The sequence below is a fragment of the Nelumbo lutea genome, chromosome 2, assembly GCF_056320005.1.
Source record: "Nelumbo lutea isolate HS-2025 chromosome 2, American lotus-T2T, whole genome shotgun sequence".
Classification (NCBI taxonomy): Eukaryota; Viridiplantae; Streptophyta; class Magnoliopsida; order Proteales; family Nelumbonaceae; genus Nelumbo; species Nelumbo lutea.
Window position 1 is genome coordinate 3,547,802 of NC_142685.1, and position 72,089 is coordinate 3,619,890.

The 72,089-nt window shown below is 37.4% G+C and overlaps 3 protein-coding genes, 2 long non-coding RNA genes and 1 pseudogene across 6 annotated transcripts in view; all 6 read right to left on the reverse strand.

Moving 5' to 3' along the window:
• Positions 1-615: 615 nt before the first annotated feature.
• Positions 616-18,970, reverse strand: LOC148868126 (THO complex subunit 4A-like). 2 transcript variants are annotated; one of them, XR_016107180.1, is made up of 6 exons: positions 18,376-18,970; positions 18,066-18,221; positions 8,261-8,329; positions 7,996-8,180; positions 1,012-1,575; positions 616-738 (listed from the first exon to the last, which is right to left on the reverse strand). XR_016107180.1 is itself a non-coding variant. In XM_088969529.1 (5 exons), the coding sequence occupies exons 1-5, from the start codon at positions 18,535-18,537 to the stop codon at positions 1,422-1,424; spliced, it is 726 nt and encodes a 241-aa protein (XP_088825655.1). In that variant the 5' UTR covers positions 18,538-18,970; the 3' UTR covers positions 893-1,421. The 2 variants fall into 2 exon arrangements, 1 of the variants encoding a protein (XP_088825655.1); XM_088969529.1 differs by lacking the exon at positions 616-738 and having other exon boundaries at positions 893-1,575.
• Positions 18,971-21,799: 2,829 nt separating this feature from the next.
• LOC148868127 ((+)-cis,trans-nepetalactol synthase NEPS1 pseudogene) lies at positions 21,800-22,662 on the reverse strand (annotated as a pseudogene).
• A 211-nt stretch (positions 22,663-22,873) lies between these two features.
• LOC148868128 (uncharacterized) lies at positions 22,874-25,408 on the reverse strand. The gene is made up of 2 exons (XR_016107181.1): positions 25,050-25,408; positions 22,874-24,989 (listed from the first exon to the last, which is right to left on the reverse strand). It is a non-coding gene; the product is annotated as an uncharacterized LOC148868128 (long non-coding RNA).
• Positions 25,409-28,909: 3,501 nt separating this feature from the next.
• LOC148868129 (putative ADP-ribosylation factor GTPase-activating protein AGD6) lies at positions 28,910-35,291 on the reverse strand. The gene is made up of 3 exons (XM_088969531.1): positions 33,964-35,291; positions 31,272-31,349; positions 28,910-29,646 (listed from the first exon to the last, which is right to left on the reverse strand). Exons 1-3 carry the CDS (start codon positions 34,774-34,776, stop codon positions 29,146-29,148), a joined length of 1,392 nt encoding a protein of 463 aa, XP_088825657.1. The 5' UTR covers positions 34,777-35,291; the 3' UTR covers positions 28,910-29,145.
• A 9,273-nt stretch (positions 35,292-44,564) lies between these two features.
• LOC148868130 (uncharacterized) lies at positions 44,565-47,679 on the reverse strand. The gene is made up of 3 exons (XR_016106869.1): positions 47,325-47,679; positions 45,878-47,243; positions 44,565-45,327 (listed from the first exon to the last, which is right to left on the reverse strand). It is a non-coding gene; the product is annotated as an uncharacterized LOC148868130 (long non-coding RNA).
• An 8,469-nt stretch (positions 47,680-56,148) lies between these two features.
• LOC148868131 (putative ADP-ribosylation factor GTPase-activating protein AGD6) overlaps positions 56,149-72,089 on the reverse strand; it is a 17,217-nt gene continuing 1,276 nt past the window's right edge. Inside the window, exons 2-3 of the mRNA XM_088969532.1 lie at positions 62,183-62,272; positions 56,149-56,825 (exon numbers count right to left, since the gene is read on the reverse strand). Of these exons, the coding sequence (XP_088825658.1) occupies positions 56,328-56,825; positions 62,183-62,272 (588 nt within the window). The 3' untranslated portion in view covers positions 56,149-56,327. The remainder of the gene's footprint in view (positions 56,826-62,182; positions 62,273-72,089) is intronic.

Sequence of the window (72,089 nt, forward strand, 5' to 3'; positions counted from 1 at the left end):
ATAAAAAACAAAGCACAGGTGGTTATTGACAGGTTTAAAAAAGTGAGATCGAAGGTTGGCCCAAGATTTTCTTAATACCTTAAATTCATGGTTTGAATTCGAAGTGGTTGCCCTTGCCCTGTCAGGCTGTGAACAAGTTACTTATCACTATATTTGGATAGTTGGACTACCTAGTAATTATCTCAAGGAAAGAAATGGTCAATTGAGATGGTTATTTATAAAAATGCTGTGATGCCATGGTGCCATGCTGCTTAACGTGCAGGGAATATAATTTTGAATTGAAGGAAAATCTGGGAGAAGTCTGTTTATTCTGATGGAAGCTAGAAATTTTCATAATGTTAGTTTGATTCCATAGTTGCTACTATCCACACATTATGAGATGCCATTCACTGCAGGATTCCAAAACAGCCCAGCTGCTTTTTACAAACAGCTCAAGTTTTTCCCTCGTTTAACATACTGTGATACTCTGAAGTCTGAACCATGATTAAAGATACTTGTTTTTCTAAATTTCAATCGCTTCTACACTCTTTAATTATTTTAGCATTTGGTCAAATTTTTAACACTCGAGTGCGTCATGTCACAATCGCATAAAGCATAAAATGTTAAAAATACGAGTAAACCAAAAATGACTGATATCGATATATTTCTTCCATATTATGACCAGTAACATTCACCATTCCGCATGAGTTCAGAAACGCTACGAAATCATTCAGTGTTTCCAAAACGCTCGACATTCATCTGCGAGGAGTGTTTCATCGCCAGACGCCCCATACCAATACAACAATAAAAAAAAAAATCAGAAAAATCCTTTCACGTCGATGTGAAATCTCCATAACATCCCAGAACTAGCATGTAAAGGAGATTGTACACCCACTGATCTAAACTACCAAAATTCAACAAACTGCATCATTTACAGAGCACCAAAAAAAACTGCCAAAGATTTTAACAGTTACAAGATGTTATCAGATAATTTAAAAGGAAATCATAAATCTACTTTCAACGACATCTTACCTTTTTAAATCGTAGACAGCGAGAAACTCCAAAACATAATACAAGTTCTGAAGCTCTGGCTTCACTTCGATTCCCATGATTGCAGCTGTCTCTTGTTCTTTGCTTCTATCACCTGAAGAGCGAAGCAGTTCCAACTCCATGTACCCCGGATGTAGAAACAAGTAAACGAATTAAAGCAGTAGCAAATGAAACAAAGGGAAATCACAGAACACTCTGCAGCCGTCTATTAACCCATGTACCATGTCAAAATCAAAGGAGCAACTAACAATAAAGGGCCAAGCTCCATAAACCAGACAAGCAGTTTTCCACGTGTTTTCTTCCTTGAGGGAGTAGCACGTTGATAAAATACACATGCGTCAGGAACGCATTTATCAAGCATGACAATGGCATAGCAGAAGACTAGTTTGACTTCAGTTTATTTGCATTGCTTCTGAATGGTACTTCTCCAAATCAGCATCAAGATCTTCTGCAGTTATCTGCTCAGCACGACCTCTTCCCCGTCCACGGCCCCTCCCAAATCCACGGCCCCGTGGCCGTCCAATAGCACCACCCCTTCCTTGTCCACTTTTCAATCAAACACATAAAGCACAATAATCAGAAATATGAAGAATGCTAATGCTACTAGAAAATCAACCATACCGAAGATGAAGTAAAAAATAATAAAAATAAAAACAAACGAGCAAATACCCTGAGATGCAGAATAGAGTACCGACACAAACTAATTGACTACAAAAAATTTACCGGTTAAAATATGCTAATTACATGTCAACTTTCTTGTCAGTACTTTCTGATCTTTCTCATGGCCAACTATGGACCACACTCAATGCAGAGACATAATGAAGAGGGATATTTGAACCTTAATACAAAAACAACAGCTAACAAGCTGCTGCTACTCTGAACCTTCAAGGGTGAAATACTGTTAGAAATAAAAAATGAATGCAAGGTTAATATGCCTACCAAGAGACAGTTAAACCATTATTTGAATACCGAATTAACCTCTACACATAAACCAAAAGACTCCATAGAGTATATGGGTTCAAGTTCGAGAGCAAAACAACACATAACCGGAGCTTTTTCTTCAACAAGACCACTTTTTTTTATCAGTCAACACCACCACTTATTTAAATTCATAAAGTAAAAATTCCACCAGAGTTTTTTCCTCAGAAGGGAAAGAAAATGCATGGAGCTCTAAAATGGTGATAGGTCAAAAGATCTCATAGCTGCTTTGCCCAAGAAAGCAAAGAATGGTGCTCCCCGAAACAGCCAATGAGTTGTGCATTCAAATATACGGACTAAGACTCATCTCACTATGGGGTTGGTTACAATAAACAGGAAACTTGAATTGACCTCTGTTTTAAAAGCGCAAGATGCAAAAGAGACGCAAGGACCATTTTTGAGCCCGAGGCAAAAGAAAAAGCGCGTGCCTTTTTGAAGCTAGGTACAAAATAAAAAAAAAAGCTAGAATAACAAAAAATGTCAGAAAATTAAAAGAATTCAAAAAATGCTAAACAATGCAAAAAATGAAAAAGAAATATTAAACACAATATTGATAAAAATATAAACTTAAAATCTGAATAAATGTAATAAAAACCTATTATCTAAAATTAAAATACATAAACATAAAATGCAAAGCATATTCAAATCAAAATTTATAAATAAAATCAAACATATAAAACATTTTCAAGCATGTAAAACCCACAATCTCTTTTTTTTCCTTAACTACATTGCTTCAAGTAGTTAATGTGATGATGTAAAACATATTGCATTCTTGATTCTATGAGTCGCCTTTGTACCACGACCCTCAAGGCAAGCCCGAACAAGTCTATGTTAGGGCCTGAAATTCTTATTTCTCACATAAAAAATAATGATTTTATAACTTCCATTGCCTTTTAAGAATATATTTTATTCCAATGAATGAATGAACACCATTAGCAAAGACAATGCATGTCTAATGGAGGGTTCCAATTACACCCAAAAAGGGAAAAGGCCCACTCCCAAATAGACTTTGCAAATTGGCAAGACACCAGTAAGTGGAAACCAGTCTCCCTCTCCGCTTTGCAAAGAACACAGCAATGAGGTGACAAGCAAGTATTGGGTCTTTTCTTTTGGATCACCAGTGTTGATTCTTTCCAAATAGACTTCCCAACAAAAACTACCAACCCTGGGAGGAATTGGGCTGCACCAAACCTCATTGACGGGGAAGGGGGCCTAACAAGACTAGTGAATTGGCTTAAGACTTTAAAGAAGCACAAGAAAAAGAGCCAATGGGGGTAGGTCCAAATTCTAGAGTCCACCTTAGTGGGGTCTAAGAAGACATTATCAAGAAGTTCAAGGAGACTCGAAATACTGTCAAGGTCTGAGTTCTAGAGTGCATCCATTTTGCTCCAGCCCATGTATGCTTGCCACTATTCTAGCTCAAAGCTTCTCCTACTCCAATGGAAATCTCCACAACCACTTCCCCAAAAGAGCCATATTCCTTTTTCTAGTGTTCCCGAGCCGCAAACCACCACAGTTGTGTTATTCTTTCTCCCCCTAAACCAAAATACATAAATACCCTCCTATATAGTTGTTAGGGGTATTTCTATAAAAAAAAACCCAAAAAGCTAAAACTAGCCATTGGGGACCCCCCCAACGACTAGTTCAATGGGCAGACCAAGTGTAGCCAGTGTGTCGTGCTGGCCCGTGGAAGTGGAACCCCAGGCCCAACACGGCTCGAACCATTGTGTCAGGCCAGGCACGATCGTCGTGTCGTGCCATGCCAGGCCAGTCTAAATTTGGGTCAAGTTGTGTAGGTAACGAAGTGTTTTTCTAAGAAGATGTTTGGTTTGGCAATGGCTCTCTAAAAGATAGATTTCTGTCTATGTATTTCTTTCCCCTAACCAAAGGGAGAATAATCTCCTCTGTACATGGTAATAAAAATTCTTGGGTTTGGGACTAAGGACTAAGGACTAAGGAGAGGGTTAAGGGAGTTTGGAATGGGGTTGGTAGATGAATTTATATCCCTTCTTAGTACAATGCTCTTGGATCATTCTTGTTTGGACTGCAGAATTTGGTTGGTGTCCTCTTTTGGCTCTTCTACTTGTGCTTCCTTTTTCGCTGCCCTCCTTCAGTCCTCTAACATGGGAGGGATCCTTTCCAACAAAAATAGTTTGGTGTAACCCTATACCCCCCAAAATAAGGGCTTCTTTGTTGGGAGGTGGTGCTCCAGAAAATCAACACTTAGAACAAGCTGCAAAGAAGGCCAAAGTGCTGCATCTACCCTCATGTCTGTTGTCTTTCCTTAGGCTGTGGTGAGACAATAACACACCTATTATTATCTTGTCTTTTTGCTTCTTTTGTTTGGAATTAGTTTTCTTCTCTCTTAGGCCTTTTAAACCAATGTGGAGAGCCATATAAGCATCTATACTTTAGTCAATTTGGGAAGACAAGAATAATAGAATCTTCCTTCCGAGGATTAGAGAGATCAAAGGAGCAAGTCATCGATACCATGCTTATGTAGATCATACAGACTGAAGTCAACAGAGTTATTCAAAGATAGAGGGTGGTCAAAGAGAGATCTAAGGAGCAAGTCATTGATACCATGCTTATGTAGGACATTTTTAGAGGGTGGTCAGTAGTGGCAAGTTCTTCAACCATAGAGAATATAGTACAGGTTTAATGGTTACCTTCAACACAACAAAGGGTAAAATTGAATTTTGGTGGAAGCTCTTTGGGCAACCCAGGTCCCTTTGGAGTTGGGGGGAGCATTCAGAAGTAGGGAGGGCAGGTTGATAGCACTATACTCTGGCCCAATGGGTGTGGGATATTCATTAAGAGCTGATATTATGGATTTCAAGGTTTGAGACTGGTCAAGCAATGAGGACATCCAAATTTTGAGGTGGAGGGGGACTCTAAACTGTTAATAGGATAGTTGCAGACAAAAAGCTTGGGGTTTGGAATTTTAAATAGCAAATAGGCAGATTTTCTGCTTAGCAAGGGCAGCTGGAGTGCTTTTCAGTTGGACAAGGAGATCAGCCAATGGTTTGGCTGATGCTTTTCCAAAGCAGGGGACCTTTAGGAAGAATTTGTTTTGGACTGTATTGTAAACCTTGAGATAAAATGTGGGGTCAACACTGTTATTGATTTGACCTGCACTGGTTTCAGTCCTAGAATGAGAGAAAAAGAATAGACGCAGGAGAGAGGGAGAGAGAAGAGAAGGAAGAGTTAAGAGAGTAAACCGCTGGTTCAATCTAGAGAGAATTCAAATCTTATCTCTCTAGTTGACCAGGCTGTATTTATATGTTTCTAATATGAAATACGACAGTTGTGCCCCCAATAAAGTATGGGACATAACACTTAAAGTGAGACATAAAAGGCATAACAACAAGGATTAATTCAATCATAGAGCTGCAAACAGATCAAATCAGATTCAACTTGAATTAAATTAACTCGTATACATCACATTTAGGGAAGACATAAAATGGATTTGAATATTGAATATCATCAATAACTTAAACTAAAAAAGACCAGAATACCATATACTATTAGTAAAATGAACTAAAAATGGCATTGATGTTGTATACCATGAATGAATTGACTGGAAAATAACTTCTGAGGCTTGAGTCTATGAATATTCAGTAAGTATACAATATTTTCTAATCGTTAATATTAAACACTGAAATCAACTTTAACAGGCACATTGATTTTATGCAGATATAAGCATATACATTTAAATATTACCAGTTTGGATCATAATGGATCAATTCATATTGATCTCATTATAAACGGGTTGAACTTGGGTCACCATAATCAGACATGGATTTGGATTTAAATTTGGAAAAAGGAATACCATTTGCACCCCCACCACCAAAATGCAAAGAAGACTACGATAACTCCACTCCAACTAGAATTTCATCTATGAGTTGGCTAATCCTTCGACCCATCTGAAAGAGATGTTACATGCAGACAGCAAATTATTGTGCATCCCTTGACTGAAATCAGATTAGCTGAATTTGATAGCCGTTTTACACCAAGGTTTAACATGTCACTGTCGGTGGAAATGTCAGTCATCCAAAGCACGTTTGGCAGATGTGTGTATGCCAAACATGCTTTGGGCTGCTCAGATCTTCATGCAAAAGCTCAATGGAGGGCGCATTTGCCCTGTATATTTAACATTTGAAAGTCAACAAGGTATTTCACTTGGTGAAGAATGACATGAAATCAGAAGAAAAAAATTCTGCTTCTCAGGGTAAAATAGGTATTTTGAAAAAAAATAATGCATCAGTTAAACATTTTTCATCTGGTCAGTGACAGAAGGGATGTGTGTTGAATTTCCCAAAAGTTCAGGGTAGGTTTTTGTTAAAGTAAAACTTTTGAGGGGAGATTTTTATGATTGTCAGAAACCTCATGGGAGGTTTTTATATTTTACTCTTTATGAAATGACAAAAGGAACATATGCACACCTTTATAAATTATTATCTTGTTCCAAATCATTAAACAACATTAAAAAACTAAGGTTATAGACAAAATAATGTGTTATGAAATTGTCCTGTAAACTTTAACAACCAAAACTACATGATAGAATTAAGTTCAGGCAAAATTCAAACTCATAGAAAATGCAAATGATTCCAATATATTAATCAAATAACATATTACACAAACAAAAACTAACATTTAACTTCCATGATTGAAAAGAATATCAAGCACGGTTTGAAATTTCATCATGTATCGGCTGAAACGTATCATATCCATGGGTCACCGACAGAGTAGATAATGGAGCTTTGAGGGTTTGGCGTATTTCAGGGGGTAGACAGGACTAAAACCTGCCCCTGACCTATTTTTAAAGAAAACTACAAAAAATGGGTGCAAGGTTTGAAGTACATATACATGTGTCCCTTGAATCGTATCAGGGTATGTCGATGCTTTGAACCTTGTTATCGAGTTAGCTAAAAGAGGTAATCATGTCCATTAGGCAGGCAATAACATTGCTACTCCACATATCTACAATATTGTCACCAACTTGTGTTATAATACCATCTCTTATACTCAACATAGTGCCAATAGTGTTTACTAGTGCCAAAGGAGCAAAATGATCAGTAACACGGCTTGTAAAACAGCTATCAAATTCAGTTAATTCATTCCCTCCTTAGGTGGTGTCAAAATTTCCAGTACCTAATAATACTATTTTTTCACAAGGAAGGAAACTAGAAATCACATCACAGAAGAAGGAAAACAAAATACTCCCAACAGTCAACTGCAACTTCATCCATCCCACTATATCTGAGAAATCTCCAATCAACTAACTGATCCTTAGTCCTTGTAATGAAGGGAATATCAGAAACCCCTTGGACAAAGCATGTAAAATGACAGGACAATTTCATAATGTCAAACAATCACCAATAGAGCTTATTTTAGAATAGAGCATCCATACCTCATAATACATACTTCCAGTTCATGAAAGAAAATTCCTTGGAGAAGTTTAATTTCACCCTTTCCCCTTAACTTCAAAGAAGCCTCAGGGTAAATTCCAAAAGCAAAAGTGATTATAGAGCATAGAATGCAGAATTTATAGGAACGTGATCCTTCTTTTTTTGATAGGCATTATCTTATTACTCCATATAGGGATGATGCCAATACTCAAACATATTTATTTACGAGTCACTTGAGACCTGAGTTAAGAATGCTGAGCTGTTTACGATGAGCTACATTAGAATATCACTTCAAATCATAAAAAAGAATTAAAAAAAAAACTGTAACTGAACATAGTAATCACCCAACAGCAAATACAGTAAGATTCATCTCAATATTCTCAGAAGTATTTGGCAAATGCCACAAAGCAGAACCAAGAAAAGGGCTTTTACAAGAGTACAATTTATGAAAAGGAAGTTCTAAGATATATTAGAGACAATTCTCAAGGCATGAGCATTATGAAAGCAGACCTGAGAGTTACAAGCATGAGCTAAGTGGATCCATAACTCTAGACCCAGGATAACTAAAAGGGCATACCTTCTGGGAACACTGTTTGGATTTCCAAATTTGCCATTTGTAGCTGCTAGAGCAACAGCTGGAGTTGTAACATTTGTTCCCACAATCTCTATTTTCATTGGCTTCCCATCAAGCTGAACATTGTTGTATCTCTTCACAGCAGCAAGAGCATCAGCTCGCCGTGAAAATACAACCTCTGCTGTCCCCTAAGAGAGAGAATCATTTTTAACAATGGCTTAACATAAAGATTTACAGAAAGCAGAGAATACCAAATTTGAGAAGATACCTTTGATCTTCCACTCCTATCATAATGGATTGTATATCGTTTCAGGTCACCGACCTCTGAAAAGAGCTCCTGTACAGAGTAAAATTCATATTAAAAACAGCATATACATTCAGTACATAAATACTACCATTAAGCATGGAAAAGCACTGCAAAAAGCAGAGCATTACCATCAGCAAATGTCTAAAAATGTGAAGAACTGAGAGCAGCGGGACCTTTATATATGTGTGATACATGTGGTCCAAGCCAACCTCATGGTTACCAATTTTTATGAAAAAGCATCAGATAACTTTAGGACGAGTATACAAATATGCATAAGGGTAGTATACTTTTCGTGTAAGAAAAGTATAAAGAGTAAGTGACCGGATAAAGGAATTGTGAATACTTCCGTGTAAGAAAAGTACACTTTCATGTTGCATTCTTATGAATCATTTAAACTATAGATGTTAAAATAAATACCTGAAAACCACAATTCAATAAGTTAAACCATAATTGCTAGTAAATGTATACATACAACATACATGCAGAAGAGGCATTTCAAGGTGTGTGTATACTTTCTGGAATGAACTTAAGGGTGCCAAATCATCCACATATTGAACATACTCAAGCCACAATTAATAGAGTCTTTTCTTGAATATGAGCATAAATGGTTCCAACTCAGGCCCACAGATTAAAGACCCATTCAGAATCAGGTCTATGGATCTGGTTAGTGAATACCTTACAAACATTTAAATATGTAAATCTTGAAACTTATAGGCAGAAGAGAGTTAAGTTAATCCACTAGTTTTCAGTTTAATAATTGACTATACGTTCGATGAAATTTAGATTCTTGTATTCCAGAAAAGACATGGATCCAATATAAATGGACCGGGAACCTTTTTTGGATGACAATAAGAGAATTTTTTAGGTTGTGTTTGGTGTAAAAGAAAAGGTAGGGAAAGAAAGGGAAATATAGGGAAACTTAACAAACCTTGTATAGGTTTCCTTTCATTTCCTTTCCTTTCCCTACCTTTTCTTTCAAACTAAACAGTCTTAAGCTTAAGGGAAGAAAAAAAGATACAAGAGGCTTAATTACCCAGACAAGAAAAGGGTGAGTTTCAGATCATAACAAATATACAAGACCACCCAAATACAGCCCCAGGAAAACCTCAAACCCAAAAAAAGAGCTCCAGCAATATCTGTCAATTCAATTTGCCTGAAAAACAACACATCATCCCATGGTAGCCTATTGAATACAATAATAACCATAAAGCCCCAGGAAAAAAAATAACTACACTGCACTAGTGCACTCTCCCAAGTGGAACGCGAGAACACTAAACAACAGCTGGGAACTTGAGTTTTTACCTCTCTGGCTTCTACTTCCTCTTATGTGTTTCTTCAAACCTCTTGCTGCCTTCTGTGAAACATTGCCATCATATCCAGTTCTTCAATATCCTTTTTCTTACACTTCCCTCTAACTGCTGCAGGATCATATGACTCAAAACCATTAGTACAGCTCCTAGAGATCACTGAATCCTCCTTCCTCAAATCCTCTTGATGTGGCTCATATGACATTGGGATTTATTGCGGCCTCCCTCTAGCTTGGTCTTCTTCCAGACATTCAAAAGCAGATGGACCTCTCATATTAACAATCTAACACACCCCATCCATCACTACCTCCTCTTCACCCCCCCCCCCAATCAGCACTATTCAAGATGAGATCACTTCCTCAGGTGTCAAGATCAGTTTTCAAGCCTTCCACCTTCAACAATGACAACAGCTACATACTACATTTCTCCCTACAATTGTAGGCTCCATTCAAACCATCAATATTATCCAAGCAAGCTTGAACTCCAATCATATCTTCCATTGTTCCACACTTGGCAGTTGGCACTTGTTAACAGGAAAAGCAACAAATACCCAATACGCTCGACCTCAAAACTAGATACACCCTTCCATCAATCAATGCACCACCACCCTGAAAGGAACGCCCATGGCTCAAAACCTCAAACTTAGCACATCAGCATGCTTTCACTTTGGAAGCTTGATCATCCTTCTGCTACTTCCATCAATGGCAAGCAAAAGAACCACATTGACCCTAATTCATTAGCAATTTGGCCTTCTTTTGTATACCCAAAGTGAGGCTTTTTATATGCCAAAAATGCCCACTGAGGTTACTCTCATGTGTGAGATGGACAATGTCTGATCACAACCTTCAAATAATCCCAGATCACATCACCAAGGAACAAGCCCCAGTGGTCCAAACCCACCCCATCAAAAGACTGGGTCTAGACCAGTTCCTCAAACCTTGGTTGACCAAAACCTTTTGATCCATCCCTCCAAACCAATATAATCTTGAGGTATGAACTTTGGATACTTCTAGACTTCAACGTCAATTTTAACTTTAAATCATATCCCCTTCCTTGGCACCTCAAGACCTAATGCTATGCATCTACTCCTTTGCCCCTAGCTCCCCACCAGAACCACCCTAAGGGTTCACCAAAGACCACCATCAGACATAAGGAACACCTTCCAAGGAAGCCCCTTCCAACTTAAGCATCACTATGCTCGACCCATGATTACTAACTACAGCTCTGCTACAACCCTTGCCAACCTTAACGTGATTCTCCTACTCCTATCAGTACAGATGAGTGTCTGAGAGTGAAGCTCAATCAATAACCACTAATCCCATCATCCTGGTGATAAACCAAACTAAATTTGCCCAAATTAATGTACGTAACAAATCCACCTTCCTCAAACTACCAATAACCACTAATCCCATTATCCCGGTGATAAACCAAACTGAATTTCCCCAAATCATTATACTTAACAAATCCACCTTCCTCAAACTACATTCTCTTAACCCCAAATAAGTATAGCCTTGTACGAAGCACTCAATAGCAACCCATAAACTGAGATTCACCATCAGGCAAAGCTTATGACTTTGACTAAGCCCACCCAAGTGATCCATCTGAGAATGTGCAAGTTCCATTTATTTAACATATTTTTTCCTAATTTGAGAACTTCTAATGCAGAAGCTACTGAGACAAACACAAACAGATCGACCTCCCCACAAAATTCTTTAACGTCTAGAACTCTAGTAGAAACCCACATATCTACTGCTGCAATGTCAGGGTAGTCTTCTTTAGATTTTCCAACCAAACAACAATGGAGAAGACCTTCTCTTCATACAACACCAATTTTATCAACTACTCGATAAGGAAAACAAACCACTTTAACAAAAGCAAATCCTTCTTCAAATAAGTCAACATCCACAGTGCTCAATAAATCCATTGTTTCCTTAGCTGTTTGGTGAACCAAATGGGTAGCACAAAATGGATATAATACTTCCCAAGAAGGTAGAATGTTTAATATAGTCACTTGTTACAGGATGGATGTATACTTCCTAGAGAAGGCAGAGAAGCTTCAGATAGTCACTCCATGGGAATCTTTAAGTGTTTTCCTTGATCCTCGCCTTAAGGTGAGCATCAAGGCATAAAGCCTTGTGTGCTTCTAAAACACTGCTATATTAGTGAAATAAATTGGCTTAATCTAAATAGATGAGGTTAAATACCGAGAACAGTGCTTTAGATGACTGCAATGGTGGAAGACACAAACATGTAATTTAACGCATTTTCATCATCCAAAAAATAAAGATTTACAAAGACATGCATACAGCATCAAAATGCAGCTACATATCTCTTGACAATAAATCCGATTGAAATACGAGGACGTAGAGAAGAGAAGGAAAGAAGAGAGAAAGAAGAAGAAAGGAAGAAGAAAAAGTTCGGAGCAATAGAACAGTGTTGGCGGCACCAGCTTTTATTATATTATATAGGGCGGCAGAAATAAGAAGGGAAAAGACCCTTGTGCCCTTGTTATAAGTGAGTACAATAACAGAAAAAACGAAAATAAAAAATATGCTTTAACTAGCCAAACAGACCCTAACACAAGTAACTAAATTATTTCACCACTCCCCCCCAAATTGGAGCATAAATGTCAATCATGCCCAAGTTGTCACACAAATCATTGTGCCGCACATGATGAAGACCTTTGGTGAAGATATCTACAAGTTGTTCTTCTGAGCTAACATATGGAGTACGCACTTCTCCATTTACAAGTTTCTCTCTAATAAAATGTGTGTCCACTTCAATGTGTTTTGTCCTATCGGGGAGGATTGGATTAGCAACAATATTGATGGCAGCTTTATTGTCACAGTAAAGTGACAAAGGATTGCTCACTGCAAAACCCAGTTCACCTAACTGATTTCTTATCCACATGATTTCAGCAACTCCATGAGACATCGCTCTATATTCTACTTCAACACTAGATCTAGCCGCCACACTTTGTTTTTTACATTTCCATGTGACCAGGTTTCCTCTTATAAAAGCACAATACCCACTGAGCATCAATATCAGGTTTCCTCCTACGAAAGTCGATGACTTTCGGTCATCGACTACTCTAGCCCAATCAGCATCAGTATATACTTCCACCTTTAAGTGACCATGTTTCTAGAACAACAAACCAGCCCAATCTACAACTTCAAAGTGAGTTGCCCTAGGATTGTGCATGAACTGACTAAGGACACCCACTGCATAAGCAATACCAGGCCTGGTCATAGACAAATACAAGAGTCTCCCTACGAGTCTCTGGAACTTCTTCACATCTTTCAAAAACTCTCCCTAACTGTCTCCCAGCTGATGATTAGATTCAATTGGTTTTACCCCCAACTTGCCTATATCTTCTAGTAGATCTAGTACATATTTCCGTTGGGAAATAAAGATGCCCTTGTGAGAGTGGGCAACTTCAATTCCAAGGAATTAACGTAAGGGGCCTAGATCTTTCACCTCAAATTGAGTGGCTAAGAATGTTTTTAGTCTCCGTATTTCAGCCTCCCAATCTCCTGTGATCACTATGTCATCCACATACACAATTAGAGCTGCAATTTTCCCTTCACGTCTTTTCACAAATAGAGTGTGATCTGACTGGCATTATTTGAACCCCACCCGTTGAACTGCTAAATGGAACTTACTAAACCAAGCCCGAGGTGATTGTTTCAACCCATATAAAGATTTTTTTAACCTGCACACCTTTTGTTCACTGCCTTTGGCACAAAAACCTAGAGGTTGGGTCATGTAAACTTCCTCTTCCAAGTCACCATTCAAGAGCATTTTTGATGTCCAATTGGTGAAGTTCCCAGTCAAGATTTGCTGCCAATAAAAGAAGGATCATGATAGAATTCATCTTGGCTACTGGAGCAAACGTCTTTGCATAGTGCACTCCATATACCTATGTAAAACCTCTTGCTACTAGTCTAGCCTTGTACCTTTCAACAATTCCATCAACCTTGTGTTTCACTATGAACACCCACTTGGAACCCACTTGTTCCTTCCCTTCAAGAAGATCCACCAACTCCCATGTGTCATTTTTGTATAATGCATCAATTTCTTATTGCATTGCATCTGTCCATTCAGGTTTAAATAAAGCTTCTGTCTCATTCTTAGGAACGGAGACACTGTCCATAGAAGAGAGGAATGCACAGAATGAAGGTGAAACGTGATCATAGGACACAAAATTAGAGATAAGATGATTAGTGGTACAAAATCTAACACCCTTTCTCTTAGCAATAGGAACATCAAAATCATTGATGACAGGGGATTGAGAGGAACAGGCATATCAATAGGAGCAAGCGTACCTGGCTGATGAGACGAATCTGCCTCTAATGAATCAAATGATATTGGTTGCATAGTGTCAGGTTCCACGGCTCTTTAACTCTATTGGCTTTTATGGCGACGATGAAAGACCCGAAATGGAGGAGGATCGGGTAAAGGAGGTAGTTGAGTTTGAGCCGCCTGTTTCTCCTCAACCCTACTCTCCCCCTGAGGAACAATCGAGAAGAAATGTTGATTTTCAAAGAATGATACATCAATGGAGACATAGTACTTGCGAGAGGTAGGATCATAGCAACGATACCCCTTTTGAGATAAAGGGTAACCGAGGAAAACACAAGGAATAGCCCGAGGATCAAGCTTACCTCGAGTAGGGGACAATTATGGACAAAGCAACAACACCCAAAAACACGCATCGAAATGGTGGACAACGAAGTTGTAAGAAACAGAAGTTGATGTAGGGCCTTATACTCTAGTAACCGAGATGGCATACGGTTGATGATGTATATAGCACACAAAACTGCATCCATCCAAAAACATTTTGGCACATTCTCAGACGACATGGTAAGCACAAGATTTTTTTTATCTAAACTCTCAACTTAGGATCCCTCTTTATATTGACAAAAGCTCCACACACAACAATTCAGTTATGGACTTAATCTGAGCACAAAAAAACAGCACCAACTTCCAAAGAAGAACTATGACGAGACTGATTTTCACCAAAGCATTAATCAATAATGTGTAAGTTCCACCACAACATTAATCAATAAGAGAGATCCTAACACATGAAATCAGACTAACGAGCAAAGAAAATAGGTCATCTATGACCTATAGTTACCTTTTCATAGGTACAGGACCACACAATCCAACAAATAAAAAATATAACCCTCACAAAAGTCTGCCGACATTCAGTGGTTTGGATTCATTTGCTCTCCACTTGATACACGACCAAGGAAAGAAATAAAAGAAGAAAGAAAACTTTAGGGTTGTACCAGTTGCAGATCTGATTTGATCAACCCAGATGCAATAGCCTTGCTTTGTTACCATCTTGACAATAAATCCGATTGAAATATGAGGAAGTAGAGAAGAGAAGGAAAGAAGAGAGAAAGGAGAAGGAAGAAAGGAAGAAGAAAAAGTTTGGAGCAATAGAACAGTGCTGGCGGCGCCACCTTTTATTATATTATATAGGGCGGCAAAAAAGAAGAAGGGAAAAGACCGTTGTGCCCCTATTGTAAGTGAGTACAATAACAGAAATAAGAAACGCTTTAACTAGCCAAACAGACCCTAACACAAATAACTAAATTATTTCAACAATATCCATTTTAGGGCATGCTAAGAACAAACAACATTCAAAATTTAGCTAGCACAAGCTCTCAAAAATAAATATTGTAAAATGGCAAGGTGACTCAAGAAAAAAATAAAATAAGAGGCATATAACCATAAAAAAAAACATATGCTTCATGCAAGGGTAAGGTAGGGAGAATAATTGAATAATCCATGGACCAATAATTCTAAGATTTTTACCAACAACAAGAAGCTTATTAAAATAAATAGAATAGCTGAGACACTGAGGCACAAACAAGCTGCACTGGTTTAAATGAATACTCTCTCACTAGCAACTTATTCCTAAAGAATAACTACCTAAGCACTATAGCATTTGCTTCTACATGATGTCCACCATTCTTCACTCCCGATAGAACATGATTCCAATACTTAGGTCTTCCTCTGGGGGCCAAATGCGCCTCCACTTCGATCTGGGATCCTGTGATTGAGAGAATAGAGAAGAAGCTAGCTAAAATCTCTCAGCTGGGGGTAGAGTGACTCTTTTAAAGAGTACCCTTCCGAATCTTCCTACCTACTTTCTCTCTCTCTCTCCCATCCCATCCAAGGTGTCCAAGAAATTAGAATCCCTCCAAAGAAACTTCTTGTGGAGGGTTTAGGAGGAGGAAAAGAATATTAATTTAGTAAATTGGGATCAGATCTGTTTGCCCGTTAAAGAGGGTGAGCTGGGAATGAGAAAACTAAAGGTTTTCAACTCGGCCCTCTTAAGCAAGTAGATCTGGAGATTTGGTGTTGAGAGGGAAGCATGGTGGAGGTCTTTGATTGCTGTCAGGTATGGGGTGGACTGGGGTAACAGGAGATCTTTGGACCCATTTCAGTCATTGGGATGCTCCTTGTGGAAAGGTATTATGAAAGTCTTCCCTATTTTTTCAGATGGTTTGGAGTTTAAAGTGGGTGATGGAAGAAGGCTGAAATTCTGGAAGGACCCCTGGTGCTCAAACTCCCCCTTATCTGAGCTTTTACCTAACCTCAGCCTTTTGTGCCTCCTCCTCTGATGCTTCAGTCTCTGACTATCTAGAGTGGGAAAATGGGTGTGCTGTCTGGTGTCTCCTGTCTTTAGAAGAAATCTCCATGACTGGGAGCTGGTGCAGCTGCTGGAGCTATTACAGTTATTTCAGAATTAGCAGGTTTCTATTGAAGTGGAAGAAGAATGGAAGTGGAAATGGGATTTTCTCAGTTAAATCTATGGCAGATAAACTAACTCAAGGTGCTACTGTGGGCTTTCCCAAGAATCAGATTTTGGGCCTCTACTAGCCCTTCCAAGGCATGCTTTCCAGTTTGGGTGTTGGCTCTTGATAAAGGTCTATCTAGAGCCAACCTGAGCAGGCGAGGGATTCAGATTCCTGAACTGAACTGTGGTTTATGTGTGATGGTTCCTGAAATTGGTGATCACCTATGTATTCATAGCACTTTGTCTGCTAAGTTGTGGGAGCATTTCAGCAATTCTGCAGGCATCAGATGGGTTGTGCCTCAGTCTGTAAAGGAGGTACTGTGTAGTTGGAAGATTCCAGGGCTGAGCAAGAAAGGGAAGCTGGTCTGGAAAACTATTCCTGCAGTTGTCCTGGTCACCATCTGGACTGAAAGAAATAGTCGTGTCATCTGCAACAAGTCTAGAACTCCTGAAGATCTGCTTAAATCTGCTGTCAATAGACTCGCATCCTGGTTATCTGTAACATCAGATTTTAAAAATGTGAATGTTTTTCAGCTCCTTGAGTCCCACCCCATTTGGGATTTGTAATGTGGTTGCTCACCTAGTGCTTTTCCACTAGGTTGCTGTCTGTAGCCTCTTTTATCAATAAAATTTTTACCTTACCTTCTCAAAAAAAATATATATCAGATGACAAAAACAGAATTGAACTCCATTCCCACCCATTTCAGCAGAACCTAAATGGTCATTCCCACTTGGAATTGTTAAATGCAGTAACAAATAATTAGCAGCTTTAAATCAGCTAGTATCAAACATTTTGGACTGAACAAAAAAATTTGAAATAGTGGAGAACTTTCTTTTAATTACCAAGGCCCTTTACACCAAATCAAGTCCAACATTTAAGTCTCATTTACCACAGTGGAATAGTTGAGTTACAATTGTTCATACCACTTTGCAGGAGAATGAGAATCTTCATTAGGTAGTGAAACCCAAGATTCTGTTTCATCAAGACTCTTCTCTAATTTAGCAGATGATCACGATTGAATTCACTGAAGAACGTCCCCATCTAAAAGGAGCCACTGCCCACCAATAGCTTACCAGAGATGTAACCTAAATACATGCCAACAATCGGCATCATATAGGACCTCACTTTCTTCAAGCTATTACTGCCATTTGTCCAGTTGGGGACTTAACAGAATCAATAAGAAAACCGGTCTGTAAAAAAGAGAAAAAGAAAAAGAAAACCACTAAACCCGTTCTTTCCCTTGGCGACTATATTGAATAAAGAAATAATCAGTAAAAGTTGCAATAGTGGCCCACTAAAGGCCTTAGTCTGAAAATGGATACACTGAAATCCTAATATTTAGCTCCTTCAAATGTACAGAAAATGCTCCATATAAAATCAGTAAACAAGAGAAATTAGAATTAATCAACATTTCATCCTTTCTACTTTTTTATTTTGTGTGTATATTAGGGGGTTGGGAGCAACCAAACAACTTGTTCGTTTTTTACTTAACTTACTAGGAATGCAAGTGTACAACGATGAAGAAATGAAGCTTGTTTGTCAAATCAAACCCAATGCTAATAAACTAGAGAAACTCATGGAGCTAGAAACGATCAAAAACACCTCTTACTGATAGAGGGGGCATAGAATAGACAAACGATATCTTACCTTAATATCGTCGTTCGATACGCCATAATCTAAGTTGGAAATGTAAAGCTTTGTTCCGGTTTCTATTGCAGACGCTCGGGCTGCCTGCGCCGGGTAAGCCGCCGCCTGATCTGTGAACATATCGTGTTGCCACGCCGAATCCGGAGCTTGAACCGACTGCATTTGCGACGATGAATACAAATCAAGAAACACTTCCCAATAATCATAAAAAAAGAGGCACAGGCACGGACCAAACCCTAACCTCGACCGCCAACCGATGAATCTGAAAAACAAAAATAGGCAGGGACCGAGATTAGATGCCCTAACTGACCTTTCCCATCGAATAAGGGGTCGTTCGATTAGCACTGCGGTTCGGAGCTCGACGGGCCGGACCGGGACCTGAACCTCTGCCTCTGCCTCTGAAATTACTCCCTCCAGCTTTCTTGTTGTTCTTTATCAGGTCATCAAGAGACATGTCCAAAGAACTTGACATCTTCGACAAACCCTAAGAAGAAGGAAAATGATAAAGAATAACCGAAAGACGTAGAATAGGAAAGATGCTTTGAGTTCTGCGGAAAAAAATTGATAGAGATCCGATTGTGAATAATATTGGGGTTTCGGGGAACGGAAAGATTTAGGGTTTTGCAGAGGATATGGGAAAGGTAGAGAAGGGGCAGGAAAAGAAAAGGTCGGGGATAGAAACACAGGAGAGGCTTTTCTTGCAGGTGATTTATAGGAACTGCATTTTATATAGCATATAAGGAAAATAGCTTCCGTAGATGTTCTACTGATGTCGTGGTGTAGTTGGTTATCACGTCAGTCTGAACTAAAGAAAATAGAAACACAATTTTATTTATAGTCAATTTTAAAATTTATATTTCATTTCCACGTTATTAAAAACAATTATTGTTTATCACACTTTTTATGATTGATATAAAATAGTAGAGAAGCGCCTAAATATTTTTTCTACAATGTTTTATTTTACTATTTTTTATTTGATACATTGATATAAATTGTGGTTGGGTTCTGCGTTTTATTTTGTTTGCACAAAATGATATTACTTTTAACCAGACTAAACGTTCAGTTAAGTGGATCTTGACTTAGGTAGGAAACTATGTGCTGAAACTGGTGCCTCTTAATCTTTACTTTCTTCTACTTTGATAAATTCAAATAGGATGAATACCGATTTGACAATTTCCCATCTCTTGAACCCTTTGATGTTATTTTCAAGTGTGATGAGGAGGGGGTAATATTGAATGTTGGGATTTCTTACGGCTTGTGTGTGTTTGATTCTAATACAGATTTCTTATTTGTTGGAAGTGAAAAGGAGTTTCGGGTAATGCTTTAGCAGCTGAACTTTTTGTTATCCATATGTGGGGGTCTTTGCTAAGAAGCACAATTGGAACTTTGTTCTTAAAACAAAAAATAAAAAAAAAAACACATGGAACTCTGTCCTGATTCCTTTTTATGCTAATTCTGACATAGATTTTTGGGCCTGTTGATCTCCTTCTCTTCCTTGAGAAGTTCTTGACTATATTGATAATATTATTAGTTTGCATAAATCTTTTTAGGGTAGTTAAGTTTAGTTATATGCCGATAACTCTTACCAGGGCTGCCCACTCTTTAGCTCAGTTGGTTTTATTTTTTAGGTGAGACAGCCTCCTAATTGTATTGAATCTTTTGTCTCTTAGTTCTATTAGTTTTTATGTTATTTGAAGTATAAAATAAGGTAGTGTTTTTATTTTTATTGAACCATTTTGTATTTATTTCTATTTTCAAAACTACATTATTTAATTTTGACTCCATGGATTGACCTACATAGTTGAATTGCTTTCACACCACTTGAATGTAAGTATATTTCATTTTTAGGGCCAGTTTAAAAAAGAATGGATTTTATATCATTAACAATATTAGATATAAATCTACTGAGAATAGTTTATTGGTAAGAAAAAACTACACATTTTTTTGCTAGAAAAAGAGAAAATTTGTAGATTTGAATCTCTCTTGGTTACAAGACCATAAACATCAAACAAGCAAATAAAATAAAGTTTAGAATCGACAACACTAGAATCCGACAAAGTGCATTGGTGTCCCATGTTGGCCAAACGATCTACAGCAAAGTCCACTTCTCTGAGGGCGTGATTGTTGGATATGCTGATGCTGAAATGAGCGCATATACCTTGGCATTCTACAATGATATTGATAACGTTCCATGGAGGATCCACACGAGCCCTAAGACCATCAATAATTAGTTTCGAGTCACCCTCTATAATGCACTGATGCTGGGGAAATTTGCAAGCAACCCTATGGGCTTCAACTGCTGCCCAAGCTTTAGCCTCATTTATAGTACAGACTCCAATTTCCTTACAATGAACCCATAGCTTTTGACAATTGTTGAAATCTCCCTTGAAGATTGGTAATTACAATAATCTGGCTTGAATTTTTTGACATAATTGTAAGGAGATCTCTTATATTAGAATCCTCTAACAAGAGGCACGGGATGTCCAAAACAAGCATGCAGTTACTATTAACGCTGGTTCTACAAGGAAAAAAAAAACAATACAAACTTTATGAAGAACAAAAAAAAAAAAGAATTTAAAGTTGCACTTTACCCTTGAGCAATTATATGAATGATAAATTTGAAAAATGAATTTAAATGATTTGTAGTACTTATTTCTATGAAGATAAAAATTGGAAAAGAAACATTTTGGTCAAAAGTAGTTACATGGATATTTGGACATTTTTGTGCTTCTTGTCAAATGATTATAACAGAAGAGATCTAATTGTGTCAAAAAGTTTAGGGAAGGTGATTGTAATTATCAAACTTCAAGAGAGGTTTCATCAATTTCTCCCTAGATTTGATGGAAGATAACAGGAGTTGATACCTTAAATATAAGATTTAGGCCATGTTTATTTATCGATGAATAAGAGGGGGAAATTTTGATAATGGGTATTGGGTCCATTATAAAGATATCTTCATTTACCTAGGTAAAACTTATCAATTTCTTAGGTAGATAAATAACTTTTTCATCTTGAGAAAAAATTATAAAACATAATGAGACAAATTTGTACATTTTAACATTAAATTTTTAGGAATAAAAGGGTCATTATCTTACTTACATGGGAATCAAAAGAACACAAATAAGTGAGAAACTTATAAAAGAACAGAACCTTAGTGTGATGGAATTAGATGGATGAAAAATGGTAGTTCATATTACATTTTATGCCCTCACAATTAGGGATGGACAAAAATGACCTCTTTAATTCTTTAGAGTCCAAAGTATGTGTGTGTGTGTGTGTTTAAAGTTTCATTTGAGGAAGGGTATAAGAAAGATGTTGCAGATGAATGGATGTAGTGTCTTGTGGGTAGGATAACTGGACATGAAGAACCTTGGCTTGAGAATTGAGATGTCTTGCTCATTGTATGGTTCTAAGCCCAGGAGAAGATTGAACAAGTAAAAAAATTAGCAATGTTATAGGCTTTTAGTAGCAATACCTAACGTAGATGGACCAATTTTCAAGTCCAAGACCAAGCACAGAAGTTGGGCTGCTCCTAGAATACTTTATAAGTGTGAAAACAATGTCTTTTGTAGATTATATGTCCAGTTGATCGTGTTGCATGTCTAAAGAGAATTTATTTATTTATTTAATGGGTAAATTACAAAAACCCCCTGTTTGTTTTGTGACAAAAACCCCCTTATACTATCACCATGAGACAAAGACCCCCTTCCGTTGGGTTGCAATGTTTTTTTAATCCCTATATTACTCTCGTAAGAAAAGCACCATTCATCTTTCCCGACCTCACAATTCCCTCCTCTCAACTTTGCCATGGTCGACAGTGGCGTCTTTCGTTTTGGATTCCCAGACACATCAAACTTTGGGAGAGATGTCAATTAATTGGCGTCGGTGCTGTCAACGCCGACGGGGACACGCAGTTCACTCTGATCCCGTGCTTACCAAGATACCGACTGGCCGACCGCACCATCCCCAGCATTGCATGTTTCGACATGACGTAGTCGTTGTAGTTCTCGGCTCTGCTGGTAGCAACCATGCTCGCCATGCACACGATGCTCCCCTTGACGCCTGTAACCACTATGGATTGCACGACATGCTTCACGCAAGTGGCCATTCCCCAGACTTTTACGGCGAAGAGATGATCACAAGCAGTTAAATCAAGGTCCAGGATACCCTGGTGGTTGTTAAAGATACCAACGTTGTTGAATATGATGTCCAGGTGATCGTAGCTTCGAACTGTCTGTTCCACCATGGACTTGAATTAATCTTCATTAGTGACGTCGCAGTGAATATAGATACACCTGTCTGTGCCAATAGATGCGGCGACCCGCTGGCCCAGTTCGTCTTGGACGTCGGCGATGATGACAAGGCAGACATGATCAACGAAGAGGTGTGCAGTGGCCTTCCCGATGCCGCTGCTTGGATTACCACCGTTGCTGTTGTTCTTGTACCTAAAGCCATCGATGAGGTTTTCTATAAATAAAAGAACACGCACAAGTACTTCATTTAGAGGGAATCGTTTGTTTTTCGTTTTTTGGGTTTGGACTTGGGACTGAAGGCACCGGAGTTTGTAGTCAGACCCGCAGTCGCGTCCTTTCATCTTTGTTGCCTGCCCGGCTGCCCCCCCCCCCCCCCCCCCCCCTCTCTCTGAGAGAAAGAATGGCGTGCAACGAGGAGGATTTTTGTAGTAATCGTCTTGTTTTGAAAAAAACGGAGGAAGCAGGGCTGGTCGATCTCATCTACCTTCTATTGTCCTCTGGGCTCTGACAGAGAGAATAGAAGATTTGTGGAATACTCGAAAGAAACAAGGATAATAGAGTTTCGACGTCGGTGGCTCATTTTCATCTCTGTCCTTTTACAAAAAGTTTTTCTCTCAATAGCTAAGCCCATGTCTTGGGTTGGCTCGCTGTCTGAGAAATGGCATCACCTTTTGTCAAGCAACTGCGATTTGGTCGTGCTCTTCCATTACCGTTAAGCTCTGCGTCATCTTTTGCTCGATGGTGAACAAGTTGACCCAGTTAGCTTTGAAGCTCCTCGCAATGTGTAGTTGTTGGTGATACGACGCACTGGAGGCGTATAGGCTTCTCCTGAAACTCGCATATCGTCTTTGCCCGATGCCAAGGGGTCCATTGCGCCCCAATAGAGCTCCCGCTTCGAGCTGTCATTCTCTCGCCATCCCCTTTGCCGGAGTGTGGTCGGCCAGTCGGTATCCTGGAAAGCACAGGATCAAAGTGAATTATGTGTCCCTGTCGGCGTTGGCAACACCGACGTCAATTAATTGACATCTCTCCCCAAGTTCGCTGTGTCTGGGAATCTAGAATGGAAGACGCCACTATCCATCATGGCAAAGTTGAGAGGAGGGACTAAAATCTCTTCCCCTTCTTTGTTGATGTCTCCTTTGCTGATTGGATTACTGCCGCTGCTACTATTCCTATATCGTGAGGTTACAGAAATAAAAGTGTTTTTATTAAAAGGGTAATGTGGGGATTAAAAAATATTGCAACGGCATATTTCAACGAAAATTTAACAAAAGGGTTTTTATCTCACGGTCATAGTTCAAAGGGGGGTTTTTGTCGCAAAACAAAGTACAGGAAGATCTTTATCACAGACCCTATAGTACAGGGGGAATATTTGTAATTTACCCTATATGAAATTGAAAAGAACGAATTTTCCACTGGCCTATGGTCTTATGCTTATTCCATAGAATAAAACAAAACTTGTGTAATGAAAAAGGATCATTGCCACCACATCATTTCATTTTCCATGCGCTAGTTAAACCCTCATGGAGATGGAGGAGCTCTTGACAGATTTCCTGAGAATGTAATGAATTAAAATAAAATATTCCACTGGTATAAAGGAAAGCAAAGGGTTGGGCATCCAATGGGCAAAAAATAAAAGTATAAATTTCGTTTTACTTTTGTTTTAGGTTTTTTTTCTTATTTTTGTTTATAGTGCATATTTATATTTTAGTAAAATAAAACCTGAAGCAAAACAAAGTAAAGACCCAAACCAACAGTGAACCATAAATTGCTACAAACAAACAACGCCAAATTTGCAATTTATCTGGGTTGTAAACAGTAATACAAGAACTACGAGCAAAATCAATTATGATATCATCTAATAAAAATATAGAATTGAGTGATGACAAAACTGAATGGTCCATTTGGTTGTTGAGAAAGGAATAAATTTTCCCGGATTTGCATCCAGTGTTTGTTTCCCAAAAAACGGTATGATTAAAATTCATTTTCATGTGTTTGTTTTCTAAGAAAATTGGATAGGAAACATAATATCCCAAATTTGTAATCCTTTCTCACCTCCATCAGACATAGCATGGTCGAGCACATGAATGTGTAATTTTGCCACGCGGAAACAATAGTTTGGTGTGTGGTGCATATAAGATATCGCGAGTTAAAAGTTGGTATGTGATTCATTACAAAGTTGAAATGGCGATTAACTCAGAATTGCATCTAACACCAAGTTGAAATGGCGATTAATGCTAAAATATGCAAGAATGTAGCAACTTGTTATTCTATACTAGTCCTCAATGTATCATAGAGTCATCCAGTTTCCCATAAAATTTTGCAAAGCCTATGAAAAACTTCATTTCCCATTCTTAATTGGTTGTAGCAATCAATTTGCCTCCCCATATACAATCGATATGATAGATCTTATCATTGCAAGTCTCGATTGACAAAAGGCTCCCTATCAAGATAGTCTAACTATTCTTGCACAATGGTCAATGCAATTGCAACTCCACTAGTTGCAGCTCCAAGGATCACAATCAACATTTTATTATCTGATGAGGGCAGATTTGGCCCTCCAGTGAAATTGTGACGCGTGGCACCTCGTGACAACTAGGAAAACACCCAGCCAACGAACTTACAAAGTTGGTGACCCACCCGGGCACCAGTCTGGACGGCCTGGCGCGACCTGCGCGCGGCACACGCGACCTGCGCGGCGCGCGCGCGGCGCGCGCGCGGCCTGCGCGACCTGGCCAACCTGGACCAGCCTAGCGCATGATCCGGCCAAGGCGCCCACCGACAAACCTGACCTAGACACTGACCCGCCGACTGACACAGGCGCCAGCTTGACGACCTGGTCTAGACACTGACCCGCCGACTGACACAGGCGCCGACCTGACAACCTGGCCTAGACACTGACCCGCTGACTGACGCAGACACCCCTCTGACAACCCGGCCCAGGCGCCGACTTGGCCGCCTAACACAAGCGCCAGCTTGACGACCTCGAAGACTCCGGTATATAAAGACCTCACCCTCCAAAGGGGAGGGGAGGAAAAAAGGGAAGTAACCCCTGCTCTCTAGCTCTCTCATATTATCTTCAAAGCTCTCTACGATAAGAGTGCTAACTTAAGCGTCGGAGAGCCCCCACCGGGAAAATACCCCCGGGACCTCTGATTCAGTTCTCGCAGGTCTCTTAGCTCCCGCCGCCTACAAAGGAGAGAAAATCATCTCACGCGGAGGGTAGTCGGGTTGCGCTGCACTAGGGAGCTCCACCATCCTTTGAGTTGCAGGCCGCCTAGGAGTAAGTCAAGTGACGAGTCCACCAGGCAGTTCACCACCAGGGAGCACCACCAGGCAGTTCGCCCCTAGGTAGTTCGCCACCAGACAGTTCGCCACCAGGTAGTTCGCCACCAGGCAGTTCGCCCCCAGACAGTTTGCCACCAGGGAGTTCGCCACCAAACAGTACGCCCCCAGGCAGTTCGCCACCAGGCAGTTCGCCCCCAGGCAGTTCGCCACCAAGGAGCGCCACCAGGCAGTTCGCCACCCGGCGGTTCGTCACCAAGTAGCTCGCCACCGGGCAGTTCGCCACCAAGCAGTTCGTCACCAAGCAGTTCTCCCCCAAGGAGTTCGCCACCAAGTAGCTCATCACCAAGGCATGCCACCACCGGGTCAAACAACGAGGTACTTAGCCAAAAAATTTATATATCACAAAACATTGGTACGTGGCCGAAAATGGTTACATCATTATCCATCTATAAGAATATAAAAATGGATGATTTAATAAGGGGAATAAAGATAAACAACTATATATAGAGAGAATGGGAGGAAGAGAGTGGAGGGCATGGATATTAAAACAAATACTTGAAACGACAAAAATATTTCCCTAGAGTTATGCATTATGCAAGATGAGTTCAAAGTAAACCTATTTAAACTTGGTATTGAATTCAGATTGCATTATGATAATGAATAGTGCCAATAAATTAAACCAAATAAAGGTAAAAGTAGCAGCTCTTTTCTGTTTTAGTCTCTCTCTCATAAGTTTTCTGTCCATCTATCCAAACAAAAAATATATAAAAGATGAAAGATTGGATAAAAAATAACCTATAATTTTTTATTTTTAAAACAACAAAGTAAGCTCAGATTAAATATGAATCCAATCCCATCCATGCCCCTACATCCAATTGGATTTACATGTGACTGGATCATCAAACTGAATCTAATTCGATTACAACCCTACTAAGATACACCACAGTGCACACATGGTAAACAATGAGCTTTTGCTTCCCATGCACTGAATTTTCTAAATTGGGCTAATATAAACTTTGACCTAGGTCAGTTCTAGTGGTACAATTTAAATTATAGACTTGAAAATTGATGAACCACCAAGCATTTTCTTACATTGTCCTCTTGTAGCATGACTTCCTGGTATGACTAGCTGGCCCTTGCCCAAATTATTATCATGGGAGCATTTTTTTCTTCAAGTTTAATGTATGGCCTCGGATGCAATCATCATGGGCTTGTTGATTTTGAAACAACCCCTTTCCATTTTTTTAACGTTCCTTCGCTTTCCATTTTTTTAAACTTGTTCCCTTCCCTTTCAAGAATCATATCTTTCAAATAAAGTGCAACACAAAGAAACTTTTCAAAAAATAGCTTATTTTAAACTATTTTGATCACTAAAAATAGTAATAAACTAAGAAACTTGTGGTGATCAAAAGAACATTTAAATATTGCAAATAGAACAAACATTCAATCCATTAGTCCAACAAATATGCATCCAACAATTTTTAGGTTTAAAGCATTAGCGGCTAGCATGATTCAGCCACAAATATGAAGTTAATAGTATGCTACCCACAATCATTAGCAAAGACCAGAATCAACAGAAAAAATTAAAAAAAATGGATTTTTGGACTGCAATCCCCCTCAGAAATTGAATTTGCAGCCCCCTCCTAGTCAACCAGTAGCCCCCCTGTAAACCACATCTTGCCTATGAATTTGACATCAATCCACGGACAAGATTCAGTCCACCCCTAGTCTAGTAGTAGCTGCACCTAGGGGTGGATTGAACTGTAAAAACCCCTAAAAAAATCATGCTGGTATGAAGTTAATAGTTTCACTAGGAAAAAAGAAATAGAGTTTATACGGTCAATAAATATAGGGTATGTGGTACCTCAACCTAAGAATCCCCTACTTGGTTTGCTTGAGATGACCTGAAACAAAGTAAAAATGAAAACAAAAAAATGCAAATATGAGATCAAGTATTATCATCATAACAAAATGCTAGAACTGAAACAAAACAAAATAAAACAACAAATCTAAAAGATTATTTTTCAGTGCATACATGCTTGGTTTGCATGCATAGAGCAAATAATTAGTTTGCATTATTATTTCACTTTTTCATGTTTCCATTTGATTTATTATCTGAATTTTCATGTTTCCATTTGATCTTCATTATATGAAAGCATTGAGCAAATAATTAGTTTGCATTATTATTTCATTCTTTCATGTTTCCATTTGATATTTATTAATTGAAGACAGAGCAAATAATTTAATTTTCATTGAAGATGACGTTTGACAGACTACCAATAAGAAGAATCAAAATACAAGAACAAAGGAAAATAATCATCCAAAATAAACTAAATAAATCTAAAGAGTAATTATGCTAAAACAATGTACTCCCTTTTGCTGTAGATTTCAACTTCAAACCTCAAAGTGAGGATATCCTGTCAAGCACCAGAGATTCATTGGAAACTCAACTTGCAAATGGGGATTGAGCAGTAGTGAAGTGTTCTTATGGCGTTGGTAAAACGGAGACCATTTCAGGATACCGATCGATTAGGTAGACCATAGTCAGATCTTGAAGACACATATATCGGAAGCCAAATCTGGAGCTTCAACTTTAGAATGAACGCCACAGAACGGTAGATTAGGCATTTTCTGGCTTTGAACGACCAGGGGTGGAAGAAGTAGATGACAGAAAAATTTTGTGGGGGAACTCATTCACTGAAAAACGATAAAAATGGTACAAAAAATGGATGTAACTCGCAAGATGCCAAATATGAGATTACCTCCAAAAAAAATCGTCAGAGGTGACGGCGATAAATTAACCGTTGGACGGTGTCTGAGAAGAAGACGATGCTCGAGTAGCCACTTTCGATAAATCTTTCTCACTTGGTTTCCTTTCTCACTGGAATCACACCTATTTGTTGAGGCCCCACATCCCAAAATTTGAGAAACCTCTTCCCATCGCATTCTCAGTATCCCTCAAAACAAATATGGGAAAATAAGAATCCTAAAAGAATATTCCTTATTTTCCCATGCAAGTCGTACAAATCAAATGCACCATAAATGTGATATTTATCTAGAGACAATTTCTATGTAGTATAATTTCTTGGGGATTTTCACTTAATACTCCCAAACGAAATGGGCAGAACTGTTCTCAAGGAACCAGGATGCAGCTGATTGCCACATCTCACTATGGTCTACTGCTCGTCATTTAGATATTGGAATCAGATACTGTCAGATATGGGTAAAGTTGAAACGATAACATTCTAGTCTCTTTCTTGGGCCTCTAATGCACACTACTAGTGCTAACTATTTACATCACTATTGAAATAAAGAAGAAATCGTGATGACATAAACTAAACTAGAAACAACTATTACAGTGTTCACAAATTCAGACAGCAGAATTTTCAAACAAGAAAGATTCCCATATCCCGCGAATTGTACGAGTTTTTATAGAGCAATTAGCTCCTCCGGCCTCCGCAAACAGCCATATATGTTGATATCTTGAAAAACACAAACCCTCCATTCCTATTTAGCATGTAATAGAAAAACCACCAACCTTACAAGAAACCACCCTTCGTCCACCGGGTATCTGATTTCCCATTCTGACCCTCCAGTCTCTTACTTGAAGAGCCTACGTAGAAATTGTCATAGTCATCATCTTTAGCATCATCCCACCCAGCCCAACTGTCACCATTCTGAGATGATGCTCCCTTTCTGGACTCGTCTTTTCTATCGTCTTTGTTGTCCCAGTCATCCCAAGAGCCAGAACTGACAGAGTTGAACTGCCTACCCGATGAGAAGTACCCTCCTCCAGAAGAATTCCACCCCTTGCTCTCCTGCCTGAACTCCTGATAATAGCCATTCTTCTCATTATCATTTCGCTGCCAGTTATCAGCCTTCCAATTAATGCCTTCTTTTGTGTATTCTTCAACCTTCTGTGAAGCCATTGCCATGACTCCTTTCATAATTCCCCAGGTCTTTTGCCCAATCTCAGTAGTTTTTGCAGTGACCACAGTTACTGTCTCATTTACCTTGTGATCATAGCCTCCATCTCTTACCTGCAAAACCGTAGTTGTGCATTTTACTCAAAAATCATCAAATATATTCCAGGCAAATGGTAGAATCGCCAAAAGTACATATTATTAATAGGCATCTACAGTATATATAAAAAATTATGTTATTGCTTTATTAAATAGAATATACGTCTAGCACAAGTGCACAACTTATTAGAATTAAAAAATCATACCAACAGCAAGTCGGATTTGTGCAGGTGAAAAATCTCTTCTTAGGCAAAATCAGATTCCAAGGTCAAATAGGCTAGGCAAACACACTTGAGTGACCCAATGAAAAAATTGATAGGGGTATCTAAACTTCTGATTATTTCAAAGTTTAAGGTGTAAACTAAAATGCTTAAATGGTGTTTAGAAATCACATGGAATGAATGGCATTAATTGAGTTTTCCAGACGCTTAAACCACAGGTTTCATAGTAAGATGGAGCCACTACCTGGATGTCAGAGAAGATTTCACCACTGAAATCATAAATAGTATCACTTCCTTTCTTTTTGTTTTTTTTTTTTGGTAAAATGCCATTTCAAATGGAGAACTTACACAACAAAATGAAATCAAAATTGAAATGAAATGATTTCTTTCCAGATGGTTCCGAGACACCCATCATTGCCTGGCTGTTTCATTTTATATGTTATTGTCCCCTTGCAGATTATGAGTGAAATTCCATTGCATATTGGAGCTTGTAACTTATGAATTATGATCTATTTTTTATTTTCGCACTTGATTGTAAACAACTTTTATAGGGATATAGCAATGCAATATGAACATTTAAATGAATGAACGTAACTGGATTGTTCAAGAAAAAATTATTCATAGAGATTCTCTAAATGATCAACCAGGCATTTTGAAAAAGGAAGCACATGCATTCAGAGCCCAGGTCTCATGTTGATTCTTGATTGCAGGATGTCATGTGGGGAGGGATAACCTTCCTACTTTATTCTAAAATAACTTGTGTTGGGTCCATAACCGAATTACAGATATAAATTAGCAATGTTGCTAGTCAAACTGGGGCACCACATTTAGAAGATAGAAATTCCATACAAATTCAAGAAGGATCAATATAGCCAGCTTGGTTGCCATACAAAATGGAAGCATTTAGTTTTTGTTTTACACGTTGAATCAATCCACTCAGTATGTTTAGAAAAACGAAAAGTTGAATTTCAAAAAAAAAAAAACTGAAATTACCAGGTTCTAATATCTTATAAACAACATGGAAATAGAAACTTTTGTATTCCAAATTCTAAAATGTAAAGAAACACTACAGCTGAATCATACATTAAAAGTCAAGTGGTCTGAAGAGGCTATCAATGAACTGTAATCATCTTCTTTCTGCCCCACTTCTTTCAGTATGAAAGGGGCAAGAAACTTAATCTATAAAATGTCAGTTATACTTTTGGCCCTTCTATGGCCAAAAACATTGTTTTCCACCCCCTTTAAATAGAAACAAAGTAACATAAGAAAGACTTCAGTGTAAACCAGGGATTCTGAGGTCTAACAAAAAAGGGAAGAAAAAGATAAAAGAGAAAGGTGGTCCCTATGGAACTATCTTCAGATGATAAATAATATAGTAACATACTGCTAAAATTAAGGACAAATGAATCAGAAAAGTCATACCTTGGAACTGAACTCTTTTGTTCCTGCTTGGACAACATTAGCAGCAGAAGCAGCAACAATAGATAGCCTACCAAGTCCCTGAGGCAAACAGGCAGTGAAAATTTCAACTTACAACCAAATAGCGGTCAGAGCAATAACACCCAACAATCATGTAAATAGAAAAGGATGGAGACTGGAGAGCCATATCCATGTGGAAAGGAAATAAGAAGAAAATCATCATCTATAATATCTCTGTCAAGACATTCCAAACACAACTCCTAAAAAGAAAATGGCACAATGTCAATTTAAGAACAAAAAACCTCAACTATAAAATTACTAGCATGAAAGTTTTTGTAGGATTCATGTAACCCTTAAATTTTTCATATAAATAAAAATAAATTGTAACAACCACTAGAGAGCTTTTCCCTCAGATAAGTGGCATCTTATTTTCTCAAGAAAGAGCTTTCAAAAGTGGTTACTTCCACTTTCAAACAAAAACTTCATTCCTCAGACTTATATGCCTACCGACTAAAAAAAAAAGTATGAGCTTCAAATGATAGCTACCTCCACTCTCAAAAAGGATAAAGGAAAAAAACAAAAAAAAAAAAAAACAAAAACTCATTTAAAATGATGTAGGTTCCAAAAACTCATTCTCTAGTAAAAGGGAAAAAACAGGACCCTTCCACTATTCTAATACGGAGTCCAAAAGGAACCAAGGAATATATGGATCTCTAATAGTATAGAGTAGCTCAATTACAACCTCCACCTTCTTCTCATCTTGATATATTATCAGAAATCCCTGAATTCCATTCCAGACACCAATAACAAATCCATTCCATACCATCCAAGCAACTTCAGAAGTTGGTAACATCCCATGGAATCCATCCTCCAAAGTTGAGCTTCATAGATACCCAACCAGATATCATCATCATTAAAAGCTAGATTCAATTCAGCCAAGGTTAAGAAAAGGGATTGTACAAACAGAAAGAGAGAAGAAAGGAAGAGAAAAAAAAAAAAAGAAAAGAAAAGAAGGGAGAAGAAAAGTAAAATCTTCCCAGGTGGCCAGACCCTTAATATATTAATTATCATGAGGTACGAACCTAAAAAAGTAGGATTCATGGACAATCACATAAATAATATTATATACACCCACAAATACATATCGATATATGATTTTGAATATTATTTTTTAATTCATAGAACCATATAAACATAACAACCTAATTAGTTAAATTGATTTTACAATTGGCAAATTAAACTCACAGCCTTTTCCTATTTGCCACATGGCAATGCTAGTTTTTCATTGTTTTCCTTATTTTGATAATAATTGGGAAAATGCAAAAAAACCGGAATGCCCTATTGGACAGTTTAAATGGTTAGACCATTGTTACATAGAGGCGCTTAAAGTGAGGATTCATAATTTTGGAGAGTTGACACTTGACAGAGTAGGCATTCGATTGTTGTTTTTGGGGTTATGCAAGAGAGGAGATATGTAGACTGAGGGGTGCACAGAGGTCATGGGTTCCATTTCTTACTATGCTTGTATTATACTATTATTCCATTTTTCTGATAGTAAATTTATGTTGCAATTCTTCTTCTTATATCCAGTAACTTAGGAGCAATTGTGGTTTTGGAAAATACAATCATCAGCTTTGTATTTTTTTTTCTCCCGGTGTTGGGATAAGAGGAACAGAAAGAAGATAGAAAGTAATAACACATTCATGCAATGAAGCTATAGTAAGTAGAGTTAAGGAGAACTGACAACCCAATGAGCACTAAATATGATAGAAAGCAACAAAAATGGGAAAGAAAGCCACAGAAGTCAAAGAACAATTAAACAACAAAAAAAAAAAAGAACTCAATTTTCAAAAAGAAAGGTCCATAAAAAGTAGTCAACTGCCAACACCCTATAAATGCTAATGTAATGTCCTTATACTTGCTAATTGTCTTGTCATAATAAACAAAATAGTATATTGAAGCAGATGGGCATAGCTTTATCAAGCATCAAAAACTGAATATTTGATATTTTAAAAATGGTAACTACACTCAATAATTTTCAATTATTAACTAATGGAAAATGTTTGATGGTGAACATCTTTGACAGCCTGACAAGTAAACTGTCATCCACTTGATCTCCATATACTGGTACTTCTTTTCCTGTCTTCCCCTTATATGTGGATTCAATTGATCAGATCCTAAATTTCATTTACAGACAAGCTTCTCGATCCTCATTTCAGTAATCCACAATCCTTTATTTCTTGTTCTAGACTTCTAATCTCATCTCCACTTCTATTACCTTAGATCAGTTGTCCAAAAAACAAGATTCAACAGAAAATTATCTGGCCAAGTACCAATCTAACTGTGGAAACTTATTGTGTTGGCATTTTATATCGAGATGAATTTAGATACTCAAGGTGTTCGAAAACTAACGAGAATTGGACTACGAGCCCCCTATAAATATTAAATTCTAGCCAGTTCATAAAGCAAGAAGCGACCTAAAACCATTTTGTGTCGATGATATGCAAGGTTCTCAAACACCAAAAAAACCTAGGCCGACAATTAACAAAGACCTTTTCACTCGACAATTAGATAAAGGTCATGAGGCTATTTATCATTTGCATTTAACCAACAAGTATAATCAGATTTTAAGTAGCAGAAAAAAAAAATTACGATAGACAAATAAAAAGGTTCCAAGGGAAAAAGAGCTGCTTACCTGAGAAACAACAGACACGGTATCCCTAATAACATCCCCTTGCGAATTATTCCGTTGAGTTGGCGGAGGTGTAGATCCAAACCCTACGTACTTTCCCCCTTGAGAAGGCGGAACCCCTTCAGGCCGAGATTCGTTCTCGGCAACTTTCCTTGCGAAAAAGCTCTCTTTGTTTGCAGCTGAAGCCTCCAACTGAGACCTCGTGTAAATATCCTCGGTCGACCTTGATCTTGCAGGCATTCCTCTCGCGCCACCATTACCACCACCACTCCTAAAATCCCCTGTAGACTGATTCCGCCGTATATCCGAATACCGAAAACTATCATCGTTGTCCCAACTATCCCAACCTCCATTACTCCCCAAATTAGCATCTTTGGCACCACCACCGCCACCCTGCTTCAGTGGAGGCTTCTTCTTCCCAATCCCTAACGTTTCTTTAACGACTGGAGGATCACGCCACGGACGCCCTTCAGCTAGAGCTTGAATTCTATCGCGGTAAACACTGGCAGCATTGGTGTTGTACTTTGTGACGATATCCGTCTCTTTAGGGATCCCGTATTGAGAGAGGAACGCGTTGAGTTGCTCGTTGCCGCCGGCTTCCATCTTCTTGAGCTGGATCTCGGACCAGGAGTCCATGGTCACAGATCGGACGAAGCTGATGTGAACGCCGAGACCGCGGTGCTTGCCAGAACATTCAAGGCACATGAAGATGCCGTATGATACAGACGCCCATTGTGGATTTTTCTGTGAGCAATCAACACAAATCTTGTTGCCTGGCTGCGATTGCAGGTCTCGGAGGCGTCGAGCGGCTGCCATTGAAACCCGATCCAATTGTTCTGGATGGGATTTAGAGAACTCCAAAAGCTAAAAATAGAAATAGGAATTCGATGGTACCAACCAAAATATCAGAAGATCGGGGAGAGACTGATGATCTAGATAGGAAATCTAGGGCAACGAGAATCAGGGCAGATCGGAAGGCGTCTCAGCTATCAGAAGGTGCGGAGCCGAAATTCGGTGGATTTTCGGCTTTTTTTTTTTTAATTCCCTTTCCGTTCCGGTGTTTGAGACAGAGAGAGGGAGGGCAAGGGATAGAGAGAGAGAGAGGGGGGGTACAGACTACAGAGGATGTGATTTCGTCTCTCAGCAATCAGCACGCTCCTTCTCTTCTCTTCCCCGGAGAAAGTTGGTGTTGCCGACACTATCAAAATATTGGTAGTGTAAGAAAGGAGGACCGTCTCTTTCAAAAAGGTAACAGAGAATAAGGAAAGAATAATAGGAAAATTTTTAAAATATCCTATTATTTCTTACAATTATCTAAAACTTTTCTTAGCGTTAATTTTTCGTCATACTTCGTTTTTATACGGCATCATATATTTTTTTAAATTTCTAAAATACCCTTCTTGTTACCTATTTATCACCACCGACACACTTATCTTTTTTCCCAATGTTCACCAATTGTGCCTACCAAATCCGGCAAAGCACAACACCGGATGATACATACAAATGTACGATACGATCCGCGTACCATGGGCCATGGCTTTAAATCTATCTTCAATTTGTATGATTCCTTCATTTTCTGTCCATCGACCATGGTGTCTCTTCAAAACAAGAGAGAGAGAGAGTTAAAACTTAATATCCATCTCTTACCTGGAGACCAGCAGATGCATACCTGGAAGAAGCCGCTGTCTTTACAAGTCAATGACAGGGATTGTGGGAAGCGAATTGGCGTTGAGATGACAGGAGGGTCCTAATCGGGGTGCAAGTATCGAGGTGGGACTGTGAATATGGGCTCTTTGGCCAACTCTCGGACGTTAGGTACTGGGAGGGAACTTCCCTGTTTCAGTAGCTCCGATACCATGGCTGTGATTCAGCAATTCTGTGTTGATCAGTTGATGGAACCTTTGGTTATAATGAACTATATGAACCTCGATTTATGTAGCGCTCCTTCAAACTATTCTTCTGTCGTTTGTCAGGACAGGACAGCTGAGCATAGAATTCCATTCGTGGAACTAGTGTCCCATCTTCAAGTAGTTCTCTCATCTCCTCAGCTTTAAATATGTAGAGCTTATATAAATTATAAAGTTGGATTAGCTTTGTACTAATAAATTTATTTCTTACCAAACAAACTTTTAATAAACATGAATTCCGATAAAATATATGCAATTTTTTTTTTATCAAAATCCCATTTGATGGCAAATTTACTTATTTTTTATTGATGTATTTTTACATTTTATTATCAATGTATTGATCTGTCATTTGTCAATGCATAAATGTAATGTTGCCAAACACAGTCAAAAGTGAATTAGAGTGCAAATTTAACCTAAACCGGGATTTATACTCCATTTGCATTGTTTCCAAACGCAACATTGGGAACGATGTAAATAAGTATGAATGCAAATATGTAGAGTGTAAAATGGTTCATATAAATTGTAAAATTGGATTAATTTTGCATTGATAAATTTACCTTTTAACCAAACAACCAAACAAACGATGCAAACGCGAATTCCTATAAAGCTTATGCTTTTTTTTTTTAATCAAAAGCCCACTTGAATGCAAATTTAATGACATTATAAACTTTCACCCAATCAGTCTACCAGCTCAGAGGGATCTAACTCCTCCATTGTCCACCTGAATCTCGAAGTTTGTCCCAAACCAAATCGTTCGTGTCACTATACAATTGAATTTTTACCGGTCGTTTTCCCAACTCAGCTTTAACTGGTAAAATATTGTGAATGCACCTCCAAAGGAATCAATGAATTCTTAGGGGTGGGTATTTAGTATGCCAAAATGTATTCCCTGACACATCACCAAAAGCTGGTTTGATTGAAAAGTTTTTAGGTTCTAGGTGTTTCAAGGATTTGTAAGCACCTGCAACGGTCAACACCCCATGCTTTAATCCATCCAAATTAATTCATCTTATTGGCCAATGGAGGTCTTGCATGATGGGATATCTGGAACCACTCTGCATATATGCATGTCAAAATATCTTAGGCCCCGTTTGATTTGTAGGAATAAGGGTCTGGATTTGAAATTGGAATGGTCAACTCCAATTCCTGTTTAATTGGGTGGAATCAGAATCTCATTTTCATTCCTGTTAGAATGGTATTCTCCCATGTGAGAGAATGGCTATTCTTTGCCTTTCTTTTAGAAATAGAATTCCATTTCTACTGATTTCAATTCCTATTTTCATTACTATCTGAACCAAACAGATTATAGAAATTGACCATTCCAATTCCAATTCCAACTACAAACCAAACGGGCCCTTAATATTTCATCTTCCTTCTAACACAGATTCTCCACATCAATTAACTCAACTATTGTGTCTTTCTCTGGAGTGCTATCAAAACTTTGAGCAATATTCATGGAGGTGGAGTAATCAGGAATCCAACGATCATTGAGTATATCAATATACCACTCAGAACCAACCAACCATCTATCATACTTCCGCATGTCTTCCTTGTATTAAACAATATTACTCCTAGTTGCTAACAAGCCCCAGGGTGTTTTGAGTGACCACAAAGATGCCCCGCCTTTGTATTTTGCTTTTTAACGCATGGATCTAGATAGCATTATTTGTTATTAAGAAATACCAAGCCAGTTGTATAACCAATGCTTTCTTCTTTAATTCCAGATCCCTGATCTCCAAACCCCTTTTCTTTCGTTCTCACCATAAGATTCTAGTTTCGAAGATGAAAACTTTTTTTTCTATCCTTATCTCTGCACAAAAAATCTCTTTCTAGCTTCATAATGTGATTGCAATACTTCTTTGAGAATATTTGGATTGCCATGAGGTACGACGGGATAGAGTTCACTGTGCTTTTAAGGAGCATCGTTTTACCAACATGGGACAAATAGTGTTGTTCCACCCTTGAAGCCTATATTTTATCTTCGTAGTGGCTTGTTTCCCCTCCTCCTTCCCTATTTTATTTTGTAGAAGGAAACCTTCAATATGTATCTCTTTATCATCCATTAGCTAAACGCCCAAGGAACCGAGGATCTTTCTTATAGTCTATGAGTATTTTTATTAAGAGCAAATTTCTTAAATTACCTTTATGGATTAATTAATTGATTTATTTTATCCTTATTGTTTACATATTGTCTTAGAGTACTCTTAACCAATGTTTTAGAAAATGATCCAGAACTAGAACTGTTATGGCTACCAGTTTCTGGGTTGACGGTTTGACCATCTGGTTCGAATGATTGGCCTGTTTTGATAAAAAAAATAAAAAATAAAAATAACTAAAATAAAAAGTAAAAAACCGTTGAACAGGCCAACGGTTTGATTGCCCGGGTCAATGAGTCATTGGCCGATTCAACGGTTTTTTTACTAGGGCCCGGGTTTTGGGTAAAATGGAAACAATTGCTGGAACAGTTCCCGAGCCAAACAGTCTAACCATCTGAATCAACAACGGTTCAAAAACCATGCCCCTAAGTATTCTGACAATTGTCTAAAACCTCCTTTATCATTAACGGAAAAATGAAAAACACTATTTTACCTATTATTATTTTTTAAAATTTCAAAATGAAACATTAACGTCGATTCAACCCACTGTTAACTGACGGAATTGTCACTGCAGCTGCAGCTGACAACATGAACCTTTGGGAGGTTCATCCTTCCCTACACAATACAAAAGGAATATGGAATAACTGCTTTCCCAGGTAATAAAATTGAAAATCTAACACAAACAGGGTAAATACATTCTGGTTTGTCACATGAGACACTAGCAAGATTCCCAACCTGATTTGTTCAAACACTGGCTAGGTCTTTCATTGGATAATAGGACAATATTGACATGATCTTGGGATTCTTTACAGTGGTAGATCTAAATCAGAATGGGGTGGGTGTGCAAGTTTTTGCCACTCAAATCTGCCAAGGTTCAACCTAATGAACTAATGCTACGAGTTAAAAAAGAAACTTCTAGCTCTCTTGATTGGATTTGGACTAATGCCTATCCAATACAAGCTAACTGGCCAAGGCAAGGGCAGGGGTGAGTACTATTCGGTTAAAACTAAAAAATTCAATTGAAAATTTTGGTTTCAGTTTTTTCGGTTTGATTTTTATGGTTTTTGGTTAAATTGGTTCAGTTAATTTAGTTTTTGGTTAATTCCGTTTTCAAATTTGTTTTTTAGAATTAAAATTTCAGTTAATTGAACTTTTTATTATTATATATAATATATAATATATAGTATACTATATATTTATATATTAATATATAATATACTGAAATTTTATTTCATAATATATATATATAATGTTATAATATATATAATAGAGTATATATTATTAAAATTCGGTTTTAACTGAAATAACTGAAAATTGAATAAAAATTTTCAGTTTTGGTTATTTCAGTTTTTCTAAAATTCGGTTTTAATTTGGCTTTTATATTTTTAGTTCAATTTTTTAAATTTTGATTTATTCGATTCGGTTTTTAACCAAATAAATCGAATGTTCACCTTAGACATGGGTCTAAGGGGATGAACTATCTACATAATCAAACAGAATTGCCCCACGAGGCAAATTTTGATTTGGATAGCCACGTCAGTGATCTCCACAATCAATAATACTTGGATAAAAGTTAAAATAAAATGTTATTTTCTAGAATATAAAAGAGCACTTAACATAAATGATGATGATTATTGAAGGATTTTCTGGTAATAATATAGCAAAAAGGATGAGAGTATAGATTCTTAAGAAATGAATATGGTCTCTGGCCTCCCCACGGACAACAAAGAAAAGAGAAAAGGTGGCAGCGGTGGTGGCGGAGAAGAACCGGACCTATGCTAACCGGCTCTCATGGCCATTGTTGAGATATTTACCGTTGGCATTCGAGTTGGCTACAAAGAAGAACCGTCGCTTTCAAATGTTGCAGCGACAGCAGCGGCTTCCTTGACAGTCGATTGTGTGCAAAGGAGATGAGGAGAGAGAGTGTGAGAGAGAGAACCAATGTGTCGAAAGGGTATTTATGAAAATTTTGTAAAAAGTATCGGTTTGTTTGCTCTTCCAGTGATGTGGATAACATCCTAGAGGACATCTATCCCGAGTATGAACAATTAAGGGGAGAGGGGAGAGGGGCAAGAAAGTGAGGAACATTTGCTTAGTGTTTAACTATTGGCATTTGTTTTGATACAAAACAAGGTACCAAACACCATCCTATCTAACACCCACTAGTTGAATCCAGACATAGATTGGAAAAATCCTGGATTTGTCTTTGAAACATGGCAATTTGTCTTTGAAACACAAATAAGTATTTGTGTTTTTCTTATGTATTAGTTAGCTTCATATATAAAAATAAACATGGCAATGGAATGAATTCGGAGAAGGGATTATACTTCCATCTCTGTCTGCAATCCTTGTTGGGGAGAAATATGAGCCTTCATCCTTGATTCCCAATGGAGACAATTCTTCATCGGAGATCCAAATACGTAAGTTCTTTTTCTTTTTTAATAAAAATTGCTTTAGGCTTGAAGGGCATAGGAGCCCATATATGATTGAAAAAAAAATTACTAGAAAAAAAGTAAAAGCATTTAATTAAATTAGTTTAACACTTAACTAACATCTATTGAATTAAATATAAATCTAATTCACATAATACCATAAATAGCCACCGTAAAGCTTGGATAAAAAATATTTACATTCTTTCCCTGAAAAAAAACCTACATGCGATTATTTTTAAATGAATAAAGTTCTAATAACACAATAACTAGCGGAGAGGCCTTGTTTACCAGGGGCTGGAATGGAACTGTTGACTTGTCGATCTGTTGATTTGTTTCCTAGCTAAAAATCGTTGAATAGGTAAATGATTTATGAACCCAAGCGGTCGAACCATTGATTCGTTGACCCGTAAAATGGTTTTTTGTCGTTTTTTATTTTTTTAATTGATAACCATCCAGGCAACCGATTTCGTTTTATCCTAATTTCGGTCTTTGGCAAAAAATTGTTGAATCGATCAACGACCCATTGACCCGAGTGGTCGAACCATTGACTCGCTCAATGGTTTTTGGTCTTTTTTTTTTTTTAATTTTTGTTGTCAGAATGGGCCATCCGTTCGAATCGAATAGTCGAACCGTCGACTCGAAAACAGGTGGCCAGAACAATTCTGTTTTCAGGTCGTATGGGTCACATGCTCGAATGACATAACACGTATGGTACTACTTAATGGACCTCACACACAATTTTTTGCCTGTAACTTTTGTTGTCAAAATGGGTCATTCATTTTTTTTTTTAATTGAGAACCATCTAGGCAACCAGTTCCGTTTTACCCCAATCCCAGTCCCTGGCAAAAAATCGTTGAATCAATCAATGACCTATTGACTCAAGTGGCCAAACCGTCAACCTGTTGACATGTTCAATGGTTTTTGGCCATTTTCTATATTTTTAATTTTTATTGTTAAAACGGGTTGTCCGTTTAAATCGGACGATCGAACCATCGATCCAAAAAACGGTGGCCAGAACGGTTCCATTTTTTGGTCGTATAAGTCACACGTTTGAATGACATAACATCATGATTTTTAAAATCGACCCGGAGACCAAACCGATCAAGGGTTTGGTTATCGGGTCAAACGATCGGCCTACTCTAACAAAAAATTAAAAATAAAAAAAAAATTAAAAAATAAAAAACAGTCAAAACTGTTCAAATGGTTCAATATCTAGTTATTAACAATATTTATAATAGAAAATGAATTGCTCTCACGTGAGAATATAGTCATTTCTCAAAAAATGTTGGTTCGCAAAATTGTATGAACTGACCAAATCGATTTCGAACTATAGTCATTTCTCAAAAAATGTTGGTCGATTTTGATTTGAAATATGCAAAATCCAAATTTTTGATTCGATTTACTTATGTTGTAAACTGAACTGAAACCGATCCAACCAATTAGTTTCACCCCTCGAATATTGGTGGGATACGTTCACAATCTCAAATCTCTATTATGACGAGTCTCATTCGATCCCACAAAGCCAACCTCACAATGACAAATATGTTATAAGTTGTCACTGACAAAAATATAAATGCTCCGTCACTCTTGTGCATCGGCAATTCGGGTGTTCTCCCAATGCTCATTATCACATTGGGTCCCATTGGTTTTAAGAACTGATTGATAATTGACACCCTGTACTTTGATTGATATGGTTTTTTTGCCCCGTTAACTAATGAAACTGATTGAATTGAATAGATTCCAAATTAGTTTAATAATTTTGTAAGCTTGTCGTTTGATTTTAGTCGGTCAAATAACTTGACAATGTCGTTCAGTTGGCTCAAATAAATGAGATTGAATTAAACCAACTCGTATACATTACTACTACAAAAGAGAATTAGGGATGACAATGGGTGAGTTTGGGAGGATTTTATAAATCGTAGACCCTCTTTACTTCCTCAAACCTTCTAATCCATACCTTCCTTAAAATTTATATCAAGTTGGATTTTCAGAATCTAAACACTCCCCAATCCTATCCTTCTTGTATTTGAGGGTGGAGTAGATTGGATTCAAAATCCATATCTAATTTCTTGTTATATATAAATAATAAAGAAATAAAATAATATGAACAAACATAAAATTTTCAATTATTTGATTGAAGCATGTAGTATATAAAGTAGTATCAATTATTCTTTATATAAAATTTAAAACATTATTAAATTTGACACATAATACATAAGTTTATATACCTTACAATTAAACCTGTTCATGAACCGGGTTCAAGATTGACATTTTCCAAAATTTTGCATCTCTCTTCCAAGCGGCATTCATTTCAAGATGTCAGGCAGTCGTGTTTCTCCTCGAGTAGTGCCAGGATTTGATTTATTCCCTCCACTAAAGAATATAATGGATGGCAGCAATAATTGGTTTGATTTAAATATCATCCATCTCTATTTCCACCCATCCATCTTCTCCTTGTGCCTCCTGTTAACCCGGCAACATGGATGGCAGCAATATGAGCGATTGCAAAGGTGGACCTACGGCTATGTACATGGTTGAAAATCACTCCAGTATACAGCTAGTGAGGCAATTAGGGATCCAAATACACACTCTGGATATCTCCGCCCTTAGTTTTGGCAAACCTTACAGACAGTTTTGTCTGGAGAAAATCAAGGCCTCTTCTTCTCTTCACCAATTTGAATTCAAGGTATGCTTCATAAAATGTTCTTGGGGACAGCAATCTTGTCTCTATCTTGCCATGGATTTCGATCTAGCAACCGTTTAAGAGTTCAGCCACCTCCGAGAACCTAAAAATTTGAAATTCAGAGAGAGGGAGGGCTGGGCAGTTGAACATTTACCTTCCACAGTTAATAGCAACAGTCTCTGGCGGTCAGTGGCACTAGTGGAACTAGATGTGAGAGAGGAAGAAAAAAAGAGGGAGAAAGTCGAGTTTGGGATAGAGGAAGGAATGAAAGGCTTCGAGAGTTTGGGCAAGTTGTCAAAATTTCAAATGCATTTCATCACTTTTTTTGTGTTTAAACTCCATTAATTTCAAATGTAAAAAGATCTATGACGTGTTCAAATTCTATTGGGAGGGACAGAAAATTTTCGGTCCCTATGAAACGACGATGTGAGCTTGTCCATGGGATTGTTAACGTCATTGCATTCAATGAAGTGATGATGTGGAGTTCAATAATAATTGGTGGATGCAGATGATGATTCTCCATCCCCATCCCTGTCGAGCAGTCTTCATGACCGACCCATTCAAGTTGTTGAGGCCGATTGAACATCCAGCAGGATGACCGGATGAAGAAAATTGCCAACTATTTGCTACGAATCCACAACATTTAAAAATGAAGATTAAGAACCCGTTTGGGAGGGCTTTTGCGTTTGGGGTGCATTGCATTAATTGAGCTGTGGTGGTTGAGAACGTTGGATTCTGGTGTTCTCATCTAAGTGGAGGGGAAACGAACACTGAGGGTGCGTTTGGTTCATGAACAGGATTGGAATTAGAATCCTTAGGAATTGAAATTGAATCACCTATTCCTGGCATTTGTTTGGTTCAGGAATTAGAATCGGATTCCAATTATTGCTGTTTAGTTAAACTAAAAGTTAGAATCAGAATTAGCCAAAGTTTCCAATTCTTCCCTTTGTTAAAAGAACCTCAAAAACATCCACTAATTATTTATTTTCAACATATACACACATTGTCAACTTACTACCAAGTGCATATATAGAAAAAATATGAAAAAAAAAGAAAAGGAAATTATATAAACAAACAAAAATCAAAACAATCATAAAAAATGAAAACAGATGTACAACAATTTCTTACAAAACCCATCTATAAAAAGTTGATCCTTCAGAACCTATGGAAAAAAAGCAGCGAATGCAACATTCAAGATGCAGGGGGGATGAGATGATGAACACAATGTCTTATGGTTCTCATTAGTTCTCTTTCCTTTTGCTTGCTAAACTGCGAGTGTGATTTCACCCCAAAACTAGATACACATGAAGGTAGCACTACATCCTCAAACGAAATTAGGGTCTAGTAATTGACTGCTATGACATGCAGAGCAACATATACATGAGGTGCCCTCAATTTAGAGGAAACTGTTGAGCAAGTTACACTATAGTAACAGAAATGAATGTAAAACCAATCCTAGGACAGCAAAAATTTTTCCTCCAAATTTGTGTCAAAATGGGTTTGCCAACAACAATAATAACAAGTAAATAATTCAGCCAAGTAACAGAAACACAAATAACAATCACCATACAATAGCATACCAGAATTTTTATGTGGAAAACCCCAAAATCGGGAAAAAACCACGGGACCTATGGTCCGTAAAAGTCTCCCACTAATTCAGAAATTAATGGGTACAAAAGTCTTCTCTACTTGCAACTAAAGACTTACAAACATCAAGGAAATAATCCTTAGCTCACAAGAACAACATTAACATCACCAAATGCAAGGTGGATACAATACAAACAGAGATTTAAATCACACCAAATTGTTGTAAATCTAAACTAAGAAATAGAGAAAGGAAGAAGAATCACCAAATCTAAATTGGAATGGGATTCTTAACTCTAGCACTTAATATCATCAAGAACAGGCTTGAAAGGCACCTTCTACCTTGATCTTGAATGGAATAAGAGCTAGTTTTTTCCTCTTCTTCACAAAACTCAAAGACCCAAAAACAATCATTCGGTTCTGTGTTTTTTTTTCTTGTTTTTCTCTGTTAGATGGTTACGAAATTGATGCCAAAAAACCGAAAGGTAGAAGCATTTTTCCACTATACGACTCCTTTTTTTTAGAAAAAAATGGTGGGGCAGGCCCCTCCATATGGGCTGGACCCACACCCAACAGAAACTTTGAATGATTTGGGAAATTGATCCATTGGTTGAATTACTATAGAAAAAAGCAACAAGTGATTCCATGTCCAAATCAGGTTCATCCTATCAAGAGAACAATTCCAAGTCAGCAAAGAGGTTGAAATTAAGTAGAACCATTAAATAATTGAAATTAAGATAAATAAGGTTCCAAGTCAGCAAAGAAAATAAAATATTAGCCAGAAATGGATTTGTAAGCACCGATCAGCATGCTTCCATGGGTTGAATGGAAATCAACCAGAAAATTCATTTGTACCCATCACGGCTGTAAATACTTGATAGTGCAACTGCTTTCCTTCATCCAAAAATTCACCAAAACTACATGCGTATATCAAATAGCAGAAAATAAAACTAGGTGGTTCAATCCCATTGCCTGATTTTGCCCCCAAGTTGTCTTGTCCGAGCCAACCGACAATCCATGAATAAACAAATTCCTCCTTAATAAGGTTGTAGTTGACAATTCATCAAACAACCACAATTCAGCCACAGTTGGAGGGGACAAATAGCGAAATATGTTAATGTAACTAGGGCACTTGGCCATCATAGCTTTAGTCGGTTGGTTAGTGGCACAATAGCATATATTAAAAATATTCCCAGAATAACAAATGTCACTCACCTCAACTTGCTTCCCCGGCGTGAAATTGAATGAATCATGAGTTCCAAAGTGGAAGGTATTATCAACTTTGAAGATTTCTGCAACAAGGGAGCAATATGCTACGGATCCATAGTAAGTGCTAGTCGATTTAAAGAGCAAGGGCCGCATTAAGTCACCATCATATTCCATTGGAAGTTGCACACTAATGAATAGATTGCAATACTTTCTTCCATATACCTAGAGGGTCTTGCCAACAAAATTCGAATGGCTTGGTGATCTTCCCCACTTCTCTTCCAATGCCATGTTGTGATTGCCTCCATCTGCGACATGAGTAATATAGGACACCCCTACAATAGAAAATAGTTGAAGGAATCAATGGAGAAAGAGACTATATGAAAGAGGCAAGATTGTCACTCCGTTGAGTAAGTCCTGTTTCTTTCCTTCCTTAACGAGGTGCCCCACCATGACTGCAGGAACCCATTTCTCCTCTTCATCACGACGACCCCTAGATTTTCCCATCACACTAAACCAGTACTCGTAGCCGCTACTAGGTAGCCAGGACACCATCTCCCATGGTAGTCTGTCATTAAGGTTTGGACCTAACAACAGGGGATTAGGATGCCTTATCCCATTAAAGCGAGGCCAGGGGTGCTTCATCAATGAAAGTGGAAGGAATAGGGAATGGAAATTTACAAGGACCAGGCATGGGTTTTGAAGAAGGAGATAAAAAGGGGATTATAGCTATTACCTCCTTCGTGGCTTTGGTTAGGTGGGTTAGGACGAGAGATGGAGAGAGCCAAGATTGTGAAGAGACAATAAAAGTAGTGATTAGGGTTTGGGTTGCAGAGGAAGCCATTGACGGGGCGAGGAAGGGATTGGAGAATGGTGAAGGAAAGAGGAGATGAAGAGAGATGGTGGTTTTGGCATGGGAATTTTGTTGTCTTGGCTTTAGTTGTTCATTGGGTGTGACTTTGACCATGAACACTCTAAGGAACTTTTGCCTGAGATGCAAAAGTCTTCACTCTGCTCATCCGAATATCAGCCGGTGCTTCACTAACGGGATTTGATGAGCTCGGCACTGGGTTCACAACATCTACCCCTTTCAACAATCTTCCAGGGGGAGTCTTTGCTACAGTAGCTTCATCCACGAGAGGCAAAATTTGTTTCAACTTGTTTTCTATCTCTGCCATTCGAGCTAGGATCTGTTCATGGTTCTTCTCAATATGTCTGAGACGAACTTCCAGATTTTCTCTTCTTGAGTCCATGAGATCAGTCGGCTCCGATACCAAATGTTACCTATCCTTTTCACAGATAGGAAGGGATACGTAACTCCCTCGAGCAATAACGCTGGAGCGCCGCTGAAAGAGGGCTTAGGATCACAAGATCACTGAAGAAGAAGACGAATTTGGTTAAAATGGGTGATTGATTTTGAAGGAGGAGGAGGAGAATGGTTCAGTAGTGGTCTTACCTCGCTGGAGTTCAGCAATGGAAGAAGGCTTCGAGTTATACTCGCAATCTCTATTTGACGACAACTCTCTTCGACTAGTATTCGAAATGAAGAGAGCATTCTTGTCCGAAAAACAAAAAAAAGGAAATCATAAACCGGAATAGGAATCGCATTCCGTAGGGAGGGGTCAGGAATGGCCATTCTCCCATACGAGTGATTCCCATTTTGATCAAACAAACACTTTAAATGGGAATGGGCCATTTCGATCCCGATTCCAGGCTCCTATTCCCTCGAACCACAGACCCTATAAGAATTGAAAACCTTATAACAAGATAGTTTCAAACGGAGTAAAAGACCTTGACAATTTGAGTTTGTCGATTTCTTTGGCGTGGTCGATCAAAGCTTTTTAAGGAAGCCGTCGGCTAACTAATTAGGTGGTTCACCTTAGTGTTGTAATGGATTTCTTTAACGCGAGGATTATTAGATAGAGATCAGTACAAGCAGTTAAGATTGGAAATCCTGTAAGTCTTCATTTTCCATCATTTGATTTATGAGAAAATTATTGAGAGAATATATGACATAAATCAGAGTTGAAAATAAAACTATTTAGCTCCATAAATCAATTGTCCCTCTAAAAAGTTACAAACTCTCATTGAATCCATAATTTTTCACACAACAACGGACCATTGCTATTCATGAAATGGCATTTGTGAGAAAACACTTAAATCCACTTTGTCCTATAGTATCATGATTCATAAATTCCTTTTCTTCTTGTAGCGATTTCAAGTGCCCATAGGCTTCAAATTAGATGACAGGGATCACGGCTGGTGAGATGGGCTTGGATGAGATTGTTCCAAGCGAAGGTGTTTGACATGGAATTTGGTCGAATATGGTGGGTGATTGCAGTTTTTCAGGTTTAGAGGGGATTTAAAGGTGGGGCCTTCAGCACTACTGGCTTGCCAAAGTTGGGGTTCGTTTATTGGCTTCTGGGCTTTGAACATTGTATCTGTTACAATTGAAGGGCATCTGTTTTTTCTACAGTTGCATAAATTCTGAAAGTAATTAATTATCAGAATGAGTTGAGTGCATTTGGAAATAATTTATGAAAATCACAATTTTAATCAAAGGAACGATAGTGGTGTTTGGAAACATTTGGTGAAAATCATTGTATTAGAATAACAGTAATATCCGTGTAGTAGACGGGGAGATAACATAGAGTAAGAGATGGAGAGTTGAAGAGAAGAAAAGAGCTCTGTTTTTTCGAGAAAAAAAAGGTTGTATCTTAATCGAAGTAAAATGGTAGAAGAAAACCTAACGCTGAAGAGAGAGAGAGCATTGGTTGCCGGAAACCATGGCAGCTAGGCCCACTGTGATTGCACCATATATCTATTTGGGTTTTGGAGCTCAAAAAATAAAGAGGAATTAAAAACAGTTGAAAAGGTCACAAGGAGACAGCCATTTATCTGAAAATATCACCGGAAGTTTGGACGTTGCTATTGGGCAGAGGAAGCGGAAAAGACAGACAACAAACTCTTTTAACAAGCAAGCTCGATACCCTTTATTTTCTCACCGGGGTCGCACAAATCCCAGTTTTGGAGAAAGTGTGTCCCTCTATTTTCCCATCGCATTTCCGTGCGTCTCACAAAACAAACATGAGAAAGTGGAATATTTTAGGAATATTTTAGGAATATTCTATCTTTTTCACCTCTTTTTAGCAAATCAAACAGAGCCCTAAGGAATCTGCCCGTAATTCTCTTCATGCAATGGAAAGGAGGGTAACCGGTCATCGCCACGTTAGTTTAATGCCAATTTGTGGCCCCATTAGCCGGAGGTAGGAGTCAAGTGAAGTCGGAGGGGAGGATATGACGCTGGTTCTCCGATGTGTAGCAATTGCTGCCAACAGGGTTAATGGTGGCTTTAGGGAAGAAAGTTAGATGCATTTGAAGCCTTGAAGGAGGCAGGTCCATCATGATGTTTAAAAAAAAAAGAAAAATAAGAAAAAAACAAATAAAATATTGTGAATTCCACCACCTACAAATAAAAAACAAATAAAACACTTGTAATTATTATTCATGGGAAGATGTTCCCTATACAGAGTGGGATGTGATTATAAGGCATGCTTTGTGAAGAGCAGATCCCAATTCCTCTAAAGCGGCTTGAGCCTCCACTTGCTCACTAGAGGATGTAGGGCCCGCCCATAAATGAACTTTCCTTCATCATCTTGAATCACCACCCCTATACCTACTAGGGCTGTTCATGGGTCGGGTTGGGTCGGTTTATTGCAATTTTTCTAATCGACCCGATTTGGTCGGGTTATCTGACATAGAAATCGAAATCGACCCAATGTTAAGCAAAATCGACCTGGTCGGTTTGAGTCGGGTTGGGTCGATTTGGGTCAGTTTCGGTTCTAAGTTCATCCATGTGATAAAATCTTGTTAATTTTAAAAACAATCATAAATTGAACATCATTTCAGCCATCTCCTATGATAAAATTTAAATGAAAAGTGAATCACAAAAGTTGTTCATTAATCACTATTCACTAATCCAAAGTTTCTTGCAACCATTCAAAAACTAGGTGGCTTAATGGGCTTTGGAACTTTATATTTGAACTAAGAACTAAGTCGGTTTACTTCGGGTCAGCTTCGGTTTTCACACAAAGAAACTGAAACTGACCCGAATCATCGGTTTAAGAATTTGCACAACCCAAAGCCAACCCATACTGATGAAAACCCAACCGACTTGGGTTGGGTCGGTCCGGTAGGGTTGGGCCTTCTTATGAACAACCCTAATTCCTACGTGTTACTCACTTAAGGCCCCATTGAAGTTTACTTTCAACCATTCGATAGGCAACTTCTTCCAAAAGATTCGGCAAGGATTGTGAATTCCACCTTGTAGTCTACTATTACTTCAGTTCTCCAATCATAAGTCTGTGTTTGGAAATGATGCAAATATGTAGATTGTAAAATAGTTCATATAAATTGTAAAGTTGGGTTAGTTTTGCATTGATAAATTTATCTTCTTACCAAACAAACTTTTAGTTGTAATGGATGTAAATATGAATTCTAATAAAGCATATGTTTTTTAATCAAAAGCACACTTGAATGCAAATTTACTTCTTTTTAATTGATGTACTTTTACATCTTATTATCTGTGTAAATATGCATTGATCATTCATTTGTCAATGCATAAATGAAATGTTATAGGCAAAAGTAAACTAAAATGCAAATTTACCCTAAACCGAAATTTAGATTCAATTTGCATCATTTTCAAACACAGTCTCAATGACTTTCAACCACTGCAATCTATACATCAGTTGCATGAGCCACTACTATTGGATCCCACCAGCTATTTTCAATAATAGATGTATACAGACTCATATTCTAGATATGTAAAAGAATCATCCCTGCTTTATCAAAAGTAGAGATCAAAGTAGCGTTCTTAGGATTTTCCACATGGGCTCACTCTACAAACCACTGCCGTAGATATTTGCTTATATCAGTATCAGTGAGAATGGATAGATTTGATTACAACCCAACAACTCCTTAGGCAGCACAAAACAAAATGAGTTAAGGTGTTGTTTGACAAGTTTTTTAGAAAGATACTTCAGCAACTCAGATGACTAAAAGACATATTCAGTTTTTGGAGTCTTGTCTTTAAAGATAAAGGCCGTTTGGTAAGCAGCTCGGTGTACCAAACTTTTAAAAATGCATCTAGAGGCTATATATCATGCAGCAAGATCAAAAAATTTCATTTGAAGCTTTTTGAAATTCGGTGTTTTCAAGCTTTTTTGTGCACACACCTTCTCATCTTTCTAATTTTTGGTTATTAAATGGAAATTGAAACCAATTGTTGGTCTTTTGAACATGCCAAAACTAAGAACGCATGAAAAGACTAGCCAAATGCCGACTTTTCAACTTGCGACCCACAAAGGGGGCAAAAGGGGTCCACCCAAGCTATTCACCTGTAGAGCTTACTAGCACCGGAAAACTATGCATCAAACAATGCTACAAAAATTATTGAATTCTCAATATATTAAAAAAGAATCTTACAAAAAGATTTAAATGACATAGCAAATTATTTACTTCATCCCCAAAAGGAAAAAAAATATATAGGAGATTAATCTAATAGCAAGCAAAGGGATAATAAAGGGCAAAATTGGGTTCAAAAAATTAACCTGCACATGATGTCACGTCCAAACAAAGTGCTAACATAAGGGAGGAGGGCTTTTTGTCCAATGACATCACCCCAAAAGGAAAGTCTTAGTTCAATTTGAAAAGAAAAGGGATATTTCAGTGTTTAGGAGAAATATCAGGGGAGGTTTAAGTTTTTGCCCATATAAAAGAGAGAGAGAGAAACTTATCCATGATGGGGCAGAGAGACTTTATGTGATCTTCCAAAAATTTCCATTTTTCATAAAAAAAGAAGTCTCCCGCTTTTATCATACATGAATGCTTGTTCATATACTTTTTATTTTTCTTTCTGTATTTATATTTTGGTTTCTATGTTTTGTTTGGGAGCTTTTTTTTTGAGAATTTGCCATGGTTTTCAAAACCGGACTGGACCGAAAAAGCCAGGAATCGATCACCTGATCGGTTCTGTTTTTCCCCAAAACTGTTGATTTTGATCAGCAAACTATTGAACTAGCTGGTTAACCGTTCAAACCATTCAAACGGTTTTGACTGTTTTCCAATTTTTTTTTTAATTTTTTGTCAGAATGGGCCGATTATAAAATGGTTGGACCATTCAAACCGATAACAAACCCCTAACCGGTTCGGTTTTAAAAACCATGGAGTGTGTCTCTCACTGTTTGTCCTATTCTTCTTCTAATCTTCTTCCCCCTTTATCTTATCCTTCAGTTTTTCCCTAATGATAGTGTAGTGGTAGAGGCAACAACAACAATAACGGCAACGATGGCATCATAGTCATTTCCTCTTCCTTCCCATTCAGCCATTCGTCCATTCTGCCATTAACTATTTACATCCCTACTGCCATTGATATGCCTAGCGGCAGAGGCGTATAGGTACTTAAATACACGAAATCAGTTTTCTTTTTTTCAAATTTTGATTTTTGGAGAGTTAAAAAAAGGGTGAGGTTCCAAAATACATTTTGGAACCTAAAGTATACCATATGATACGCTCGATACTTTGCCTACTGCTGCCAGTAAAGTTGCATTCACAAGTTGATGTGTGAATAGAAAAAGAAATGACAACAAAACAAAGAAGAGTTTGCTACTCTGGTAAAATTCAAACCTTACGTGAATATTTTTCAAATAAATTTTAATCACTCAATATACTTTCATTGCTCAATACAAAAGTTGTTCAAGCTTCTTTAAGGCCTTTTTTTTCTGAAGAAAGAGGTCTTTTAGCAAGTTTTGTCAATACTTGAATAGTGTTTAATTTCAGATTTTTTTTTTATTTTATTTTCTTTCTAGTATAAGAAGATTGCTACTTGATTAACATATATTAGATTCTGTTAAGTGTTAACTAATTGAGATGTCGAGGAGGACAGCTATATTCCATTTGGTACTCTTCCTTGCTTAGCCATGGAAGTTTCAGGGATGTAATCAGGTCTTATCAATTTAGACCCAATTGTTTTAATTAATGATCAGCTTCGTTCTGAGACTGAAATAGGTCCTGTTCAGAACCGGAACGAGAGAGAGAGATTCAACCCACATTTCAAGTGAGTGGCTTATAAGTGGATGTATTGGATACTTAGATTAGGTTACGTGGGTTAGAGTCAGAAACTGCAATCGCTCTGAGGAGATCGGCTTCAGTCAGTACAAGTTGGGTTAGAACACCATTAGAACAGCCTTGTATTAGGAACATCTCCATATTTCTATGCTTTATTTCATAGGGAGATATTCCTAATACAAGGCTATAAAGACTGTTCGAGCGGAACTTGTACTGACTGAATCCGGTTGTCCTGTTTGAGAGAGAGAGAGAGAGGGTTACAAGTGAATGGATTGGATAGGTCACGTGGGTTGGGGTCAGAAATTGCAACCCCTCTTCGAAATCACAACATTAAGAGGTGAATTACCTTGCTTTTCTAGCTTGTTATTGGTACTAATTTCTAAACCCATCAGAAGATTAAACAAGTAATAAATAAGATTAGAAAAATTGCAGTACTTTTTCAACAATACTTAGGCCTTGCTCGTTTCATGAGAAGTAGGGGTGAGTAAGTTGGTAGGTCCCGGAAAGAAGAAAAAACCCTCATTTATTTTTCGATATTAGTGGATCCTACAAAAAAGAATGATTCTCGAACGACTCATTTATTTGGGGAAGTAATAGACTTGGATAAATTACTTAATCATGCATATCAAAGATGTCAATATGTGATGGGACAATATTGTCCCTTCAATAATGTCACATTTTTGGATAAATTGGTCACTCTGCACCTTTACTTAAAGAATAAAAAACACTGGTAAGTGCTCTTATCCGGATAAGAAACACTTGCTCATATAAATGCATTTACTCAGGTAAGTCATTTTACCAAGACGCAAACAAGGCCTTGGTAAATAGACCAATTTGAAGTCTAAGACCAGCCATAGAAGTTGGATTCCCTAAAGTTGTGTTTGGTTTGAAGGAAAAAGTAGGGAATGGAAGGGAAAGTAGGGAAACCTTTTTCTTTTTTTCCCTACTTTCCCTACCTTTCCCTTAGGTTATCCCTACCTTTCCCTTAGGTTATCCCTACCTTTCCCTACTTTTTCCTTCAAACCAAATATAGCCTAAATATGCAAATATGCAGAGTGCAAAACCTTATATTTTGTATTATTTTATATGTATTTGTACTGTACATATTTGCATTTGTGCTCTTTCCAAACTTAGCCCAAAGTATAAATTTTGTATCAGATAAGAGTGCAAATCATAATTACAAAACAAACAAAAAAGTGAAAATTTTGTATGTGGTTAATATTTCTAAACAAAATTGCCATTTTTTGGTAGCTTATCATGTCTGAGCCATGTCAAGGGCAATTCAAAAGGCAACACAACCTATACAAAACCACATATGCAATTTAGCTAAAAAGAGGCACAGTTTCTGTGGTTAATCGTTGAAAAAACTTTGGCCTCCCTTGAAGGAAGGAAAGACACCTTGCACTGATGGATAACAAAAACCATGTTGCGAGAGATTCTTTTAATTTCATATGATACAGAATGGCATGCCCATGTTTTCCACCGGCCCAAACCTAGTGTGTAGTCTCCCAATTGAACCAATCGAGATGCTGTGTAAATGGAATAGCTGTAAAAGAAAATCTGTTTAAAAGAGGTTTGGGTGACTCAGACCTCTGTGATAGATGTGGTAAAGAGCCTGAATCCATTTTACATGCTCTCCTATTATGCGATAAGTTAAAGTGCATCTGGTTGGGATCGGGTTGTGGCATAAACCCAGACTTTGGTTTGATGTTTCAGATTTTTCAGGGATTGGCTGATGAACATTGTCTTTCAATTAGGAAAGGCTAATTTGAAGCAACTAGCAGATATTGCAATGGTTCTGTGGGGTATTTGGAAAGATAGAAATCTTTTCCTTTTTTGAAAAAGAAAATATTAATCCTCTGGTTGTTGTTTCATTTACTCACTGGAGAGATCTCTTCTTTGGCAGCAGAGATCAAAAAGCTCTTCCAAAATTAGTCAGAAGAAAGAAGACTTTTTTAGGCTCCACCGGGTCAAGGAAAACTGAAAGTTTACATGGAAGGTGGTTTCTTGGAGTCAATCAGACAGGCTTCTTTTGGTCCTGTTAATGCTTCTCTCCTAATGGCTGAGGCCAAAGCTCACCTTGAAGTGGTCCTATTTGCAGATCAGACGAACAACTCAGATATCTGTTTTGAAACTGATCTGATTGTGCCAACTTAGTGAAATCTTTGAATGATCAGATTGTTTGCAAAGACCCAGAAATATCGTTCTGCTGCAGGGATATTCTACTTATTGCAAGAAGAAGAAATTTCAGGTTTCAATACTTGCCCGAGGAAGGCAAATGGTGCAGCTCATGCTGCGGCAAAGTTGGGATTTTGTTCAAGTTTTAAATCTAATTCGTCTAGTCCTTTTTGTCTCAGATGTATTGAATTTGGATTTAGCTTTCTGTTCTTGTTCTTCGTTTGATAGTTAGGTGTTATCTGTAGCCGTTGTTTTGTTTTTTCTGTGATTTATGCCTGTCTGTCCTGTGGCTGTATCTGTGTTCTTGTGTTAATGAATAAGACAAAACCTGTATAGATAATTGTCAGCCACAACATTTCTTTAGGAGAGATGGTTCCGGATTGTGTATCCTTTTTCCATGTGCTAGTTAAGCCCTCTCTTGAGAATCTGATGAATGAAAATAAACAACTAGTCGAAGCGAAGCCAAAGGGCGGGGCACGCACTGAGCACTAGTGAAGAAAAAAGAATGCAAATTCTGGTTACGAGGTAAAATAAAACCTAGAGCGTAGTAAGACCTGAACCAACTGCGCTACGAACCAGAATTTGCACTCCTATGCATTTGGATAAAACGTTAATACAAAATTTATGAGAGGAACCGGTTATGATATCATATAATAGAAATATAGAATTAAATGGTGACAATTGACAAACTTAATGTGATTTTTTTAACAAAAAAATTGGACATTTTCAATTAAACTACAACCAAACGGAGTAGGCAGAACAGAACTGTTCTCAGGAAACCAGGATGCAGCTAATTGCCACATCCCACTCTTGCCCGTCATTTAGATATTGGGATCAGATACTTGTCAGATAAATTCATTAGGTTAAATCTGGAACGTTAACAGCTTAGTCTATTTCCCAGACCCCTAATGCACCCTCTTGGTGCTAACTGCTAAATAGTAACATCATTGTATTAAAATAAGAAACAGTGACGAACATGACCGAGAAACAATAATTATCTATTAGTGTTCACAAATTCAGACAGTTGAAATTTCAAACCAGAGGTTCCCACATCTTGCAAATTTGTCGAATATCTTGAAAAACACAAGCCCTTCATTCCTATTTAGCATGTAAAAGAATTAACAAAAAAGAAAAAAAAACAGAAAAACTACTAACCTTACAGGAAGCCACCCTCCGTCCACTGGGCATCTGATTTCCCATTCTGTTCCCCCAGGGTCTTACTGGACGAACCTGAGTAAAAACTCTCATAGCTATCATCTTTAGCATCATCCCACCCAGTCCAGCTGTCACCATTCTGAGATGATGCACCCTTTCTGGGCTCGTCTTTTCTATTGTCTTTGCTGTCCCAGTCATCCCAAGAGCCAGAACTGACAGAGTTGAACTGTCTACCCGACGAGGAATACCCTCCAGAAGAATTCCACCCCTTGCTCTCCTGTCTGAACTCCTGATAATAGCCATTTCTCTCGCTATCGTTTTGCTGCCAGTTATCAGCCTTCCAAGTAATGCCTTCTTTTGTGTATTCTTCAACCTTCTGTGAAGCCATTGCCATGACTCCTTTCATAATTCCCCAGGTCTTTTGCCCAATCTCAGTAGTTTTTGCAGTGACCACATTTACTGTCTCATTTACCTTGTAATCATAACCTCCATCTCTTACCTGTAAAACAGTTGTGTATTTTACTTAAATAGAAATTTATTCATATACTTATAAAATCATCAAATATATATACCAGACAAATGGCAGAGTCGCTAAAAGTAAATATTATTTGCAGGCATCTACAGTACAAAAATTTATGATACTGCTCAATAAATAGAATATATGTCTAGAATAACCCAAATTAGAATTAAAAAAACATACTGAAAAAGCAAGTCAGGTTGTGCTAGTGAAGAGCTTTCTTAGGCAATCAGGTTCCAAGGTTAAATGGGCAAGGCAAATGCCCCCGAGTGACCCAATGATCAAAATTGAGAGGGAAATCTAAACTACTGATAATTTGTAACTTTAAAGTGTAAACTAAAACACTTATGTTGCTGCGTTTGGAAATGATGCAAATGGAGTGTAAATCCCGGTTCAGGGTAAATTTGCACTCTGGTTCACTTTTGCCTGTGTTTGGCAAAACAATACATTTATGCATTGACAAATGACAGAAAACACATTTTCCAATGCATATTTACATTGATAATAAGATGTAGTACATGCATTCAAGTGGGCTTGTGATAAATAAAAGGCATATGTTCTATTGGAATTTGTGTTTGCATCCATTACAGCTAAAAACCTGTTTGATAAAAAGGTAAATTTGTCAATGCAAAACTAACCCAACTTTGTAATTTATATGGACTGTTTTACACTCTACATGTTTGCATTCACATTTATTTGCATCGTTTCCAAACGCAGCCAAAATAAATAAATAAATAACACTTAAATGGTAACATAGAATGAATGACATCAATTGAGTTTTCCATATACTTGAACCCATAAGTTTGCAACTGAGATAGAGTCACTATCTCAGTGTCAAAGAACAAGAAAAAGACTTCACTCCCAAAATCATAAAGAACATCATTTCCATTTCTTTTAGGTTAATGCCATTTTAAATGGCGAACTTGTAAAACAAAATGAAATGAAATGATTTCTTTCCAAGTGGTTCTGAGACACACATCATTGCTTGGCCGTTTGGTTTTATATGTTATAATGACATATATTATTGCCTCCTCGCAAATTATGAGTATTATCCCATTAGATATCGGAATTTATAATTTATGAACTATAATCCATTTTTTATTTTCACACTTAATTGTGTACAAATTTTATAGGGATATAGCAATGTAATATGAACACTTGAATGAATGAATGTAACTGGATTCTTCAAGAAAAAATTCATAGGCAGTTCTCTCAGTAAGTGATCAGCCAGGAATTTTGAAAAAGGAACCCCATCCATTCAGAACCCAGGCATCAAGAACCCTTGATTGCAGGATGCCATGTAGGGAGGGAAAGCCTTTCTACTTGGTTCTTGAAATAAATCTCGGTTTTGTCTAGGTTTAGAGTTCTAACCTGTACAAACAGAGGAAAGAGAAAGAAGAGCCAATGGAAGATGACAGGAGGAGGAGAGAAGAGTATTCTCTCCCAATTGGCTGATCCATTATATAGTTACCCCTTAATCATACAATGACATACCATACTTCACTAAGTCTGGGGGCAGCAACTTAAACTAGGGAAACTAGTAGTATAATAATAAACATAAAAACAAAGTGAATAGACTAAAATACTTCCGAACATCTACTCCTAACACTCACCCTCAAGCTGGAGAATGATGTAGGAATGTGGATATGGTGGTGAGGGTCGAATACCCAAAGGTTTGAGGAAAATGAGGTTGGGGGAAGAAGAAAATGGCCAGAGCCTCAAATGGGCTGCGCTACATACCCTCCAGCAAGAGATTAGGCCACTGTAGTCCTCTACAGGTTGCCAATGATTTGAGAGAAGCGAGAGGATAGGGAGAAACTGAAAGAGGATTTGGGACTGATGGTGTGAGGGTTCTCTAATTTATTATTTTACATTTCCTATTTATTAAGTGGAGAAGTTGGTTTCTGGAATCTTCTAATACATGCTTACCTAGGTTGATTATTAGACTGGACCTGATTGGATGATCTTGGCCGGGTCCATGGCGGTTTGCAAGTCTATGTTCTTAGACATGGATATCATACATACACAGCTTGTTACAAAGATAAGTCACTATCACCCCATTCAAGCTCTTATTGAAAAGATCAGCCCATTGACCATCTGACCAGACAGAATTTATAGTAGTATTATTCATCGACTTTTCCTAGTCCCCAAATAAAGTGACAATCAACCTCTATATGTTTTGTTTTTTCATGAAAGATTGGATTGAAACCAAAACATAGTTTTCAAGGCGCCAAGGCGAGGCTAGGCGACAGGGGGGCACCTTGTCACCTAGGCGGGCGCCTAGTTGATGGATTTTTTTAAGTAAAAACATGTATCCTAGGGTAATTCCCTAGGTTCCATAATCATATTTCCTTAATAAATATCCATAATTTTCATAAGAAAAGTATAAACTTCATGTTAAAGTATAGAAAATCAACATATTCATGAGAAGAAAAAGAAGAAATAAAAGAAAATTAAAAAAATATAGGGGCTGAATCCCTATTTCTGTTATAGGAAAAGAAGAAAAGAAAAGAAGAAGAAGAAGAAGAAGAAGAAGAAGAAGAAGAAGAAGAAGAAATCAGTATATACACACACAAAATAGTGAAGAAAAAAGAAGAAAATGTGTTGATTGGACAACATTTTATGTTCTTCCTTGCTTATTGGTTCAGGGTTTGAAGTCTCTGAGGGTTCAATATAGCATTTAGCAATGTTTGTGTTGATTAAACCCTAACAAATAAGAAAATAATAAAAAGAAATTAGTATATAAACACAAAATGAATATTTTAGTTTAAAAATGTCTATTTTATAATTATAACCTCAAAAAATTAAGAATATAAAGGTTTTTTATAACACACTATAGAAAACTTCATGGCGATTAGGCGAGGCGAGCCTCCAAGGACGCCTTGCCGCCTAGGCTTGACAACTATGAATCAAAAACACCTTGATTATTCTAACCTATCATCCTACCACCTCTAGAACAACCACAACCTCCCCCTCTTGTCACTACTAATGCAAACCTATCATGCCCAGTAACAGTCTCCATAGAGACAAAAGACACCCAATGCACACCAGAAAAGATGTCCTCTAATGATGGAAGTTCAACACCGCCTAGAATTTGGGCACAAACAGGTTCAAACTTTGGTCTCAATCTTGAAAGAAATCGTGCTACCTCAAATTGCTCTCTCTGTTGTTGTAATTTGATATCTGAACTTAGGGGCTGATAAGTCTCAAGTTCATTCCGTATGTTCTCAAGGCTAGCATAGTGATTCTCTACACCCTTAACACCCTGTTGCAGCCGTAAATACTCTTGAAACAATTGATAGATATGTGTAATCTTGTCCTTTAAAATACAGCCTCTTAGCATGCTTCCAAATTTCTTTGGTTGTATCAGAAAACATAAAATTGGCACTGATCTGTGGTTCCATCCTATTCCACAACCACATTAATATTTAAGCATCTTCTTACTCCCAATCACATGCTCACCAGTCACCACTATCCGCTGCTGGTTTCTCATTCTTCAAATACGTCATTTTCCCTTTTGCCTTAAGGATGACTTCCACTGACTTGGACCAAGGTATATAATTAGTTCCATTTAGCTTAATGGTTGTCACCTTTAATTGAAAATTTCCAGATTGAACTGAAGTGTTGGACTTATTTTCACCACTACAGCACTACCAGATGCTGCCATGATGATCTTATAACAGTTAGTCAAGGAACAACAGCAAAGAGGGAAAAAGCACAGCTTGCTGCCCACACTATGTCAACAATCAAACACTTTTTTATGCTGTTACCCCACAACGACTATTAATCAAACACCTTTCGGACAGAATTCTATGCTGTTCACACTCAACACCACATCTAAGGTTTCAGCAGCATATGATCATCTAAATATAGCACAAGCACCACTGCAGCACATCTAGACTGCACTCTAGTCACATACCAAAGCACATAACCTTCTTGGTCACCACTACACACACCACCAACCTGTCACCCATGGTGACAGCACTAAAGAAGAGAAGAAGAGGGGAGATATAAACCAAAGAAGCCCTACTAACCTGTCTCCCTTAGTAGAAACAAATCAGAGAATGTAGAACAAACCCAAAGAAGTGGTTGCAGCTTTGGAAAGCCCTTCTTAGTTCTCTGATAACATGAAATAAATCTCGGCTTTGTCTAGGTTTAGAGTTCTGACACACAAACAGAAAAGAGAGAGAGAGAGAAGGGAGACAGAATAGAAGCAGGGAGGAGAGAAAAGAATACTCTTTCCCAGTCGGCCGATTCATTATATGGCTATCCCTTAATCATACAATGACAATACTGCCCCTCACTAAGTGTGGGGACAGCAACTTAAACTTGGACAAACTAGTAATAAAATAATAAGCATACAACAATGTGAACAAACTAAAATACCCCTGAACGTCCACTCTTAACAATTCTTATAATATGTGGTAGTTCCATTGCTAAATCACAGATATAAATTAGCATTATTGCAACTCAAACTGGGGCCCCAAGATTGGAAGATAGAAAGGCAAGACAAAATTCAAGAAGGATCAGTGTAACCATCTTGGTTGCCATGCAAAATGTAAGCATTCAATTTTTGTTTTGCATATACAATGAATAGACCCATTTCAGTATGTTAAGAAAAACTAAAAATGAGCTGAATTTCAAGAAAACATAAAATTACCATGTTCTAATCTATTCTATATACTTAAAACACAGTTGTCCACATCAGCTTATTCTCTCTCTTCCTCATATTACTTCTCAACCCTCTTGAATTTTGTGGTTTTTTTCTGCATTAAAAAAATCAAACATGGGGCTATTTAAACCCATCGACAACCATTTAAGTTTCCTTTTTATTGGGAATCTGAACTAAATCACTCCCCCATAGAACATAAGGCGTCTTTTAACACCAGTCTGTGCATCAATGGGTCTCTTCTGGTAAATATCTTATAAACATAGAATGGAGACTTTGTATTCTAAATTCTAAAATGTAAAGAAATATTACAATGGAATCATTCATTTAAGATAAAGTGGTCTGAAGAGGCTATACCAATGAATTACAATCATCTCCTTTCTACCCTGCTTGTTTCACTGTGAAAGGGGCAAGAAACTTAATCTATAAAAAGTCAGCTACATTTTTGGCCCTTTTATGGCCAAAAACATTGTTTTCCGCCCTTTTACATAGAAGCAAAGTGGCAAATGAAAGACTCCAGTGAAAATCAGGGATTCTGAGGTCAAACAAACAAGGAAGGGAAAAAAGAATGAAAGAAAGGTGGTCCTTACAGCACTGTCTTTGGGTGAAAAATAACATAGTGGCATAGGGCTAAAAAATTAAGACTCAATTAATCAGAAAGGCCATATACCTTGGAAGTGAACTCTTTTGTGCCTGCTTGGACAACATTAGCAGCAGACTGAGCAGCAGCAGCAGCAACAAGAGATAGCTTACCAAGTCCCTGAAGCAAACAGGTGGTGAAAAGATCAACTTACAATAAAATAGCAGTCAGAGCAATTAACGTCCAATAATCATATCAATGGAAATGGATGGAGACTGGAGAAAATCATCCATGTGGAAAGGAAAGAAGAAGAAAAGCGTCATCTATAATGTTTCTGTCAACATTCCAGACCCAACTCCTAAAAAGAAAATGACACAATATCAAATGATGGAAACAAAGCCTCAACCATAAAATTGCAGGCCCGTTTGGGAGGGTTTTCACGTTGCTTGAGCTTCATTGACTGAGTTGCTTTGGAGAAGCTACCAGAAATAGCTACACTGGAAAGTCAAATTCTCAGCTCACAAGCATATGTTTTTGGCTTTCGAGGTTTTCACCAAATATGGCTTGAGGGCTTTCTATGTGGGGCCTACCTTTGAATGCCAGAAGCCGCTGCATGAAAGCCCTCCCAGACGGGCACTACTAATATGAAAGTTCCTGTATGATTCATGCAAACATGCAAGCCTTAATTTTTCATATAAATAACAAGAAATTGTAACAACTATTAATAGAAGGGGAAAGCCATTAAGAAAACTGAATTCTTTGCCTATTCTAGTAAGGAGTCCAAAAGGACCCAAGGAATATATGGATGTCTAGTATAGAGTCTATAGACTATAGAGTATCTCATTTACAACCTCCACCATCTTCTCATCTTCATATATTATCAAAAATCCCTCGATCCATTCCAGGTATCAATCAAAATAATTAAAAAAAAAATCCATTCAAGACTGTCCAAGCAACTACATATAACATTCCCATGGAATCCATCCTCCACAGGTGAGCTTCAGAGCCACCCAAGCAGATACCACATCTCTTAGTTTTCCTGATAGTCTGATACCACACATCACATACCAAAAGGATATATGAATTGATCCACATACTACGAACAAGAAGGCCACTTATGTTGGCACCAGGAATTTCCAAATTAAAGAACAAAGAAAATAAAACTTGCTTTCAGACAACAACACTAAAGGATCATTTATCACCCATAATTCCTTGGCTCATTTGGTTTGGATTTGGATTCCTGGTTTGTAATTTATGGTCTTTACGACCCATTTCTGCAAGGTTTTATAACCAAAGGCAGCAACTTTTGGTATTTGGAGTCTTTGCGCTTACACTCTTGACAGAGAGAAGAGGTAAAGGAAAATGCTGTTTGACCTTGTAAAGCACCAGCTATACTAAATCCAACAGAACTGACCTGCAAACTGATTCATTACTGAACTTTTTTGCCAATTGTTAGGTCCTCTAGAAAATTAGACAATGAGTATCACCTTCCAATGTGAGTGGAGAGAAACCTTCCTACATTGCCAATAAGAGCAGTCATAAATCCACTTACCAGTTGTTTTCAAACTGGCAACGCATGTAAGTGGGAACTACAATGTCATAGTCCAGACTGAGATCTTATGAAATTTTCAATAATCAGCAACGTTCTTAATGAACAATTGTTTTTGAAAAGATGTGGAACAAGGACCAAAGCCAAAAAGGGAACCTTACTGTGTGGATCATGGTGTTTATTGACTAATAAGTCTCTATTTGAGGCTATAATGTGTTGATTAAGAAATCTTGGAAACAACATAAACTGAACTGCAGCATACATCCTTCAAAAAGTAAACCTCAAATCCCACCCCAATCTTAAATAAAAGCTATGCATTTGTGGATCCTCCAAGGTTTTACTCTTTCTGCACTTACAAACTTAGACCCAACATACTCATCTCTAAAAGCTTCCAAGGTATATACTTGTTCACTCTAGAAGTAATGATCTTTCGCCAATCTCATTTAAGCAAAATAATATTTTGAATTTGTCATGAAAAATGTATTCGTGTTTGAGTTTCTGTTTCACAAGTAAAAATATTTGTTGAAGACAGAACATGGGAGTGATAGAGCATACAATACCATATATGCAACTGAGCCATGCTTTATCACTTTTATCCAAATGAATCAACTTCAATCAGCACTTCATGGGAACTATCACAATGTCACCTTAGATAAGGAGCATAGATAAAAACAAAACCTTTAAAAGCATTCCCCAGGATAGAGGTTGTTCCTCCAGGTAGAAAGATAGGATTGACATATAGAGAATGCAAGATATTGGTTGCAGTTGAATCCCAAACAAATATCTTGAGATGCCCCAAATATAATGCAAGGCAAAACATTCTATAACAAAATTTATAGCATTTGATTGGAACTCTGACACAACTCAACTCAACTAAGCCATATTCGGACTATATATGGCATTGGCTACATGAACCCTCTTCTGCCATTCCACTCTGTTCAGTGCCATATACATTGTTATATTGTAGGCCCTCAATCATTTTGCACCAGTCCAATTCATGTCCTCTAGGACCTCCATAGCTCTTCTAGACCCTTCAACTTGCAACAGATCACTTCTTTTCACTGGTGCTGTAGATGGTCCCCTTTGCACATGGCCAAATCACCTTAGTCTACTTTCCCTATCACCTATAGGGACTGTTCCTAAATTCCTAAGGATATGCTCATTTCTGATTCTATTGTTCCTAGTTTTCCCACTCATCCATCTAAACATTTGCATTTCTGCTACATCATCTTTTGGACATAGGGGGGGGGGGAGAGTGGAGATTAAATGTCTGGTTGACAGGATGTTGAGGTGGGTCATCTTCAACTTGCAACAAATCACTTCTGTTCACTGGTGCTGTTTTGCACATGACCAAACCACCTTAGTCTACCTTTCCCTATCACCTATAGGGACTGTTCCTAAATTCCTAAGGATATGCTCATTTCTGATTCTATTGTTCCTAGTTTTCCCATTCTTCCGTCTAAACATTTGCATTTCTGCTACATCATCTTTTGGACATAGGTGAGAAGGGGGGGGAGTGGAGATTAAGTGTCTGGTTGACAGGATGTTAAGGTGGGGTAAAAGCTTAGGTCTGTTTTTATTTATTTATTTATTTATTATTATTATTATTTCTTTTTTTTGGGGGGGATGGGGGGGAGAGGACTTCGCTAGAAGGGCTTTCGAAGCATTTGAAAAAGAAGAGGGAGGAGATCTCAAGGAAGACCGCTGTTGGGGAAGGAGGAGATGCATGGAATGAAGAAGGTGGACAATATGATTATATTGATGAAGACTTTTAAAATGCTGTTCAGGACTTTCTATTGTACCCTCTTGTTCTTGTTTTTACCATATGTTGGGCGAGTGTTATCCTAACACCTGGAAGATGCTTGTATTTGGCCTGTTTTTTAAAGTTCTAATAAATTTTTTATTTTACTTTTCAGAAAAAAATTCTTTTGGACATATGTTGATTCTTAACTGCCCAACACTCTGCTCCATACAATATTACTGGCCTTACAACTGTTTTATAAAATTTTCCTTTTAACCTAAGTGGCGGTTCTCTCATATCACATAGTACTCCAGATGCACCCCTTCGTTTTGTCCACCCAGCTCTGTTTTATGAATGCTATCTGGTCATACTTGGCTATTAAACAACTTTATATACTCCACTGAACCATAAAAAGAAGATAAAAGAATAAGCAACAGTCAAGTTCAAAGTTCAAACAATAAAAGAAAGGTGCTGTGAATTTTGCAACTAGGGCTGCAACCTGGGCAGGCTCAACCTGAGCCCAGCTAAGTCCAACCTGAACTTTTTTCAGGCTTCAGGTTCGGCTAGAGCCTGAAAATTTGGGCCTCACAAAATTTTGTGCTATGCTTGGAGAAAAAAAATGGGCTTGGTAAGATGGACAAAAGTTGGGGGACACATAGTGGGATTAGGGATGAATTATTGTCTCTTTCTCAATATAAATAACACAAACAAAATCATCTTACTATCCACATTGGGTGGACATCAAAGACCTTGATGGAATTTCTTTTGATAATTAATCTACCAGGGATTATGATTTTAAACTTGTCCAAAGAGAGCGAATAAATGATCAGGAACCCATCTTTAAGGAGAGGTTTGAGGGACTCATAAATGGGTTTGGCAGATGAGCTTTTTTCTCTTCTAAGCTCAGTGTATCTGCATTAGTCTTGGCTTGATAGTAGAATTTGGTTGTCTTCCTCAAGTTGATTTTCTTGTTCTTCATTTTTCAATACTTTGTTGAACTCTAATAATGTGGTTAATTATTTTCCTATTAAAAAAGTGTGGTGTGATCTAGTACCTCCAAAGGTAAGGGTTTTTTGTTGGGAAGTGGTTCTCCGAAAGAATTAACACTTCGGATGTGATTCAAAGAAAGAGACCAAACTAGTGTCAATCCCCACATGTTTGTGGACTTTGCTTGAATAGTGGTGAGATGGTGAAACATCTATTAATATCTTGTCCTTTTGTAACTCATGTTTGGGAATAGTTCTCTTTTCTCTTTGATTATAGGTGGATTCACCCCTCAAGTGTGGCGGACCTTTTCGACTCTAGCTTATTTTGACAACGAAAGAAGAAGGGAAGGGTGTTGTGGAGAACAACAAGAGCAACTATTATTTGGGTAGTTTGGGAAGAGAGAAATAACGGGATTTTCCAAGGGCAAGAAAAAACATCGCTTCAACCTGTAGAAGGGATCACCATCAAGGCCATACATTGGTCGAAAACTATGGACCTCTTCAAGGATTTCTCTGTAGATGACTTGCTCAGAGGTGAACATAGTAGCAGGTTCCTCCACTCATCCTCCAACCATTCATGAGGATGGAACCCCTCCTTTACAACATATTGTGAAATTGAACTTTGATAACTGCTCTATAGGCAACCCTAGTCCTTTAGAATTGGGGGTGTGTTTAGAGATGTGGAAGCAAGAGTCTTTGCCCTTTTCTTTGGTCCAACAGGTGAGGGTGACTCACTAAGAGCATAATTAATGGCACTCCTTCAAGGGCTCAAATTAGCTAAACAATTGGGATTTCAATAGTTAGAAGTGGAGGAGGATTCAAAATTGGTCGTTGGTTGGATGCAAACAAATAATTTGGGCACTTGGTCCCTTAGACAACATGTAAAGGAAATTATAAACTTGACAAGGGAGCTCAAAGCACAGTTTAATTGGGTTAGGAGGTCAGCAAATGGTTTGGCTTGTGCTTTAGCAAAACAAGGGGTTAATAGGGAGACTTTATTTTGGGCATGTTTGTATTTGATTGTGTTATCAGAGATCTTCTCTTATATTGGGCCTTTGATTTCTAGGGGTACATTGGTGGAGAGTGGGTGAAGAGCAAATAACCAACATTCTGGCTCAACCCTACCAATTGCCTACATGGTCCTAGATTCCTCCATACCATGAGAATTAGGGTTAAAATCCTCTTACATGAGTACTTTGACACTGTGGGTCTATTTGGTTCGTAGGAATAGGCGCTTTGAATTGGACCAACCGTTTGGTTGATCGAAATGGGATTCCCCCATATGGGGAATGGCCATTTCTGACCCCCATAGGAATACGGTTCCCATTCCAACCTCTCTATTTTGTATTTTTTTTTTTACAAAAAACACATCCATCCATTCCGAAGCACCAATCAACCCTAGTCCTGAGTGTCTCCTTCAAACCTTCCTCCATCCAAGTAGTCATCACCGATCACAATCTCTCGTGAGGTAAGACCGCTGCCAATTGCCGACCAGATCTCTTCTTCCCAAGGATGAAAGTATCGGTATCGGGTATCATATCGGACAACTCGGATACATATACAGATATGGATACACTTTAGACACATGGATAGAGACGGAAAATATTGAAATGCTTGGATACGTTAGGAAACGCATACAAATTCCATAAATACATAAACACTAAATTTAAGGTCAAAGTAACCATAAATAATGTATAATTACATAAGAAATGTATATTTTTAATGGTATATATGAATAAATATATTACAACTAATATGGTATGATGCATAGATATTATACAATCAATGTTTTGAAAATTGTAATCGTATCGTAAATTGTAAAGAAAGCCAAAACGAATCAAAATCGTAAATTGTAAGATTATTTCTATTTTTTACAAACTTAATAACTTATTAAAAAGTTAAATATAGATATATTAAAAGGCTAACTATATATGGGAAAGTGATTTTATACCATTCTTAATCCATATTTACCATATATGTATCTAAAACAATAGAATTTACAACTTATACAATAGAAGCCTAAGATGACATAATCAAGCTTGATTTGAAAGTCAAATAAATCCACATGCAATGGCTATTTAACTTACATATGATGCAAATAAACTCAATGTCTAAACTTAAATAATGTAAATAAACCATAAAGCAATTCTCCCTTGACAAAACTGAATATAAACAAATAAACGCCAAAGTAGAAAACTAATTTTTAATCAAGTTTATTTGAATCACAGTAAATCGTAGGGATTGTAAGATTTATGAATCAAATTGTAGGATTCAAACAAAAACCATAAACTTTTTGCAAAGAAGGGTTCAGACATAAGGCTCAAATTGAAACCCTTGGGATTCATGATTCAGATCATGAATCATATCATAAATCTAAGATTTTAACAACATTGTATACAATTTTCTTGACAATGCATCAACCAAGAGTCTAATACACATATTATATAGATTTTTACAAATTAATGCATACACAAGGCCATTATTATCTTATTTTCTAATTAAATCAAAGACACAAAACATATGCAACTATTGTATTTTAATTATTAAACCAACTATATTATATCTTACAATTTTACTTTTTAGTATTAACAAAAATGTCAACTAAATATTAAGTGCGAATTATAATATTAATTAATAATTTATAAAAATATTATATTCTCGAATTTGATAATTACAACTAAATGTAGATTAGTGGATTTGATAATTTCAATTTAATATTATATTCTCGAATATTTTGTAAACAATATTTTTATTTAATTTAAATTGAACTTATAATTAATAATTTATAAAAGCATATACAATTTTTAATTACTAAAATAATTTTATTATTAATATTTTTCATAAAATTGTTTTATCGAGATTAAAAATCATTTTTTGATATAAATGTGAACTTGATAGATTTTTTTTGAAAAGGTAAAATTATATTAATCAGAAGGAGAGAAGCAAGCAAAACTGCAACGCATGAATGTGAACTTGAATACTAGATAGATTATTTATTCCTTTACTTTATAAAATACCAATTTAAAATATTATTCTTTTTAATTTTTAGTTGAAGTTGTTGAACTAGACATGTTATTTGTTTAGACTTTGGATTCCATGTGGATGCTAAAGTAATAAAATTTAATTTATTTCATTTGTTAACACAAAATGGAGGATGGCTTGGCGGTTTAAGGTAGGAGTATTTAAGACTTGGCTGCTTTGCGACCTGAGTTTGAATTCCATTAACAAGTTTTTTTTTTTTAATTGAGAGAAATGATGCATGAGTGGTATGTATTGATTTGTATTGCGTCATATTGTTGCGTATTGGTCGATAGGACACGAATTTCAATATGCATGACAGAAGGGATACATTTGTGTTTGTAACATATCCTATATCTGTGCATACGGACACTGATACGATATGTCCAATATGGGGCGTATTGTATTGAACTATCGATATTTTAAACCTTGCATCTTCCTCCCCCTCTTCCTCCTCCCCTCAGTTGCCACTACCACTACTAATACCATCAACGGTCAGTATTAGCCCAATAAAAAATCAATCACCCCTCTTCTTTCTCCCATCTTCTTCTAACTGGGGCAAAACTAGAAATTTTGGTTGATCCCAATTCCGGCTTCCAATTGAACCAAACAACAACAATTAGAGTCTGATTATGATTTCTATCTAAGTCAAACAGGCGTCAACAATAGGCGATTCTGATTCCAATTCTTGGGGATTCCCATTTCAGTTCCAATTCCAATCCTGAATCCCATTCTGATTCCATTTCTTCCTCTTCTTATACTTGGCATAGTTTTCAAGGCGCCAAGGTGAGGCTAGGCGACAAGGGGCACCTTGTTGCCTAGGCGATGGATTTTTTTTAAGTAAAAATCACATATCCTAGGGTAGTTCCCTAGGTTCCATAAACAACTTTCTTTAATAACTATCCATAATTTTCATAAAAATTATAAACTTCATGTTTAAGTCTAGAAAATCAACATATTTATGAGAAGAAAAAGAAGAAAGGAAAGAATATTCAAAAAATACAGGGGCTGAACCCCTATTTTTGTTATAGGAAAAGAAGAAAAGAAAAGGTGGAAGAAGGAGAAAAAGAAGAAGAACAAGATGTGGAAGAAGAAATGTGTTCATTAGACAAAATTTTAAGTTCTTCCCTTATTGGTTCAGATTTTGAAGTCATTGAGGGTTCAATACAGCAGTTAGCAATGTTTGTGCTGATTAAACCCTAACAAATAAGAAAATAATAAAAAGATTAGTTTATATTATAAACACAAAAAAATGAATATTTTTCTTTAATAATGTCTATTTTATAATCATAATCTCAAAAAAAAAAACAACAATATAAAAGTAGTTTATTACACAGAATGCAAAACTGCTTGGCAACTGGGCGAGGCGAGCCTCCAAGGGCGCCTTGTCGCCTTGACAACTATGATACTTGGTACGTAAGTCTTGTCATAAAAAATAAAAGAGTATACTGAAGCAGATGGGAGAACCAATAGTTTTCAATTATTAACTAATGGTAAACATTTTTTGCAGCTTGATACGTAAACTGTCGCCCACTTGATCTCCATATATTGTACTTCTTTTCCTATTCTTACCCTATAAGTGTTTCAATTGAACAAACCCTAATTTTCATTTACAAACAAGCTCCTTCTATCTGTAATCCCCAATCCTTCATTCATAGTTTTAATCTCATCCCAATTTCTATTCCCTTGAGAAAGATAGGTTGTCCAAAAAACAAGATTCAACAGAAAATTATCTGGCCAAGTACCATTCTACCTGTGGAAGTTTATTTTGTTGGCATTTTACATCAAGATGAATTTAGCTACTCAAGGTGTTCATATATTGAAGAGAACTAGATTACATGTTCCCTCATAAATATTAAATTCTATCCTGTTCAAAAGAAACCAAGTGACCCAAAACCACTTTGTCTCGATGATATGTGCAATTCTCAACATCAAATGAATCTAGTGAAGCATAAAATTCCCAACATTCAACAATAGGCTTCAGCCACAAGTATTAACGAGCAAATTAAGATGAGAAAATAGAAGAGGATGTAAGAATAAATTCTACTAATAGCTTTTGGCTATTGTAGAAATAGAAAAGAAGAATTCTTTATCAGTCCTTAGTAGGGAAAAGTAATAATGAATAGAATAAATTGTTCTATACAAGGCCTGTTGCACTCTTTTGTAGACCTAGCAGCACTTCCAATTCCTATTTGTACTTGTATTCAAACTTCAAACAAGAAAAATAGAAACTTCCCTTTCAAACTAGGACACCAAAACTGTCTGTTTCTACTAAACATAAGAAAAAAGAAATTACTAAAAATAATAAGTCATCTTTTATGATAAATTGTAATGACAAAAATTACTATAAATACTAATACTGTCTACTGGTCAACTTGTTGACTAAGACTTTGACCATGACTTGCAGAACCTAAAAACCGGCCAACTTAAAGTCCTTAGTTGGAGCATTTCCACTTGTTGGATTGAGCTGAAATTTTACAGTATAGAAGAATCATAAGTGTACTTAAGTGCCACCAAATTTCAGCCAGATCAAACAAGGTTTGCCTGGTTAAACAGTCATTTCTTTTTCTAGTTGATGATGCATTCTGCAGGACCACTAATTGATTCTTCTTTCATTCCTTTCTTCGCTTACATATTTGCATTACCTGGGCCAATAAAGACCTTTTTCGACAACTAGACAAAGGTCATGAGGCCGATTCTAAC

Bases quoted from the DNA above. Each gene is read 5' to 3' on its own strand.
- LOC148868129 (XM_088969531.1), bottom strand. From the start codon at position 34,776: ATGGCAGCCGCTCGACGCCTCCGAGACCTGCAATCGCAGCCAGGCAAC. The intron at 31,350-33,963 runs GTAAGCAGCTCT...TGTTTGCCTCAG, and splicing joins CCGTGTCTGTTGTTTCTCAG to GGACTTGGTAGGCTATCTAT. The intron at 29,647-31,271 runs GTATGACTTTTC...ACGGTTTTGCAG, and splicing joins CAAAAGAGTTCAGTTCCAAG to GTAAGAGATGGAGGCTATGA.
- LOC148868126 (XM_088969529.1), bottom strand. From the start codon at position 18,537: ATGTCAAGTTCTTTGGACATGTCTCTTGATGACCTGATAAAGAACAAC. The intron at 8,330-18,065 runs GTAAGATATCGT...TACTCTGTACAG, and splicing joins TATCGAACGACGATATTAAG to GAGCTCTTTTCAGAGGTCGG. The intron at 1,576-7,995 runs GTATGCCCTTTT...TTGATTGAAAAG, and splicing joins CCAAACAGTGTTCCCAGAAG to TGGACAAGGAAGGGGTGGTG.